We start from the raw sequence: 61,938 nt of genomic DNA, 5'->3' as shown, positions 1-61,938 counted from the left end.
GATACAGGGCATTGCCCACCTATTCCAAGATGGACTTCAATTATATCACAGCAGTAGGTACGTTTTAGGTGTGTAGGTAGGTGTGTTTTATATTAAAAGACTTCTAAAAACTATATCTCTGAAAATATATATATATATAATATATATATATATAATTATTATTTCTACACGTAGCAAAAACACATTCCTCTTTTTCGAACCACAACTTGTGGGTTTTTAACAGTCGACAGTTCACCCTCCAGGGAGTCGACCTTAGAGTAGAGACACATCCGTTCAGACGTATCTATCATACCTGTGTACAAAAAAAAGCACAATTCTCTTTTGAAAACAATATGTAATCAACGTTATAAATGTGTACTGGAGTATGATTGCATAGGTTGTAGAGGAACCGGTTCGCTTTGCACTGACGAGTAGGCCTTGTGTGGCTGTGAGTGTTGACCATGTCCCTGTTCTGTTGACGTCCTGAAAACATGCTGATTATATAAGGGGAAAGTCCTTGTAAGATGAAGCATTACGATGTGCTTTGTTATTTTCTTCTTTTTAAATGACAAAAAAAGGAAAACAAATAACGTAAACAGTTTAATGGAGAGAGAATAACGGCCACTACATGGTTCATAGCACCATGGCACCACCTGGAGGCTACTGTACGAATCAACACTGTTTATACCAGACTGTTGCCTAATGCTCTATTTTAAAAGCCACTTGCGAAACTGACACAGAACGGGGATGGAGTTGATCCACAAGCAGCTGTTTGCAAGTTGTATCATCAATTATTGCGATGAAGGATGGGCTTTGGTTTTTCCATTACTTTTGACTTTTCTGTGATCTTACAGAGGTATTTGCATGTTTACTGTCATGCGATATGCAGTGTTAGTTATGTTAGACCATGCTGGCATTAGGAAAGGATGCACAATTAAGCATCAGCAATCTCCCCTTCCATTGTTTTTTTATAGAAGTCATGATTGATTATGACTTGATGGATTATGATGATTTAAATTGTTTGGGGTTTTCTTTGCTGATTGTTCTTATCAACAGATCCATTTGTATTCTGTCATTTATAATGAAAATACTTGTCAATCTATGGTAGGTTTGTGTGGTCCACCAGTGTTCCTTCTAGGATGTTGACAGTTGTGCGTTGTTGTTAATGAACTAAAAGAGTATTTTCTTTCAACCACCTTAAAGTCAAGGTAAGCCAGCGGGGGAGAACCTAGCATCCCCATGTATGACCAGATGTTGATGTATATATATACAGACAAAGCTAACCATACCACTACACACAGACACACTCTTTTTAGCTGTCAAAGGTTCAGCTATGATGGAAATATAAGCTTTTTTCCTCATTCTTGATGAGGTCCTTGAAAATATAAAGGGACCACGTTCTTTTTTGTTTTTGTATTTTTGAGGGGAGGTAGTTGTTAAAACAGACTGAATCTAATTTGCTTCTTGTACAATGTTTTATTTATTAATCAACAGTACAAAATGTAATTTGTGTTTTGCTAAGGAATATGTGTCTTTAGAATGTACGTGTAAAGTAATCATTGTCGTATTATTTTTATATATAAATATGTGTATTTATTTATTACAGTCAGAGTACTTCTCTGTGCTGCTACCGGGAAACAGGGTTTAATTGTGTTCAGATTATTTGTAATGCAATAATTATAGGCTTGCAAGTGTAAATAAGCCACTTTAAAGATCAAAGATGAAATTTATAGCAGCAGAGTTCCAAATGTATGATCTCTTGATATTTACAGATATAGTGTTGTCCTCTATGTAGGGGTATGTTTGTAGAGAAATTTCCAATCACTATAAAAACCTGACTGTTACTTGCATATCTCAAACACAAAACTTAATTAGCTTTTTGTGCAAATTGTGATTGACTCACAAAACGACACAAGCAGCATTCAGTTAGCAGCAGTTAGCTGCACCTGTAAGTCCACCGTTGGAAACCGTTTTTTTTAGTAAATCAACTATTGTACTCCTTACTTATTTAACACCAGCCCTGGCTTTTAGCTCAGTCTCAGGTAGTACTGCTATCTAGACAAGCTGTTTTTACAAAGCTTACACAAAGCTATTGTCTCTATAATATACACTGCATAGGGAAGAACATATTTTCTGTCTGCAATGTCCTCAAAAGAGAATCCATTGAAGCAACAAGAGAAGCATTTGTATTTCTTGTGCCCCACTATTGCTTAAGCCCCATAAATATATAACTGATACTTAATTGATTTGGTTAAACAAATTCTATGCTGCTATTGTTTCCAAGTTACAAGCTCAAGATCACAATTACGGTACCATGATTTTGAAACTGATCAAACTGTCTCCGAGACATTCACCTTTTCAAAAACAAGTTGTCTTGTTGTGAGACACTTCTATATAATTTGTGATATTCACATGGGTGATATTACTGATGTAAAAATGTACAAAAAATAGGGATAGATGTATTTATATTTTTTGTCTCAATCTGTATATCTGTTTGAATATATTTTCATAGATCCTAGGTCTGCTCCTTGTAAGCCCTTTCCAGAGCAGTAATGCCCCCTTTGTCGTTTGTTTACTCGCATGAGGATAGATAATATAATAAAATAATTTATGGTAAAACTCTATAATGTACTTTTATTTTTTAGGTGAGATTCTTATGACTGTTAAGATGGCACTGGATTAGTTTGGACTGTACGCTCCCGATGACTGCATGCTCCCGCGGGTATAGCTTAGCAACGTACAGAGGATGACGACTCGATGCAGGCGATATGGTTTCCCGCTCTCTGTTTGAGCGGTAAATCCTACACGCACAAGGAACTTTTTTGGGACAGAAATGGGTTTACTTTTGTGTTTAAATGTTAGAGACATCATTTTAGGACGGATTTTGGTACCTTAACATTAATAAAGCTCTTTGCTTAAGGTATTCCTCTTGTTTGACCTGCCTTTTTTTTGGCCTAACTATTTCCCTACACACACCACACCACACTCACCATGCAGAAATCAACATAACACTCCCGGTTAGTGCCAGGGGAGGGGATAAACACAAGTGAGCAGAGCACTGACTTTGCAACATTCCCTTTGTATTCTTGTAAGAATTGTATTCAGTCACAAAGAAATCGGATAAAAAAGTCTCATATATTTATAAATGAAAGTTTAGTAGATACCCTCTGCCTCATTATAGCATACAATGTGTACATTTGACATATATTACATAACGTATTTATATATATCGCTACTTAAAATAAATTTGATCAAACATTCCGCTGTTATTCCATTTTCAACTTTTATTAAGGGGCCATGACCTGTGACCTTTATGACACTTCATCATGTAGACACTGTTACGCTGCAGTAAAAGTAGACTAAAAACGACTACGAAGACGCAAGTTACCCCCCACCCTCTACAAAATCAGTTTCGGATCAAAATGCAAAGGTACTACTAGGTGGATATACATAGTGTTTTGATGCCCCTGACCTTGCTGTTAAATGGCTCTCGGCTGTCTTTCTCGATGCAGTTTCTACGCTCGCTGTCCATTTACCTGCTATCCCAGCAATCCTACCTTCCCCGTTAACATATTCAATGTATTACAAGAGATGGGACTCCTGTGCCGATCGCATTACCCTTCAGATCAATCAAATCATAGCACACAACAGGGCCAGTCATGGTATTTCAATCATATATACGATGATCAGCCTGATAAAGGTGTTGATGAACTGAACTCATATATTTTAGTACTTTGTCAACACCACCTTCGCTGCGTACGACTGCATACTCTGTACTTTCTATGTCTTTCACGTATCTTCTATACCTAACCTAACCTTTCTATATTAGCCATTGAGCCATGTACTGCATAAATATTATTTTGTTACTGCGTGCAACCTTAGACCAGCTAAGAGGTTTACACTGCCATTGCATAGAAGTCTACTTCTATGTTAAGTTTTTTTTAAAAAGGAGTCATATTTGTCAGTAGTACTGTATTTCATGACCATGCCAGGGTTCCCAGAAGGCACAGATAAGAACATGGCGGATTTATTTAGTATCATTTAAAAACTGGAAGGTTCCATCGTTGCGGCAAGGCTTATATCTGTAATATCTCCAGGATAATCACTAACAATTAAAACATTCATTATATAAAAGACTTAACTTTCTGCACAGATGATACGGCAGTTTCTAAAAAATTGTTTCTAACAAAAATATAGACGGTGACACCCACATCACTGCTAATGTCTCTTTTGAAAGAACCCAAACACACACCACAGGCAGTTAACCAGCAACTGCAACAAGTTAATCATACAAATAAAAATCATGTATAAAACATTATCCTACACAATATCGTCATTAATAAACAATAACCGTAGTAAACAGGTTTCAACATTCAGGAACCAGGAGGCTTACAGCCCTCCCTGTCCCCATGGCTGTCCACGCGGGTTGAACCCTGTTAATGTGTCCTTCACCGAGGCGTTTCCAGGACCAACGGGGGTCCACGTGAGCACTGCTCTCACCCGCCGCCTCACAGAGGGTCTCAAACATGAGATGAGGAAACCAGAACGAAACCAAGACAGAACAAGATGGCTCAGTGTCTGTCTCACTTCCTTCCCTCTCGGCCCGCCAGCGGGAGAGATGCGCGCCGCAACGGGCGCCACCCGAAAAGGAGAAGTGGGGCTAGCCCAGCGAGTCCAGCCCGGCTGACCTTAGAAGCACCGGGTCACACGGACACGGAGGTCACGTCGCGGTGCCCCGGCAACAGGCTGAGGCTCAGGCTGGGGCTCAGGCTGGGGCTCAGGCTGGGGCTCAGGCTGTGGCTCAGGCTGCTGCAGGGGGAGGAGGAGGAGGCGGGGCCAGAGGAGACCGCGCCCGGGTCGGGGTCGCCAAGGTCGGGGTCGCCAAGGTCGGGGTCGCCAAGGTCGAGCTCGCCGGGGTCGGAGGTCAGCGGGAGTCTGTTGAGGTTGATGGGCGACGCGATCTCCTCCAGGGGTCCCGCGCGGCGGTACACGAAGTGGAACGGCGGCGCCTGGGCCCGGCTGTGGAGCTCCGCCTTGATCTTCTGCGGGTGGGTGTCTGGCGCCAGCTGCTGGCTGCTTCCCTCCATGACCAGGAACAGGGCGTAGCCCTCCACGCCCGACACCTTGAACTTGTGGGCGCACAGCTGGCACACCTCCTCCGCCGTGGCGTAGGGGCGCACCGGCAGCGTCTTGGCCGTGCAGCCGCTGTCCAGAGACTTCAGCGCCACCCGCAGGTAGTTCTGAGGAGGACGACAACACGCCGTCAACGACGGCAAACAAGGGAACGAGGTGCTCTGAGGTGACGCCAAGCAGCCGAGGGTCGATGGCCGACCCGCTGGATACTCTGTCTGTCATTGATGCTGTCATTTAAGATGAGCTCAGATAAGATATACTTTATTCATCTCAGCAGTGAAAAATTACCCAGCTGCCCCCCAGCGATAGCACAAAGAAAGGATTAAGTGTGAAACAACAGGATGGACCGTTCCTAAATCAATGTATTGAGTATTAAGATAAGAGGACTAAACTGTACCGCATTGGGTTAAGTGTAGAGTTACTACAATGTCATCTTGGGGGGGAAAAAAACACTTAGGGACTTCATAACGATATCTTATTCAGAGAGAGCTGGGACAGCATGTGTGCACTGTGTGTGTGTGCGTGCGTGCGTGCATATGTGAACGGGACCGGCTGTACCTGGAAGTCGTCCACGGAGGGGGCGGAGCGCTGGCTGGTGCGGCGGTGGTGCCACTGGCGGAGCGTGTCGCGCGTGCGCAGCAACCGGGCCGCCTGCTCCTCCTGGAAGTTGCGGATCAGGGACATGGCTCCGTAGGCGCTGGTCAGGTAGTACCCGCCTGGAGGGAGAGCCACAGGGGCCCCGGGGTTAGAGGGAGCGCAGCGAGCTAGGTTCAGTGAGAGGCCCGAACCACTGCCGTGTCTTGCCACTAGGGGGCGCTTGAGGCCGAGCTTGGTGGGTGTACTTGGAGAACACACTGGGGCTGGAACACTGTTTTAATGGCGTCCTTTCCGTCACTCTTTTTCATTTTTATGATTTTTTTCTCAAAAAAGATTAAGCAGACAAAAAGGCTTGAATAAAATACCAAAGGTCAATTTTTTAAGAGTTTATTTTTTTAATTCTCTCATGTTCTAGAAAGATTTAACAAAGATCGGCGCCAGACTTGGCCTGCAAAACAATCCATCTTGTGGGCCAGCTTCAGCGTCGTACCTTCTCCGTTGAGCTGAGAGGGATCCAGCAGCTCCATCATGTACAGGATCTCATGGTCCAGCTGAGGCAAGTCACACTGGGCCAGCACGTAGGTCATCATGGGCAGGAACTCATCCGCTCCGGACATGCGCCCTAGGAGAGAGACAGGTCCTCGGTGGTTAGGCAGAGCTTGGCATGTGGTTAATACTCTCACGGCCGATAAAAAAAAACACAGAAGTATAGAAAAATAGCCATGCAAATTTTTTAACTGCACTGCCGATTCTAATAGGCATCTGTCTCAGTCTTTTACGCAACAGATGTGCACTGTGTTTCACACAAACGACAAACACATAAACACTTTTATAGATATTTTGTCCACCCATTAAACTGCCATCACTCTCGCTCCACGCTTCAGTCCTGAGTGTGTCTCACCGGGGCTGTCCTCCAACACGCCGTAGATGAGCTTGCAGACACGCAGCAGCACCGTCACCTTCTTCTCGGGGGAGTACATCTTGCACAGCGTCTGCAGCTTCTGCTTGATCTTCTCCATGGCCAGGGGGTCCGGCGGGGGGCCGTCAGGCAGCCCCATGTCCTGGGGCAGCCGGGCCTTGGCCTGGGCCAGGTTCTCCAACAGCTCCTGCCACGCCCCGCTGCGCACCTGGAACTTCAGCAACGCCGCGCTGACCACGCCCTTCAGCGGCTTCAGCACGCACTTGTGCATGGCCTTCTCCAGGACCCCGTCTGGGGAGGAGGAAAGGGAGGAGGGGGAGACGGTTACAATGAATCGATCGTGAAGCGTACACACACACCGACCTCGTGCTGTGATTTGGATGGTGGTAAACTTTTTTTTGCAGCAGCACTTTTCGTAGCGATTGTTACCACGTGCTTTGACTGGTCTCGGCCTCGCTCATGAGTCCAGCTGGATGGAAGCGCCTGGGAATGTGTTTTGAAAGGCAGAGACAGACCGGTTTTGAATCACTGATGTGTCTTCCGTATGTTGGTTATGAGATCAGGTTTGTCTCGTACTTCAGGTGGAAAGTTGTTTTTTTTATGCTTTGTGCTTTTCAAAATAAGAACGTTTCTCGTAGTGACTGAGTACTCTTCACACTGGTCACACTGAGCAAAACGACAGCAGCCTCTTTACTGAGTTTAGAGCTGTGGTCTCGTATCAGGGATGGCCAGAGTTGAGGGATTGGAGAGAGCCCAGCAGGAAGTGTGTCGACATTTTGTGTCTTATTAGATGTGCGTGTGCAGCATGACTAACAAATTCCAGCTCAAGTCCAAACCGCAATGCTGCTAGAAAAGGACCATCGTCTTGTGTATGTGCATGTGTTCCTGCATCCGTGTGTGTGCTTGTGTGTGTGTGTGTGTGCGTAAAGGAGAGAGAGAGAGTGTTGCTGACTGTCCTTGAATTGGGTAAAGTCAGCAGGTTTTAGGCTCGGATCTGCACACTGAAATCTGAAAATGAATCACTCTAGCGCTCACGTCACCTCCAGCTCTCTGCTCTTTAAATGTTAGGACAATCACATTTTTGGTTTAAAAATGTGTTCATTTGATAGGGAATACTGTATGTTTTATATTATATAAAATATATTTATATCTCCAAAATATTTATGATAAATCTTGCTAGACTTTTTGATTAAAAAGGTTAGAAAATTGCAATAACCACAAATACCATGGCAGACTACATGGCCGGTAATTCCCCCATGCAAAATCTGATGAGTGCCTTGGTAATCTATGTGCGTCACCAATTAAGTGGTAGAGATAAAGCTGATAATACAACGATGATGAGGATGAAGATGAGAAGGTTCATATGTAAGCTTGGCTAAACTTAATTGTAGGTGATATTTTCACCTACGTCATCCTGTTGACGTAGGTGCTGCGGTTGGCCTTTGTAGGACAGCCTACGGTGGATCTCTTTGATAGTGATGGACGGCGTCCAAAACCATCGGAGGCTGAAGGACACCCTCCGAGAAACCAAAAATAAGAATTTAAGAGTAGGTTGCATCTCTGGCAGGTTCTGGCAGTGCTGGTGGGATTTATTTTCTCCGTCTCACAGACACACACGCACGCACGCACGCACGCACGCACGCACGCACGCACGCACGCACGCGCACACACAAACACACACACACACCCACACACACACAGACACACACACACACACACATACAAACATACACACATACACACACACAGAGTTTAGCTGTGTTATGACCAATCTAAAACAGGAAAGGAAGACCAGAGGATGCAGAGGAGACAGGACATCAGATAAACATGCTCTATCAGCGTCACAGCCCTTGGTGCTATCAGGTGTCCTTCCTGCCAGATATATACACCTCCTCACCAAAACATCCTTATGTTGTCCAGCGACCAGCCTGGATGTCAACATATGTCAAGCCGTTTTTAACCAAACGTGTTGTAAACATGGGGGCAAAGCAGGCCAAATGGGCCAAATTACAGCTGTCATCAAGGCCCACTCCCGCTGAGATGTGATGACCTTCTTAACTCCTCACAGATACACAAGCTACCTTAGTCACTCACTTTTATTTGTCGTTTTAGCGTTTCATGCTCCTCGTGTCTATATATAAGAGTAAATGGTGAAAACGCTTACAGACACATATGGCTGAATCACAAGGGATTGACGGTGTTGACGGTGTATCAAAGGTTGAATGTGTGATGGAGCTGTGAGCGGTGCCTCATGCCTACAGGTACGTTTGTGTGCTTTCCGTGTGTCCTGTCTGGGAAGCCTTTGGCTCCCAAAGATAAACAGGGACTCAAGACGTCCTGTTTATGGACTTGCTCCCCGTCCCCCCTCTTTGGATGGAGCCAGTCTGTATAGTGCTCAGATACAAGGGCGCCTGTTCTCCATACCCCTCCCCCCGCCCCCTCTCTCTCTCTCTCTCTCTCTCTCGCAGCACAGAAGATGTGATGACAGGCAGATAGAGCGAGAGAGATTAACGGTTAAAAGGGTTTAGAGAGAGGGAGACATTTTGAGAATCATTACGAGAAAAAGGAGAGGATATGGACAAGAAACTAGGGGGAAAGAATGTGAGAGAGAGAGAGAGAGAGAGAGAGAGAGAGAGAGAAGAGAGAGAGAGAGAGAGAGAGAGAGAGAGAGAGCCCATGCAGCACGAGCAGAACCCCCTTGCTGTGATTGGAGGAGAAGATAAACGGAAATAGCCCTCACGGAGACAGATCTTGTACTCCTTTGGCAGTCAGCCGCACAAACACATCTGTGTTGGACTGGTGGACACTGAGACACACTCAAAACACTTTCTGGAAGGGAGGGGGCGAGAGCAGCACTGGCACAAACAAAACATTGCGCAACACATCTCAGGAACTCAATGAAGGAAGAAGCAATGGTTCTCCACATAAAAAAAGTCCAAAAGGCCTGAGTCCATAGCAAACACGAGACTAATATAAGAAATGCGTGCTGTTTCTTGTTATCCCCTGGGAGTGTACACCAAACCTTGGCCTGCTCTGCATATGAGCCCCCACTCTACCACTTTTTAGCAGTGAGGTACAGACACGACTAGCTCGACCAAGACTTATGGAGCAATAGCTACAAAATGACAGGATGGTGGTTTAAGGGGGCCTTACTAATTAAGTTATTAAGAACTATTCAATTGTCTATTTTCCTTGGTAATCACAGCCCTCCTACGTGATTCACGTCCAACTGCTGTTAGCTTGGAAGGTGTGCAAACAGGTTTGTGTGTCGGGTTAAACAAGGCTTTTGTCCTCTGTTTCGAGTGATGTGTGTCTGTGAATGTGTCTTTCGTGTGTGTGTGTGTGTGTGTGTGTGTGGGTGTATGTGTGTACTGTCATTGGCCGGTGTTACAAGTTGGACAACACAGGAACCCTCCTTGCTTCCCTTAGGTGTTCCTGTGTGTGTGTGTGTGTGTGTGTGTGTGTGTGTGTGTGTGTGTGTGTGTGTGTGTGTGTGTGTGTGTGGTGTGTGTGTGTGTGTGTGTGTGTGTGTGTGTGTGTGTGTGTGTGTGGGAAGTATCAGTGGGTGGGTGTGTTTTTCTGAAATCAAATGCGTTGTGTAAACTGTGTTCAGAAATAGAGGAGGCATGTGGGAAAGGCTGCTGTGTAAAACAGGTTTGGCAAACATTGTCCAAGCACACCTGCAGGAGGTTTTGCTGACGAATGTCGAATTAATGTCTGACCGACAAAGTTCTGGTCTGAACACGTACGTCTCGCATGTTCACTCACGTTGAATGCAAAAACTTAGCCACACAAACACAGACACACACACACACACACACACACACACACACGCGCGCACTCACAGACATAAACAATAAAACACATGCACGCCGACACACAGCCCTCGGGATGCGAGCTTACACAGGAAATGTTTTCCACACGGCTCATCATTAAAACGTAGAAGTGAAACTGCTGCATTAAAACAATTGACGAACACTGCTTCACTTCCACATTATTCATCCCCCTACCACCCTTCCCCATGTAAAGTCGGTCACTGATGCACTTTATACCAACATGCGTTCATCCCTCTATAAACCTTGATATAGAACACAAAGTGGCGACACAGCGGTGGTGGAGAGGTCAGCATGAAGCCATTGCAGCTCTTTAAATACATTGACACTCCACCGCAGAGCGTAGTAATTGCAGTACTAAACCCCAGTGCAGATGAGGTCATAACCAGTTGACGAGCAGTTGGTTTATGTTGCGTCACCGCGGGCCATAATTAAGAAGAGCTCAACAGCAGAGTCCCCTACTCCGACGTAAACAAAAGAAAAGCATAGGAGGTCTGAGATGCTCACCGATCTGGTCCTCGGGGATGAGGCTCTCGATTGGGCGGCTCCAGCTCCGAGCTCTGCCTCAGGTACCTCTTCATCTGGGTCACGAACTGCCGCAGCGTCTGCAGCAGCTCCAGGCCCGAGTCGTGGCCCTGCCATGCCTGCGATCCCTCGGCCACATGTAGCTCAGGTAATCCTGCACCAGGCACCCGAAGTACGACGACTTGTCCCGGGACAGCTCCAGCACGCGCCGCACCGCCCGCTTCTCCGGCGTCAGAAGGGAGCTGAAGCGGAACACGCCGGTCATCTTGCGCAGCTGGCACTGCAGCGCCCTCTGCAGGCCCAGGGCCCCGGCGCTGGCCCTCCGGTTGGCCCCGCTGCGGCGGCCCGGGGGCAACAGCGTCAGGTCCTGGTCCTGCTCGTGCGTCCCGGGTCGCTCTCCAGGCCCACGCCGAGGTCCTGCTCCTCTTCGTCCTCAGTCTTCGTCCTCGTCCTCGTCCTCGTCCTCCTCCATGCTGCTGTCGGGCCCCTGGTGGTTCTCCTGGCGGAGGAGGCGGTGGTGGAGGGGCGGCGAGAGGGACAGGGGCAGGTGTGCGGCGTAGTCGGGCCAGGGGGGGTGGGGGGGGGGTCATGCAACGGCGGCAGCCTGAAGGCGGAGAAGGAGGAGAAGGAGAGGTCCATGGAGTCGGGCTCCGACGAGTCCGTGGAGAGGCTCATGTCGCTCAGCCGCTGGCCGCCGCTGCCGCCGCCGCCGCCGCCCTGCGAACCTCCCCGCCGTTCTCGGCCGTGGCGTCGGGCGAGCTCTGGGAGCCGGGGGCTGTCGAGGGTGTCCGTGGTGGCGGGTGAGGATGGCGTTCTGCCGCGTCACCTGGGAGCGGCTCAGGGCCTGCTGGATGGTGCGCTCCTCCATGGCCAGGTGGCACGTGACCTCGTCCTGGCTGGTGGAGGGCGAGGCCTTCACCCGGCGGGGCGACGAGGACATGGAGACCAGCGAGGGCCGTGGGATGGAGATGGGCGAGCTGATGCTCAGCTTCTTGGTCGGCTGCGAGGACGAGGAGAAGGAGGGGAAGGAGGGGAAGGAGGAGGTGCTGATGCTCAGGGAGGAGCCACAGCCGGTGCAGGAAGCTGCCACCTGTCTCCTTCGGCTCCTTCTGCTCCTTTAGCCAAGGGATCTTCTCCGGCATGCTGCACTGTCTGACGGGCGGAGGGGGGAACGGGCCGGTGTGGGGGCTGGCGAGGAGGCGTGGGGTCGTTGAGGCGGAGGTGAGCAGCAGACGCTGAAGATCGCCGTTGTTCTGTGATTGGTCGATGCTTCGAGGGCCTTGCTCTGGCTGTGATACCGAGGTCTGGTGAGCGCGCCCTCAGAACGTTCACCTCACTGAGAGCTCTCCGCCCTGGAGACTCGACCGAGACCTCTCCCCGTCGTCGCCGGCTTCCTGGTTGCTGCTACTGTCGCTACCGGCAACAGGCTCCTCCTCCTCATTCACCTGGTTACAGGGGGTCTGCTGGGGTGTTACAGGGGTGGTCTCCGAGGGCAGGGGGGTTTGGTGGACCTTGGATGAAGAGGGGGTTGATGAAGCAGAGTGCGCCGTTGCTCATCTGGCAGCCACTCAAGACTCCGAAGGGCTGCGCGTTAGCAACCGGGGACGGGCGCCCGGGCTGGTGTCTAAGGTTACCCTCCTCTGGGCAGCGGGCGGCGGGCCTGTTGGGGGCGTTAGTCCCCGGGGAGGACCAGGAGACAGCACGCTTTTTACCAAAGCAAAGCTCAGAGTCCCAGAAGCCTGTTGGAGGAGAACAGGAGGAGATGAATAACAACTTTTAGTGAGGTGGGGAGGTTAATCCTATAAACAGCTGGTCAATCTTCAAGGAGATTTTATATATGTCTATATTGAGGCCATAGACCTGTGTTATGGGCATGGCTTTATGTCACTCAAGGCGTGGAAAAAAACGCGTCAGAATAACCCTCATTTTGAATAACGTCCACACCATAACGTCTAAAGCTATTGGCAGACGATCAATACATAAAAAACACGACCATACAATGACATGCATAACATTGAGAATCAAATACATATTGCATAATGTACTTAAAAATTATATATTTTCTTTTATGTGGTATAATTCATAAAACATGTTGTTAAAAAATCTGAGTAATACTGCAGTAGTTTCCATTGATGAGTAATCCATGAAAATGGTAGCCAACTCCAGCAAAGCAGCAAGTATTTGCAAAAAAAAACAACGGAAAACTCTGTTTTTACACTCAGTGATAAGGATTTGCTGCTGACGTCGGGCGGCAACAGTGAACTCCTAGCGAGCAAACAGCCAAATTCAGTCACACAAAAGCATACCTGTTCCCCTATCAAGAGGACAGAAGTAGCCAACCCACAAACCAAACCAAAGATTCACCAGCACGAACACTGTTGAGACGACACAAAAACCACATACAGGTGGTAAATTGCTCGATGTGAACAACGCTGAGAGACAAAGTGCGACGGTACTCACGGTGTGTTCCTCTGAGCTGTGTGACATACAGACAACGTTCCTCCTCACAGAGAATGGCTCCAATTTAGCCCGGAGAAGATGACTACATAGTGCTGTTGTTACCAGACATTCAGAGCTTCTGTCCCGCTCTGCCACTCGATCCGTATGTTATGACTCACTCGCTCTAATCTGTGTTGTAGGCATGTGTGACTTGAGTGTGTGTGTCTCTGTGGTTATTCTGTCAACCACCGCATTCCCGCCTCGTTCTTATTCTCCTCCCTCTCTTTCCCTGCGTCTCTCTAGACAGATCTCCACTTACTCGCTCCCTCTCTCTCTCACCGCCCCCACCCCCAGCCCTCCCGGTCTCTGAACAGCCCTTTGTTTTCCCATCATAGGATTACAATACAAACATGCTCTCATCCTACTCTGGGCCTCCCTCTCTCTCTCTCTCTCTCTCTCTCTCATCTCTCTCTCTCTCTCTCTCTCTCTCTCTCTCTCTCTCTCTCTCTCTCTCTCTCTCACACTCAATAACACAATATATACTAATATATATCTATGTATCTAGTTTCATGGCATTTTTTCGAAGCATTTATTTTTATTTCTCCCTCTTCTGTGAAGTTAATTTTATCATTGGTTCTTCTCCTACACATTTGGATTTCTGGCTCCTGAATTGCTTTAATTGTACCGTAATTGCACTACAACATGGACAAGCATACACCGGCATATACACCCACCCACACACATACACACACCCTATTAACAACAGCTACGGTAACTGGGGCTATGGGTGTCCTGGGTGAATTGCTTCCTGCTTATTACTGGCATTGAGGCACTTGCTGAAAGTCCAGTTTGTCAGGACAAACAGAAGAAATTGGTTGGTGCTATGAAATCCCAGCACAGACACGCTGATACAGATAAGATAGGTACCGAGCACACACCTACATGCCTACCGAGGCCGGCCCACAGTCTCACAGCCCCCCAACTCTGTTTGTTCTTCATCATTGTGGTTCGGGAAAGCTAAATAGGCCATGGAATTTCCACAATACGTTACTTTATATTACCTTGGATACCATGTCAATTGGTAAATATAGGAGTGATTAATGAGAGACATAAGCATTTGTATGAATCAGCCCACATAGCCTTAGCTTAGCCTATCGTCAATAGCATTTTTTTATTATCATATACGATGACGGGAAGAGGTTATGTGTGGATTAGATGTGGAGAAATAGGCACACAGCTAGCTACTTTCCATTGAGTTTCCCAAGAATTCCTGTTGTGCAGTGTTCAATCAAAGCACACACCTATAAGGCCGAAAACAAAAGTATTAAGGACACAAGGCGTGCCTTTGTTCAAAAGATTGTCCTGCATGGCATGTCTGATCTTATTATGGACACACCCAAACCCCATGCCATAATGGCACCCACGCAGCGAGCTACAGTGAGTCTGTCGGTTTGTGTTACATAGTTGCACAGCCGGTAAGAGAAGACATAACACTTCTTTGAATTATGATAGTCTCATCCCTACAACTGAGACTAGGGACTCAATCGTACACATTGCAACTTTAATTGTTAACAATAACATGTTCCATCTATTTACTATTTCCATGAATTAAGAGCATTTTAGTAACTTTCAATGCTAGTTAATGACTACACAGGGCATGTTTAAGTGTGCTTTTGGCAAAAGAATATTGGTTCATTTGTGGACAGCATATATCCTTCAAACTTCTGTACGTTATCTCCTTCATTCTCTTGTATGTACTATTCTCTCTTCTCTTCACAGAATTAATGTTTTCCGACACACAAGACAAACAGCCAAGTAACCATTAATTTACTATTTAAACTGTTTAGTTTTCATTGGACGTTTGAATTTTTATCTCTCATCTCTTTGCATTATCTTTAGCTTAAAGCACATACTGAGTGTAGCCCGAATAGCCAAATTGTCATTCAGGTGAAGAGAGATGCCAACACAAGCACACCCAGCGGTTGCTTCATGTTCAAGCCTGACGGAGCAGCACTGATCTTGGCCTGAGAAGGGCCTTTACTCCCGGGAATTGAGTCATTCAGTTGTTGGCGTGCCACCTACGTGCAATGCTAGCTGGGGAATGTGGCTATTTTACAAGCTTTGGTTTGGCTGCAGAACAGATGTGGACGGAGAGTAGGACCCGCAACTTCGGAAGTTGTTTTGGTGGATCTTTCCTGACTTAACAAAATACGATAGACGTGACATGCTCTGATTGTTTCATCATGGACAAATGGCAAACAAAATACAGCGTAGAAGACCATTTCCATAGCCGTTGAAGGTGCAGTTAATACACAACATGCTGCATAAGAGCTACTAGTCAATGCATCCTTGAGAAAATCCTATATACCTTAACGAAAAACATCTGAAAGAGACACGATGCTGATTGAAAGCATAGCGTCAACTTAACAAGAACTCATAACTTTTGTCATCCACAAATTACCGGTAATTTGAAATTGTCTTGGCGCCCGTGAGAGAAGATATCAAAGAATCCCACCTGCTCCTAGCTTGCCACCTCCTCCAGGTCTCTGGGGTTCTTGGCTGTGGCGATGGCCTCTGGTAACTTCAGCGTAAAAGGTAACACATCCCTGGAAATAGGCACCGTGCAGAGAGAATAGGAAGGGGGTGTGTTAGAGGCTGGACTACTAATGAACTCTATTCCCAGAAGATACCTCATGGGGAGAGCGCTATATAATAATAATAATAATACATTTAATTTAGAGGCGCCTTTCAAGACACCCAAGGTCACCTTACAGAGCATATAGTCATCATAAATCGTTTAAAAAAACAAGACATTGTGGAAAAAAAAAAAAAATAAACATAAAAAAAAAAAAAATAATAAAACAAAAACAAGACAAAACAAAACAAACAAACAATCAATATATATATTGGGACAGGCGAGGTGGGAGTTAAAAAGACTATTATGGATTCAAAGTTACAACCACCTCCTCTTCCACTGTAGTATGCCCTCTAGCAAGTTAAAAAGAGAACGCAATTACACAATCATTTCAACTTGCCTAGACAGAGCTAGCAGATGAAATACTAGGGATCGACCATAACATATCACGTAACATAAATATACCAACCACTGGAAACGGAAAACAAATGCAAATGTCTGCCGATGTTTAAAGTAAGCCCCCGGTACATCGAATGCATACGAAGAAGGTGGAATTCAGAAGAAGATGAATGGGGGTTGACGATAGAGTATGCCGGTTTGAGTGAGTGTATACGTGGTGCGCGTGTGCACAGAGAGACCCTCACCTGCTGATGCAGAAAACGCCACCAGACGGAACAGATCTGCGAAGCTCAGGCCAGATCCCTCCAAGGAAAAAGCTGAGGGAGGAGACAATGATTATTAAGCGTTACCCAATCACATCCCTCCATAGCATACATCCAGTACCCCACAACGCAGGGCTACTGGGCAATAACACCACACGCCTTAATGAGGCTGCAAAGCCCTCCAATCACGGTGCATGAGCCGCTATAGGATGGTTAAACAACATGCATTCCCATTAGCAGTATGGAGGACCGGGGGTTATTTACAAAGCTGTGTGGAATTCCTCAGCAGCATCGACTGGAATACTAACAGAGCTCCCGGGAGCAGGAGGGGAGAGGGACGCATCGCTGGCAGCTTTTCTCTAGCAGAGCTCAAATAGTTCATTCATGAACGAAGTCTCTTTGCCTCCCTTCTCCAACAAAAAGAGGAGGGTCACACAGCGCATCAAAAAGCAGTCCATCAGCACCAGGCCAATTGACAAGATGTGTGTGTGTGTGTTATAAGCGTGTAGCATCGCTTTCCCCGACGCTATAGTTGGTCTAGATCTCTGTCGGGGAGGAGACGATAGAAAGCATTTACACTGGAATTAGGTAGAAAGGGTAAAGAAAAAAATCGCAATAAACAGGGAGGTTTAAGGTGACGATATCATTGTGTGAGAGCTAAACGAGGTGTGAATGGGTAGAGAGAACGAGAGGAACAAGGGTATTCCATTCTCCAGCGGAAATAAGGAAAGTCGGGTAAATCATAACATGTGGGAAACAGCAGTCGGCCAGTGAGTAAATTGCTGTGCTCGTGTGTCTTGATTTCCAACTGGAGGTGTATTTTCTCACGCAGCCTCTTCTAATGCTTACAATCTAACTAACTTATTCTAACTTATGGTAGTCTAACTGTAACTATTCTAATCCATAACTCATATAGCCATTATAACCATTCCAAGTCTACTGCTAACTACATGCATAGATATACATAGATACATAGCTCTTGTGAAAACTATGCAGACTGTAAATCTTCTCCATCAATTCTCTGTGTCCTTCCAGCCAGGGCAACGAGACCGCTATGTCCACGGGTCACGCCACGTCTCTCTGAGGAGAACACTAGCGAGGCTTCACGGTTCCGAACAAAGATGTTTATGTGATAGAAAGGAAATAACCGGTTAAATAACAGGCTCAACAAAAACGCGGCTTTGTGTTGTAACAGCCTACAAAGACATGGATTGTAGTTGTTGACCGTGCATTGGCGGGCCTCAAACAATACACCAAAGGCTTCAGCAAGCATCTGTCGGTCGAGGGCTCCCCATTGCTCATCATTCTCGACAAGGGTTCTAATGAAATGAAACACCTTCAGGTGCTTGACACGAACACGTCTATTGTGACACACTAGATGTTAATCATGCAATACTGAAACATACAATCAAGGCACATGCTGGAACCCGCCAATGTATCTGGGATTTTGGCAGGATTTGAACAACATATGACAATCTACACGGTCGACTGTCTGTCTTGTTCCAGGAAACCCTTATCACTTTGTAACTTTTAGCCATTGAGCTATTTAGCAGACGTTTTCATTTCATTTCTTGCATGTGAGGCTAGGAACAACAAAAGTATCCAAACACAATTGGAGCATTGAGAGATATATAGGCCTGACTAATGCCTGTAACACAATCCAGATCAAATGCAGACGTTACCTTTTTACTCCATTAAATAGATACGGACTAAGTTATAACCTGGCAATGGAAAAGCGTTCTAAACATAGTCCTATTTTTGCTCCGTCAGCCAGAATGCTTCATGACTACATGGGATTTCCCTTAAGTGAATAAATGTGCCATATTTCTTCCATGGACTGATATGGCAACGGTGTCTGCACATTTCCCGCCCATTTTTAAGCTAGTATATACCGGTAGATAGAAAGTAACAGTTACAGAAGCCGGAGGAATGTGATCAAACGCTGATGATCAGTTCCAGGAAAGTCCCACCACTGAAGGAAATCACACAGAGGGCTGGGGTAAGCTTATCGATCTGCAGGTCAGACTTCACACACATGTCGCCCGTAACTTTAGGAGGGGAATTTCCCTCCCAGAACCCATGAAAAAAATATATTAATAGAAACATAATTTCCACAGGTATTTCTGGATGCTTGTATTGACGGCAATAGAAAAGCTATTTTCTATTGCATTCAACTATTAACATTCAACAGGTTAAATTACATTTGTTATATCATTATTGTTATAAATATTAACATTTGCGAAGGGGCATGAGTAGTCGTTTACAACATGTCTAATCAAATCATCTAGCTATTCAGAACCTGCTGCTTTTATCTCTCGTCTCAATCTAAAGCAGTCATAGGTCAGTCTGCGGGGTGAGGCTGGCGGGGTGAGGCTGCGGGGTGAGGTTGCCGTTAGGAACGCTTATCTCTTGTGCCTTTTCCAAGGGTCATCGTGGTGCAGTTTATCATAACACAATCTATTGTAGCACAAGCACATGCAGCAAAGCAACAGTTATGACTAACATCAACATCGTTGTTTCCCCAACAAATAAAGTATGCTCATGGAAATCCCCTGATTATTTTTTTTATAGCGCTTCATTTTTTTTAAACCTGCACAGTAGCTTTTCTACCGAATCTTTGGAGACCATTAAACGTGCCCATATACGACTCAATCCAACGGCAGAGTATTTTCTCTATACCGAGGGCAAATCTGTATTGTTCAAATTTTGCTGAAAACATCAGTAAAGACATTCCCTTGGTACTTACTGTATTGGCTCTCTTTGATTAGAAAGTCTTTGATACGGGGGGCTGAGTCGCTGTCCAAGCGCAGGGATATGACCTTCCTCTGCAGGCTGCTAGACTTCCTCACCACAAATGTCTGTGAGCGGACCATAGAGGAAAAGCAACCCATAAGTCGACCTGCCAACCACTTCAATCCACTTCAATGGGTTCATTGTCTCCATGTCTAGCTATGCACCTTGACCTTGGGGCCCTGACCGGGCCGTTAACATTGTCTTACGTTGTCTACTTTAACCAAGCCAGTGTCTGTCAGAACACCTTGACGCTGATACTGTGGATGCTATGCTATTTAACATGGTTAAAACACTGCAGTGGATGCAGGTAGCTTCTTTGCCATGGTTTGATTAATTAATTAAGTAATCATTAAATTTGCGATGTTTAAGGTTAACTCAGTAAAATTATGACCTTTTAGTCAAATTATCAAAATACATCTGTAAAACAAGCTGTGAACAGCAACAATCACAACATTCAATTCACGCTAGACATGATACAGACTTTTATATTTTTAATTATTTACTCAAGGAGATGAGTATATAGGAGTATAAAGGAGTGTAGAGGAGTAGATAAATAGACTAGCGTACCCTACCACATGGCAATAGTTATCTTTTGCTTTGGCAGAGCTAACTGCACGTCCAAAAATATACCTCAGTGTAAGTTTAAGAAAGCCAACGACAAAAAGCCTGGGAAAACCAGGAATAATATTAGTGAATTTTAGTCACAACATTTGTTGAGTTTTGACACGACTCTAGTGTGTCGGCTTTGGCTTCTGGTTGCCATTGACTGAGTGTGAGCGATAGAGGCGCAAGTCTTACACATCGTCACTCGAACGATGGTCATTGCCATATGACTGCCATCTTACCACATTTTTAAAAGAAAAAGTACATTACTCATTAGACCATATAGTTGACGCCTTAATGTGTTTTTTAGGGGGGAAATTAAACGTTTGAGTCTATTATGATAACAACGACATCGACAGTGCAGGCTTGTATTGTCATACAAGCCTCTATATTACATGTGAATGGATTCAGCCTGGCTAACTTCCTGTTGCTCCCGGCTCACCCCAGGTGACTGGCTCTCCAGGAGAGCCACGGTGTCATGGTGGCTGCAGCCCAGCTGCAGCCACACGGCGTGGGTCTGGGACACTCGGTCCAGCAGGCTCAGGCGCCGGTGCAGGGAGTCGTAGCCAGAGTCCCGGGCCCCTGCGGGCCCCGGCCCCCAGCCAGTTGGCGGCTTCAGAGGTGGAGCTTGCAGAAAGAGCCCGTCAAGCTCACCACTCAGCCTGTAAACCAAGAGAGCAAATAAGTAAGGCAGTAGCTGCGTTTCCATCTAAAAGGTGATGCGAATCTTTAAAACGTTCGCAAAAAGTAATTCGAATTAGGTGCGTTTCCATCAAGTGGTTGCAGCGGAATAGGGTGATGACGTTACACGTTGATGTCGGCAGGGTTGCTATGGCCGGTCGTTATGCAGAAAAATCGGAAAGACTGTCAGTCCTGTGTGTTCAAAGTTCGCTACGTCACAGCTGTTTTGAAAAGTGTGTTTCCATCTCCCATTTTGCGAATTTACTCTCTTTCGTATTTCTCAAAAACCACCTCAAGCGAGCGGATAAACCTTTTTGCGAATTAGAGGATTTTTATGCGAATTTTGGTGTTACCATCACCGTTTACTGATTCGATACTTAAAAAAAAAAAACATCAGGGGGATGGAAACGCACCTAGTGTAACATTAGGGTAATGTACAACATTGTCCGAGTTCATTTAAATAAGAAGATGTAGTTAAACCTTCTGGATGGACTGTAACTCCTTTCAAAATCGTGATAATGGAGAAATGTTTGCTCACACTGTATAGTTTATTAGTTGATGAACTGTATTTTACATGTAATGTTAATGAAGATTTGACCACCACTGCTTAAAATGTCATGCCATAAGTTAAGCACTCTCTGGTAACTGCGCAGTTGCAATGCATTCTGAAACTCTGAAATGTTTGAATGCCGTGCAAACACCACCCTCTGCTGGTGAACCAGATCATTTCTTGCTTACCCATGAGGACTGCCATTGGCGGGGCCTTTTTCTGACGACTCTGATTCCCTTCCCACCATCTCCTTCTTCAGGGTCCCGATCTCCAGGGCGAATGAGTCAATAAGCTGTGAAAGGTAAAGAGAAAGAGGGTTGACGCCAACCATTCACAGCATAGATGGGCTGCTTGGTTACAGTGTAACTAGTTCAATTCATCAGACACTAGGCATTGATACAAAACACATAAAACACACAATGTTTCAACGAAGACGGCAAAAAACGCTTAATACATTGAATCATCTTTAGTTGAGGCTAAATCACCAGGTTGTAAATGTACTTTCAGATGAAGGACGTGAGATTATCCGTTGTCGGCAACAATAAAAAGAGGTCTGTAACAAAGCATCAAAAGAGAGGAAACCCCCTGCCATACTACAGCCAGCTCTCCTGATTCAAGTACAGCCGGTTTCCTGATCACAAAGGACCAGCATGTGGCAACAATGGACAGACAGAAGCAAAGACAGTAGTGATTCATCTGGAATGAAAGACATCACAAATGTCGCTGGTGTGTCATCTAGGCAGCCCGGGCCACGGTTATTACTCTCAAATGGGGTTTAATGCAATATTCTATAATATGTTTTGTTGATTGTATTATTATTATTTATTATTGGGAACACTTAGTGAAGACGAAAATTCAATTTGGGGAGAATTATAAAAAACGAAATGTCAACATTCAAATATAGTTCAAATGCAGTTTTTTAAAATGGATACAGGACAATAACCAAAAAGCCCTTCTTCCTTAAGCCCTTTGTTTCTCAGAGCTACTGAGGTCACTTTTTTGTACAATCATCTATCTAGCAGGAAAAACCGCCTTGCAACATTGCAGTTCTGCTTTCAGCAAAGATCTGACAATCTGCAAGCATACAATAACGATACTCCATAATTTCTCAATGCACTTAAATAACTTAAATTCTCAATAACTACATAATACATCATTTTCCTGACGGTGGTTGGCAACCATTTCAAGATTTGCTTCCAAGCAGAGGTCTTTACCTCCACCCTACATCTGCTGTCTCACCCGACACCCCTATGTTAAGTGAGGGCTGCCTGCAGCCACGGCCTCGTATTCACCCCTCCGTGAGATCCGTCTGAGATGTGCTGAATCAGCCCCTTTCTAAGCAGTATTCTCCACGGGCTCAGCTCTTTGTCAGCCCGCCAGTTCTAACCACCCAGTGCTATTAGTTACTACCTAAATAAGCCCCCTCCTCCTACCCCCCACCCCGCTCCCCCGAGCCAGGGAAGCACCCCCACCCCTCAAACACACTCACAGACACACAAGTCATTCATGCACACCCCAAATAAACCATTGCTGCAAATGAAACCGGCTACTGTTAACACTTTGCTTGTTTTAACCTTTGTTGACTGAGGATTTGTGACTTGAATACAGAAAAATAATAGAGACTGGGGTTGTGATTCAAGCAAGCACTTAATTCATCTTCATCTAAACAAATCTTTAGTTGTCGTTAAAGTTAAATGAACCGCAATTTACATTGACTTGACCGCTTTGTTTTTAATGCAAAGAACCAAGTTACATTTTCCTGAAATGAGCAACACTGATAGCCTCAAACACACACGTCACATTTGTTTGTTTCATTTCCCATTTACGAGGAAAGTTGTGCAATACACTGTCATGGGAACACCCGGTAGACCGGGAAAGTTTAGAAGATAGTAACAGGCCAGTGACTACCTGCACTGTTGGAGACATCACGGGTCAGGATCGCTTTAGTAGTTTCATTCCAGTATGATGCTATTTCTTCTGTATTCTGTGTAAACGTGTATCTGTGTGCGTCACTGACCAACACAAGGCCCATGGGGACCCAGTTGCATAAAGTAGTAGCCCATTGACTAGAATCACATATACTGGCACTTTGTTCCATTATGCTTATGGAATCCACAAACATCTGCTGGGATGGATGTTAGGGAGGTTATGTGTGCAGTAGACAATGGAAGTGGACCTCTTTCCCCGAAAGAGGACACTCGGATTTATGCCGTTTTTCCACCGCACATGTAGCTCGACTCGACACGACACGACTCGACACGACTCGACACGGTAGCAGCGCGGGTGCTTTTCCACCGCAAATAGTACCTCCGGGACGTGGGCGGGGTCGTCTGCGCGAAAGGGCTGTGACGTATTTTTGTACGCGACGCAAACAACACCTACGTAACCTACACATGGACAGAACCAACATAACAACAATGGAGAACATCGATGCGATGGTATTCGTGTTCGTATTATTAGCTGGCATGTTGAAGAAGTGGAATATGTTGGCTGCGGCGCTGCTATGGCTGTTACCAGCATGGTTGCCATGTCGCTCTCGTGACTTCGTCACACTCTCTGGCCAATCAGTGGCCGGCCGTCTGCCGACGTCACCTTTTAGCATCGGCTCAGCCGCTTGGAACCTAGAGCGAGGCGGTACTAGAAAAAGCAGCCACTTGAGGTACTAGATCGCGGTGGAAACGCAAAAAAGGCGAGCTGAGTCGAGTCGAGTCGAGTCGTGTCGAGCTGGTACCATGCAGTGGAAAAGCGGCATTAGGTTGCAAAAACCACCCGTGATGCTCACCACCATCAGCACACATTAACCACAGGTCTGCATCTGTACTTCTGTCTGTTCCTGGAGTTTCGTTCTCATTGTTTCTTAAAGAGGCGGTTCTCCTCGTCATCCAACGCTAGACTACCCTCCTCCTTGTGGTATGTAATGATGTCACCATATGACCCTCCTTTTGTATTTCTCCCTGCTGACAGTTGACCCCATTTGAAATATATTAATGTATATATATATAGCACAGCTGATAAGATGCAGGATGCTAGGCCTGTTTTCGAGGAAATGTCCCCAGACAAAAATAAGAGGTTCTATCAGAATCAACTGATCATTCTGTTTATTATTATTCTTGGTTTTCTGCCAACATTCTACTCTTAGAAGTTATAGATAAGTATGATGCAACGGTTAACTTATTTTCAGAGCGGTTTTATGAGCAAATAGTTTCTCGTTTCTTTAAATTGACGATTGGCATTGTCATGAAAAAAGAAAGTACATTAAGTTGACTTCCTTATTGGCCCTCCTGGTTTACAGGCTGAGTTGGATATTTTACTCTAAGAATGGTTTGTCAACAGCAAAAGATTATAAGTCTTTGGATGACATTATAAATGTGGCTGTGGTTTCATTGAGACTTTGTGACCCTGGCACAGGCTTGTGAGAGACAGGTCTATCCTTATCACAGTGTCTGATCACAGGGTGAAGGTTCGCACCCCACCCAACCCATTATAAATAGCTGATTGACAGGAATGGGCCTTGGAACCGCTTGGTGTAATAATGCTGAGCAGCACTTCTTAAACTAACAGCGCACAGACCACGACTAAGAACACATCCTCATCCAATAAGAGCTCCATGTTACATTTGATCTGGAGAACAATAACCAACATAAACATTTATGTTGTTTGATGAAAAAACCAGAGGGGGGACAAGCCCATGAAAGGCACTTAATGGGCATTTAAAAGGCCGCCATTATAATATCTTTTGTTGGAATTAATTATCTGTTCAAGGCTCCATCTCCACCTCCCACCACCTGGAATAAAAACAAATAGAAACAAAGAACAACAAGAAACAATTCCAGAACGCTAAACTGACACCCAAGCCTGACTCCAGTTCTTCCCTCCCTACCCTCTATTCACTAATGTGTTCCGCTCTCGTTTGTGTTGGGTCCCTCCTTTCCATTTTTCAACTTACTTCTGGGAAAGATGCCACGTGACCAAGTATTTTTGAGTGTAACCTGCACAAGCAAACCGGTGACAATGTTTTAGGTATGGCTTTGTCATTAGTCGTCCTTTAAGTACACTTTTGAGTATACTTAAGACCATCCTTAAGGTACACTGGGGGTCCGATGGGGGGGGGGGGGGTCCTGAGCCTACCTTGAAGAAGCTGGCCCTCTTGCGTTGAGGCTGACTGAGTACGCTGGTAGACATGATGTGGTTTACTCCAGTCCGATGCTGTCCCTCTTAACGTTGGCTGCCTGGATGCCTGAGAAAAGATAAGACAGGAAATGAAACCGCATTACTGTGTGATCAACAGAAAAAAAATCTAAGTAGGTATGCACTAATGTAGTAAACATCTGTGTTTACTTTTGCTTAAATATAGATCCTCAATTATTCAAAATCATGCTTACTATCCATTTAGTTTGTGGCTTTAATTTGAAAGCACAAAAACATCATGCAATATTGTTCAAGTATGCAATACAACATAGCTGTTCTTGGGCAGATGCCATGTCTGCAATGTGAAGATTTAACGTCTGTTTGAAATACAGTGATTGTCACTGCCAGCATCAAATGTGTTCGGTTCATACAGGCCTTTTTCACAAAACATGAATTCTAAAAGTCAAAAAGTCTGTTTACATGACTTTGTCCCCTTCCGCTACGTTATACTGCTGATCTTTCTCTCAATACAGCAATGTTGCTCTGTTCAGTTCTGGCAACAAGTAGCACGATCCCCATCCTCTAATTGCCATTGGGAATCTAGTGAAAACACTCCTTTACTCACAAGAAGTAAGTACTAATTATATACGAGTGCACATACATGGACACAATCACATACACACACACAAAAGCACACACACAAACACATGCACCCTAAAAAGAAAGTAACTGATTAACTTGTCAGCAACGACTGTTTTGCAGAAAGAGAAGTGAGCATTTATTCAATTGTGAGAGGCTGTTCATTTCAACGGGAGCTGCACAAAAGCAACCAAGACAACATATAAACACGTGCTTCATAAATCCCACAGCGACATAGCCGGTCAGGCTATTGTGTGACAGGGGTAGTAGGCTAGTCCATGCCAGCACACACTCAAAGCCTGACCGCACGTTCTGAGGCTGTCCAGTGATGGGGGGGGGGGGGGGAGGAAGGAAGGATGGGAAAACAACACCAGATTACATTGCCATGTTTTTTGGTGGAAAAAGAGAGAGAGAGTCAGAGAGCGAGAGGGAGTCAGACAGACAGACACAGTCTTGCAGGCTACTGAAGGGATTTCTTGGAATATGGGGAAAAAAGTGAACAAACAGGCACAGAGTGGGAAAAGATACACAACTCTCTCTCTCTCTCTCTCTCTCTCTCTCTCTCTCTCTCTCTCTCTCTCTCTCTCTCTCTCTCTCTCTCTCTCTCTCTCTCTCTCTCTCTCGGGGGAGGGGGGTACTCTTTTCCCTTGTGAAACATCCTGAGGCCAATCCATCTTGACAAAAACAACATGCCATGCCGTGGGCAGTTCACAGTTAATTTCTGGAAAGTAAAAAAGGACAGTGTTCAGTCACAGCAGGTCAAACTATCGACTATTTGGCTGATCATTTCGATGTAAACACACACACACAAACACACACACACACACACACACACACACACACACACACACACACACACACACACACACACACACACACACACACACACACACACACACACACACACACACACACACACACACACACACACACACACACACACACACACAATGTCGCTCTCGCTCTCTCTCAATTACAACTGTTGTTGTTATTGTTTTGGTCATGTGTTCATAATGTAACTTAAAACACTGTTTTCAGTTTTTTTGCATGGGTAACAAATTAAATGTAAGCTAATCACAAGTGCTTACACTCGTTAAGGTAAAAATGTCTGACAAATGTTCTTACTGTAATACGCTTTGGATAAAAGGGTCTGCTAAATGCCCTAAATGTAACTGTAAACAACTCAGTGGTTCTGTCTCAGAATCATTGCATCTAACAATTTTGCCATGTTCCTATGTAATTTTTCTCACTTGCGAAAGGAACGGGTTGCGTTCAATGAAATCAAAACTAAAACGGATTGAGCCTTCTTCTTATGTCCATGATTGAGCCCTGTTTATAAACAACCCTTCCTGGTTTGTCCGTTGGCTTGTGTCGATACGTCAAGTGTCGATACGTCATCTGTAAGCGCAGGACCCCGAGTCGGTCTGGCAGCCGAGTCAATCTGACACCCACACCGGGCCAGCTGCATCGTAAACCCAGAATGCACTTTGGCATTGGGCGTGGCCATCATGTCCCCAACACAGCTGTCGGGGCATGGTCTCAGTCAGGAGGAAACGGTCCGGTTGCCACTGATAACTGAAGTTTTCACAAAAGTATTGGCCGAAACCCTGAATAGTTTCTTCGCACGTCATTTTTAACGAAATTAACTAAAATAATTTCCCCCCAAAGTGAGGCGCGGGGGTCAAAAACCAGCAATGAAACCTTGGAGTTATCTAGCATGCACCACTTTTGAAGCTCTACGGCTCAGTCTGCAGCGAGCTCTCAGTCACGAAGGGAGGGTGAAAATTTGATCGCTCATTTGGGTCATTGTATCAGAACATACTGCCAAAGGTCTAGCTAGCTTACACAATTATCATAAAGCCTGTTACGCCCCGTGCCCACTACCTCCGTCAGTTGTCCGTTGCCCATTGACTTTGAATGGGGACGGTCGCGCAATGCATTGTGGATCCGTCCGTTGACTTGGAGCGTTCGCCACCGTCAAAAAGTTGAAAAATGTTCAACTTTTTCGGCAGCGACGGATCCGTCATCCAATCAGATCGCGTATGCAAATTTAAGCACTGTGACGCGACTCGGGCTCTGACGATACTGGAAAGCGGGAAAGCGGGTAATCTTGCCTCGCAACAAGCAGGAAGAAGCGGGAAGAACCCGGCGAACCGATTTGATTGGCTGACGGATGCATCTGCAAAGACTACTCCCCCATCCGTCAGCCACGCCTTCTGACGTCCGTTGACTGACGGTGCAGTGGGCACGAGGCGTTATACATTTAACAGGCACAAATCATTTATTCAATGTACAAATGTATAATTGACAGAATGTTGTCTCCTGAACTTAAGAAGTGGTAGTGAAAGGAATTTTGGCTAACATAAGAAAATACCACGTTGAAGCAGAATGCGGGAAACCTGACACGACAGCCAGTGACAAATTGCAAATAACGAAAAATAAACTATTTAGAATGATGTCTTAAAATAATTTCAAAGTGTATAAGTACGTTTTATTCATTCAACATGTTTACCCCTTAATTCAATAACCACCTAAATACATTAAATGATTCCACCACCCCAGTCCTAGTGTTACCACCCCAGTGGACGTCTTCCGGTCTGATCGCAGGTTTACGTGATCGGCCAGCGCAGCGTGACTTTTGGTTGCCTTTCCCCAAATGTATTCTGTTTTAACTTTTTCTCCACAGGCAGGCTACGTCATTTACACTGTCCCATGCAGCCCCCACCACTGCAGCTTAAACGCACTACCCCCATTCAAATTAATTGTTGAACTGGCGATTCAGCCGCAACGCAAAATTCAGTGTGAATTGGCCCTTAGGCCCCGGCTGAACAAGACTGCTGCTCTACATGTTCAGACTTGATGTGGTCATTCATTATATCTAGACTGAATAGAAATGTCCTCTTTAAAGAAAAGTTAAGTCCTGAGAATAAAATGGCTATTACAGAGGTTAGAGAGACAAAATTGAAGCAAGGATGTACGGCGTCAATAGAAGAGTACTCATGCAATCAGACATGCGCATTCACAAACCCACACACACACCCACACACAAGGCTAGTGAGTGGGTGTGTTATGGGGCTCTTAGCTCTTAGTCATATCCCGTCGGGTCAGAAGAGTGAGAGAGCTCACGAACAAGTGGACAATCATTCACGCATGTCTGGTAGGAAGAATATAAAATGTGAATGAGTGTTAATGATTATGAGCTTGTATGGGTGTGCAAAAAATAGATAAAAAGAGATTAAAACCAAGAGAAACAGAGTGCTTGATGGTGACTGCTGGGTGTCAGTGGTTGTGGGCGAATACCTATGACATGTCTATGACTAAAGAAGTCTTCAAGGTTACATAAAACCAGGCCTAGATTGACAACTCATCTTGAAAGAGTCCATGTCATAGCTTTGGGGGAGTTTCACCCTACGTATCTACCATCCTCCTCCTGCAATAATTAGTTAGGAAACTTTTCTGGTATACTAACTATGAAGTTAGTGAGGTATACCAGTCTTTCGAGTAATAACATCACCCTTACCTCAAGTCCAGGACTTAATGGACCAAACGAGTGGTATAACACATGTCATCCTGGCCAATTAATTGATTGTGGCAAAGCTCATGTCACATAAATGTACAGAGAGACACCCTGATATCAGCAGCAATATTAAAATAGGAAAAATATAAAACCAATGTCAATAGAATATGAAAGATACAAATGACATGTTACAGTATGATTTAAAAAGGCTGTGTATACTACTGTATTACTTAAATTGGCCAGGCAATTTACCCACTACTCCCGCTAGATCAGTATGGAAGCATTTTTTCTAGATTACAAAGACAATGTTGGAACCAAAGCCTATCACTCATTTATCTAATGCAATAAAGAAGAGCTAATGCTGCTGTAACTTCCTATCAATGGTTAAAGCCAAGCAATTTAAATAAGGCTTAGTGTCGAACATCATTTGCTAAACAAAGAGCAAGGAATTAGTAGACAAAAGAATACAGAGGGATGGAGTGTTGGAGACCCAGAGAGTGAATAGATGATGTATAGGCGTTGATGTATAGGCTTTAATGTTCCCCCACATTCCCAGGAACCACAACCACAAACTATTTCACAGAAGCAAAAGTAGGTTAAACACACACGGTTTATGATGTCTCGATGAGGACGTGGCTTATGCCAGACTAATAAGCGCTTATCTTTACTAATGAGTGCCTACATCCAAAGCAACAATGACCAATCAAAGAAAGTGTTCAAACATAAGTCTTGTATGAAGTCCAGGTCCGGCCTAAAATGTGGTGCAAGGTCCTAGTGGTCGATAACATTTCAATTACACACCTTTTTTACACACACACTCAGACGCACTCTCACTCTCACACAAACACACACACATATTTACTCTCTCTCTCTCTCTCTCTCTCTCTCTCTCTCTCTCTCTCTCTCTCTCTCTCTCTCTCTCTCTCTCTCTCTCTCTCTCTCTCTCTCTCTCTCTCTGTCTCACTCTCTCTCTCTCACATGCACACACAGAGACACACACTTTCTCTCTCGCTCACAGAAATACACACACACACACTCTCTCATGCTTGTATGTATTTTAATCTGCGTTGACCTCTTATTTGTATTGTCATGTATTTGTCTTTTATATAGAATTTTGAGTCCGGAATAAACAGACACACACACGTGTGTGTGTGTGTGTGTGTGTGTGTGTGTGTGTGTGTGTGTGTGTGTGTGTGTGTGTGTGTGTGTGTGTGTGTGTGTGTGTGTGTGTGTGTGTGTGTGTGTGTGTGTGTGTGTGTGTGTGTGTGTGTGTGTGTGTTTGTGTGTGTGTCTATTTGCAACTCAGTGGCTATAAAACAATCCAGAACCCAGCTAAATGAACCAAGCTGTTCAAATCATTAGAGAAGTGCATCCAACGTGCCCACTCGCCAGTTTGACAAACAGACTTGCCCACTCTTTGTTTTGTGTGGCTCAGTGGCGCTTGAGGCAGAAGTGGTAGATGAACACCCGTTTGTGTTTTGATTTACAGACAAGACATAGATACCTCACAGGCTTTGGAAGACGCAGAGATCCAGCCTTTCTCCACAAAATGAAACCTAACAACTCTACTATACATTTTAGCAATAGCATGATATAATACAACCGATATGGTTTGTGGTCCAACAAATGTGGTCCAACAAATGGAATGAATGAACTGGTCACTGCAAAATACATTGTTATTACTTTGCAGCGGAGGGCCGCAGTGGGTATTCAGGTCAAATGTGTAGGCCACTATTGTAGCTGACATGCACTGCTCCTAAATTGTAACTGCACACCGGGAAGACATGGCATGCTTCATATTTTACCTGCTATGTTCCTTTGTGAAAACGACAATGAGAACAACATGGACCAGATCTAACAAGTTGAGGATCTTCAAGTATACGTCGTATTTGGATGACACATTATCTTGACATGTAAAGAAAGACGTTAAATCAGCTTTAGGTGCTATAGTACGGCTTCTTAGGCACGGGCCTACCAATGCCATTCACTCAAAAACACAAATGTATCCTTCCCTTTTCAATACGTCCATGGAGAACAGGCTGTCAGGGCTCAAAAGACCCATGACCATCCCCTTTGCTAAACCATAGCATCAACCCTGGAGAACACAGAATACCATGGCTGGACAATGTGACCACAATATCCAATCACATGACGATTGGATTTGTTACGTGCAAATTTGAGTTTTGCACTGAGTTTTTGCTCCTTCGTCGTGTGAGCAAGAACAAAAAGGTTGAAAGTCAAGTAATGGTCAAATAGTCCACAAAGTCACTTTGTGGAAGTATGTTTCGATTGGTAATTCACGTCCACTGAGATGAAGGCGGATTTAATTGTTGCATGTTGCAGCAATCATTCTAAAAATGTATAATTATAGTCGCAATATGCAACAATGAAACGAACACAATAAAAGACATGTTAGAAATGCATCGGGCTAACTCCTCCTAACCACCTCTTGAATTCCTGGTGTGTTACTCAGGTCCCATGGCTGCGGCAGTGCCAGTCTGCAATAAGCAGGGTCACATATTTCTGCGGAGATTGTAAAAAACAACAACATCGTTTTGCCATGTAGCCCACTCGGAAATATGTCTACTTTGGGTATTATTCCGTTTTTGTTTGGGTCAATATTAGATCGACTTAGGAAAACAACGACTACAACAGCTCTGTTAGACATATTTGAGGGAAAGCGATTCCCATCAAATGGAATTATGATCGTATGGCTTCTAATGTAATATCTTTCCCGTACACTTAAAGGCATCACTGGAACTTGTTCAACTTGTTGAAATAAAGCCAGGAAAACATTCACTGCGGGGTATAATCGGATGCATTTGTGCGTTTGAAAGCTCGTTTATCATCATGTGCCTGAACCCGCACTCTGACGTCGAGTAACAGGTGGTGAAAAAACAAGTCCGTCGAGAATCTATGTTTAATTTGGAAGAAAACTGGAACAAGATGCCATTATTTAGGTTTGGCAGACCCATCGGTTAATGTGTGCAGAAAATGAAAAACACTTCTGCCAGCAGATACATAGGTGAAGGCCTAGAGTATACCAAAATATGCGTCGTGGCAAACTGTCAACACAATAGAAATCATTTTTAGATACCTTTGCCGGAGTGTAGAGAGACAATTGCTGTCTTGATAGACGAATCCCTTTCTGTCCCGTCGACCAGTTGGATTTGTATTTAATAAAACCATTATAGCTGCACTACTGGAGGAAGTGTTCATATTGTAGTAGGTCCATTGTAAAATATATGAATTAACATTTAGCCTAGTTTCTTCTTGAAGAATAGTCCTGTCGTTGAAACGATGCGGCCGCTGCTGCTTGCTGTGTAGGCTACCTACTGTCCTAAACTCTGCCTCGGCGGTTCCTCCTCCTCCTCGGCCCCGTGTCTCCCCCGCCTCCTCGCCCCCGCTCCCCCCCCCCTTCAACGGCGCATGTGAGCTTTGCAAAAGAAAACAAAGGGAATCGTAGGCCTACTTAAGTTTCACAGCACGTCACGATTACACACTTGTTTTGAATCTTTCGATCCACACAGTGACACGTTATACTGAATTGATCACAGAATTTTTTTTGTTGGAACAGTTTTTATTTGTTTGAAGGTGAATGTTTTCACCTTCATTAAATCTTGAATTCAATATTGTTAGAGTACCATTATTATCATATTGTCCTAATGTAGTCATATGGTGATGATATCATTGGAATCTGAATTCGACAGTTGTGTATCTTATTCAATAGCAGATTTTCAACCACCAAAATATCCCTATTGAGATGCAAAATACACCAAGTATCGCTTGCTGAATTCATCAATCAATTATGACTCTAAACTGTTTTCCAAGCAATGCACTGCATGTCCAAATTGAATGGGTTCTCAGTGTAGTCGCTTCTGTTGAAGGAGGAATGATACTGTTGGAACGCAACTTGCAAACAATCCGGCCTATACAATGCTTCTTCATCACAAACAAATTATTTTATTAGCATTTGATGGCATGTGGCACTTTTTGGTAGAGAATACTGCCAACAAAGGCCAAAAGAGCCCCTGTACTTTTTGCTAGTTTTATCTATAATCATAATAATGATGCTTCTGTATCATTTTGTAAATATTAGCACATTACACAGCTTGAACCGTGTGTGCAGTTTCAGGCTAGTACACCTCGTAAATGCTTATTTTCATCAGAGCAGCTTGTCTGTTTATTCAGTCATACCCTCTGGGGTGTTTGTCAGAAGTCATACTACTCCAAATATATTTACAATTAAAAAAAAAGAAATATGTATATATGTGTGTGTGTGTGTGTGTGTGTGTGTGTGTGTGTGTGTGTGTGTGTGTGTGTGTGTGTGTGTGTGTGTGTGTGTGTGTGTGTGTGTGTGTGTGTGTGTGTGTGTGTGTGTGTGTGTGTGTGTGAGAGCCATTGCGTCACCAAGTGCTATCTCAAATTATGTGATATATATATAGACAGTAACAGCAAAAAAGGCTATACAGCAGCTAAAAATAATAGTCAGTGACTAAAAGTCAGTTTCATAAGTGTATCTGTGAGGAGTTCGCAATGTCCTCACATCTCACCAGGAAGCAGCGGTGGTGGGTGAATGACAGCTGTTAGAGAGTGAGTGAGTGAGTGAGTGAGTGAGTGAGTGAGTGAGTGAGTGAGTGAGTGAGTGAGTGAGTGAGTGAGTGAGTGAGAGAGTGAGAGAGTCACTTTTTTAAAAAACTATTTTCAAGGTTTTCTCAATTAAGCAATAAACAACTATGAAAACATTGTTAGAATTCAAATTAGCAGAAAGATTAGTACAACTTTAAAATAGAAGGGCAGTAAAAATGTCCTATATTGGCCTAATATCAAAGCCTTAATAGGAGAAGACAAAATTAAAATGTGAATTAAATATATAATCCCATAATTGAATGAGAAAATACAATTAAGAACATGCTAAAGGTTTTCAAAAGATGGCCTGAATATTAATTCGACAAAAATAGGGTTTCAGTAAGTAAAAACTTGCGTCTGGAAAATGATGAAGAAGTAGAATAGTATTACTTATACAAAACATCTGCGATCCACTGTCCACTGGTATATGTGTCAATACATTTTGTCCAGCAGATGGCGCCTCAGGCCTGCATATAGTGCCGCTACTCGCAGACACTTCAGAACGCGTCATTGATGTGATTGGAAGATTGATTGAAGATCTATTGATTGCACTGGTCTAATTTTAACAACACTCGTAAATTGCATTTATTTAACTAGTCCTACTGTCCGCGATAGCTATACCCAGACATGTAGCTAACCTAGATCAACTGTAGGTTTGCATAATTCAGTAGCTATTCGGACCCCACCCGAGACTTTCACATTCATTTCTCGAAGATGAACCTTCTAGTGATGTAATGATCGTGTATGTAAATTGGCCGACGCGCCTCAACCAGACCGAACAAGTTTGGGTCAGTTCAATCCGGAGATTCGGCACGCTGCGATGAGCCACACGCGAGGTCTTCTGTGTCATGTTGTTGTTATAAGCGGTCCTTGAGTTCAAGTTACATCCTTTGATATCCAAAAGACATCTCAATTAAAAAAACGATTTATTAAGAAAAACGACACAATCCGGTTAACTGAATATTGTATGTGCCTAGCCTATGAAAAAAAAAGTGACTGCCTCGGTAGTTGACATGTTTGTTATTGTTTAGAGCAAATCTGTGCCTCTAGTTTCTAGAACAAGCAAATACTTTGTAACGCGAATTAAATGTCACTTATCCCTTGCATTGTTATCATCAGTGTAGTCGTATATAAACTCTGTTGCGCAAAAATGATTCTATCTTGTGCCCGAAAATAAATGGATAATGCAAAACCTTACTACTTGATTAATGGATGTTTTCAGCATCGCAGTACATTATATGAATGCAGAGGGGGATATAAAGGTGTCGGGGATATAAACGTGTCGGACACATACGGAACATTTACATTGTTGCTAGGTAAACTACCACACGCCCTCCCTGCATGACTTTTCTAGGTTGTCTTGCGTCTCAAATCCAGTATTTTTCCATCAAGTAGCGTATGAATCACGTGATGTTAGAAAAAAACCGCTGTCATGTTTGCATCCTCTGTTGACATGTTTATAAAGTCGCACAAGTATTTGAAAGGACGCAGAGTCGAGCGTGTGTGCATTTCAGTCACAGCATTTATCAAGTGAAATCGCGACAATTCCCTGTGCACTTTAAAAGGCGTCGCGAGACATTATTCTCCTGGAGGTCGTTTTTCTAACCTCGTGCGTTCATGATCAGCTAGCCACGCCCACTCGTGGCTGGTGGAAAATTACCAGCTTATAGGCAACAGGACAACGGTTCGCGATTGTGTATATAGATCATGTTTTCAATAATGACACCTTACCGAGCAGTTGGAAGCTCTTCCTGATATGTCATTAACTATCCGTAACAAGCCAGAATGATATTATGCATTAAATGAATAGCATTTTGCCTGCCATGTCAGGTCATCACTATGTAGATATTTAAGAAAAATAACGAAAACATGCTGTAAAAGGAAATCTGGTTGGCAAAAAGGTAGAAACAAGGTAATACTGTGACAACTCTTTCCTGACTGTAAACGAGGAGTCCATTCTGCATGGAGTCTGCCCTCTTTTTCTCTCCACGGGCGTAGTGGTGGCGTGGGCGCTTGGGCGAACTGAATTAGACCGACAGCTAAATGGTCCAATGGGATCACGACTAGGAAGTCCCTGGCGTAGACGACACCAATCGCAATGGAGTGTGGGTGTTGCTTCAGTCCAAACTTTGCGCGGCGCCATGGGCTGAAAGCTAAACCGAGATGGAATCTCCCAGTCTGAACCGGTTTCAACCGGTTACGAGTTAGTTGCTTGAGAGAGGAGAGGAGGCGCAGGGACACCATCACCACACCGCCCCGCTGCAACATTATTTAAGTAAATACTTAATTTGTCCGTCAATGATTATTTTATTCAGGATAATGTGTTGGGATAGACATTCTGTGGGATGCCTGGATGCTAGTTGAGGATTTTTCATCCCTGGCTCTTATCCTCCAGACATCACTCACTGCTGGGACTGGACACAGACACCGTTGCAGATAGTGTTTTTTATTTGCAGTGATACACAGTGTTTATATATAAAGTATACTTGTAACTTATTTGGCAAAAGTCGCTCTTTCAGCCAGAGCCTGGGACTTTAGGGTAGGTAACGTGGTTGCAATGTGACGATTCTGTACGTATTTTAGTTACATTGAAAGAGGAAGGCTTCAGAGTGCATTAGCGTGATTAAGGAATAATAATCCAGGTAGTTCTGATGTGCTAAAATATGAATTAACCTAACAGCACCAATGTCATGTGCCAGTGTCTGCTGATTGCTGACCAGCTAGCACTGGCTCAATGCATAGTTAGTTACACTTTCGAAATCGGATGGTCGACTACTGTCCACTAATTGACCAAACAGTGCAGCACCAGTGTGTACCTGTGAATCACGGCTCTGCCGCTGAACGGTGAAACCAGCACTGGCTCTCCAAGAAATCACTTGTTTGAGAGGATGTCAAGTTGATGTTACTGGGCACTTTGCGTCAACTTTCTGCTTACAATCTGACCCAAAGGGCTGTAATCCCAAAGAAAGGGGATATTTAGTAATCGGTTTTGTTACGTAATGTCTAAAGTGTAGGCCGGTGTAGCGTTAAACAACAGTTTAATTGGGGTGGCTTGTAATGTTGGACCTCCTCGTCGTGCCCTCCCGCCCCTCGCTTTGTGAAGGGGGAGTGGTCGCAGCTCTGTCAAGGTTAGAGTGATGGTCCAAGGGAGGACCACCTGTAAACCGCAGCCTCTCACCACCAATGAACTGTCAACCGTTTGCAATTGTGAAACGGTGATCGTATAACGTTATACGTAACGCTGACATGCGTGAATACGGTTTTCGTTATGGGTTTGCAACTAAGGATGTTTATAAGATGTGGGCTTTCCCTTGTGCGGATGTAAACAATGTGACGTATGCGTTTGTTACACACATGTGGTTTGCTTGATACGCCAATTAATTGCTGATCGATTGATCCAATAAATTGTAAATAAATGTAGTTACGAGTTGCGAGATCATTTAGTACAAATATTTACCGCTGTTTGTTTAGGTGGGAGCATAAACTCGCTTTGTTGCTAGATTGTTATGTGTTTAAGCAGGTCAAGACCCTATTACACCTGTTCTTGTTGCCCTTGCCAGGGTAAGGGATTCACTTTAAAGTGGAATCCTAAAATGTACATACGCGATTACAATGCATACATATTGATATTGTATTTAACATGACTTGGAGGTTGAATTGTTTTGATCTCCAATATGAAAACATATTTTTCAGAGCTCTATGCCAGCAATAATGACAATGTTGGCAGACCATGCAGCACAGCAGCTGCTGGACTTTAACCAGAAACTGGACATCAACCTGTTGGATAATGTAGTAAACTGTTTATATCATGGAGTGGGACCACAGGTAGGTAACAAATTGTATTTTTGCTACATTACATAGCATTTTGTATTACATTTTGGATGACATTTAAAATTGTATTGAGGGAATGTTAAGCATTGTTGTACAAATATATCAAGTCCGAAACATGTCACCTACTAAGTGGTACAATAGCATTAAGATAGCATTAACAGTAGTTTGTAAATGCTGTGTTTCTTCTGCACCTGTAAAATGTACCTGTTTACCACCTGGGATATTTGATCCTCAGGACTTTATTCTAAATGCAACACTCTACTGTTATCTATTCCAACGCAGCAAAGAATGGCACAAGAAGTGTTGACACATTTGAAAGAGCACCCGGATGCCTGGACCCGCGTCGACACCATACTGGAATTCTCCCAGAATATGAACACCAAAGTAAGTGTACTGTGGCTCACATGGCACTGGTGCAGGGGGGCAGGCGTAGCCGCTGTTGACATCCCTTCTTTATCACATTTGAAGGAACAACAAGAACACAAATCCAATTCAGATATTTTTGAGGAACGCCCTTTGGGTGCGTTGTGAGTTGTGCAGGTCCCATTTGATATATCGCACACAGTCCATGACTTATCAGCATGGGTGCAGGCGTCACTGGGAACAACACCACTGGTCCTGGCAGTGTCTTGCTTTCCATTCTTTTCGGAGCCTACCCCAGGACACTGGGACACAGTTGGTGACAGTGGACCTGTGGCACTGTCACCTCTTCGACTATAGATATAATTTGCATTCAAATGAGGCCATATAGCCTCTCCACCTTTTGATCAAAAATAAGGATTACACCTTGAACCCTTTTTTAAAAACATGACCCTGTCTGTTAAAAGGTCCTCTTACGACTCAACAGCCTCTGCTCCCCTGCTCTTTTCCCTTGTTAGCTTGTGACCCAGAGGCCCTCCGTGGAGAGCCATGTCGTTGCTGCCCCCACTTTGCACCACTGAAGTGCATCACTTGTATGCACTTCATATCCAGCAAGTCATGCTGGATTTTGTATACCATTAGACCACCTGTTCTTGCTCAAAATTAGGGACTCTCCTTGGCCAATTCTTATCACTTTCTATTATCATGGTCTTGTAGGCATAATTTAACATCATGGACATGACAAAATATTCACAGGGTTTCCGTCTGTGCTCGAAAACCTTGAAATGAACAAAAACATTTTCCAGTCCTGTAAACCAATACAAATTTTTAAATGAAAACCAAATCATGCAAATTGGGTATAAAAACATCCAATAATATCAGCCACATTGAGGGAGAATTGGGAAATCTGTTTTTGCGTGTAAGAATGCATTTGTTACCAGGTAATTGTGCTGGAAAATGAGTTGGTTAATCCAGGGCATTTCCTTTATGACTATAAACAAGGGTCGCATTGCTTGCCCATTCAATGGCTTTTAACACTGCATTCAATACTAACTTCTATCAAAATAGCATATGATTTTTTCCCAATTTGTTACAAGCCAAAGATGAGGGCATTAAACGGAGAAGAGAAAACAGCCTTGAATTGTTATTGAGTTTAAAAGCAAAAAGGTACGAAGCCAAAAATTTAAAAACTTTTGGGATAACAGTTGACGTTTTCATAAGCCATCATTTCAGTCATGATAACATGCCAATGTATTGACTTGAAAGTTGTGACTTTTTTGATATTAATCACAATGTTCCATTATGTTTAAGGCCTGTAATAGGACGAAACGGGGTGTGTCTTCCTGTGCACCTTGACACAGCTAGGCTTTGACGGCAGGCCTCCACAAGGTCTACCCTTTTTTAAATTCCCTTTGACTGAATTCTGTTCATCCGTTTCTGTTGCATCTGTTACACTGGACAGAGGGAAGGCACAGGCTTGCAGTCAGGCGGCTCGGTTGAAGATGATGTCTTTTAAGGACCTAGATTCTCTGATTGGTTTTCAACTGTAGGGATCATGGCTCTGTCACCAACCCTCTTCCTTTTTTGTGTTTCCTCCTTGTTCGTCCTCCTTCATGTCTCCAAAAAGTCTTTAAGAAAGTCCTAAGTGGCAGGACCTTGGCTGTTTTTTCTGCTGATAACGTCATTCTAGTGCTTGTGTTTTTTGAGTGTCTCTTCTGGTTTAGTTAGCTGAAACAAAACAATAATTTCAGGATGGTCTGTGGCACCTGCTATTGTGTGCCCTTATTGCTGTAAACCTGCAATCTGGAGTTAATGCATGCCTGGTGTCACCTCTTTGGTTGTTTTGGTCTTGCAAATAGGATTATTTACTTTTTTACTGCTACAGTGTTATTGTCTTATAAGGTCATATATATATATATATATATATATATATATATGTGTGTGTGTGTGTGTGTGTGTGTGTATATATATATATATATATATATATATATATATAGAATCAAGTAATCATTGGATGGGATGTAGGTGTATTGGTGTTATCTGCTGTTCATCAATGACCCAATTGATTTACCTAATTCATCAAACAAGATGTTTTACAATGTGGATTGTAAAACAATCACATCAATTATTTACCATCTCCACGTGCAGAAATCACCCGACAAGCCGGGCATAAAACGGCCATGTCTTGAAAGACATTTTCAACATATCACATTAGTTCCTGTTGTGGATTATGATGTTGAATGTATCCCTCGCTCTTTCCTCCCGAACCTCTCTCCCCAGCCTCAACCTCTTCTAATGCATGCCACTTGTTGTTTCCAAAACATCGCACTCCTGAACCGATGATGATCCCTACAGTTGAAACTGTCAATCGTAACCATAGACCTTTTGATAGCATAAGTGGCTCCAAACAAAATAAGGAATTTAACCAAGCAAAGTTGTGCGGTTGTTCTCAGCGTGCCGAGGAGTTAACATAGGGCTCAACCTGTGGTGGGTCTTGCTGTTCCCTATGAGACACACCAGTTAAAGGGTACAACAGGACTTTCTCATTTAGTGTCACCGTGTGTTATGGCTGAATCGGTGTGAATAATAAATATGTGACGTTTATTCCCTGATGCTTTGTGAATTGGCACTGGGTTTAGAACCTTTTTAATACTACGTATGTATATATATTTGTAAATAAATATACACCAGCAGGTCATAGCAGTGCCTCCTGGACCTCTGTTCTCCGTTGCTTTCTGGTGTGACACTCGGAGAAACAGCAGGACTTCTGCAGCGTTCAAACCTAATGCCTGTTGAGACCGAAGAGACAAGGCTGATCTTAGTCTATATTTTTCATATCGCCGACATCCCCAATGAATAAACCCTAAATCACACGGCAGTTTAAGGAATGTCAGACAGACGCATGTTTGCCATTGCTTTGGTCGGCAGAAGCCATCCTTCATAAGTTTTCCTGAAGCGTCTGTGTTGTGCGGTGGCACGGTGGATTTCCTGTGTACATTGTACGGCACATGGGCAGTGAGTTTGTTGACATCCTGTGTCACGTTTTGGATGAACACAGCTGTTTTAGGGTCACTTGTTTGATAGTCAAATGAATGGGCTGGATTGAGTCTGCAGGCCAAAGCACCTGGGGGTTTGAGCTACACATTTATTCATGATAGATGTCCACCGCAGAGAAGGTAAGCGTCTGGGTGCCACTCACTAGACCACAACTTGTTTTTTGAGCGTTTCTTTGGGGATGTTCGCAATAGGAAAAAAATATAATTAAAGCAGTCTTACTCTTTTAAAGAGAGGAGGAGGGAAGCAAAATGTTTTCTTACGCTACTATGTGCATGAAAGATGTCCCTTATAGCCCACTTGTCAGGGGTTCTTGCATTCAACATGTACACTGCTTGTTTATTGACCTCTGTCGTAACAGCCGTAGCCCTAACGCCGCCTTCTCCTTTCAGTACTATGCTCTTCAAATTCTGGAAACGGTTATCAAAACAAGGTGGAAAATTCTGCCCAGGAATCAATGTGAAGGTAAGTTCAATTTGGTCTCAGAGTTATTTACTGCTGGTGCCTCGTTTTCTCGAAATCCACCCTCCCAGAATTCAAGACGTGGTGCCCTCATCTGTGACCGTGGTGACTTGTGGTTACCAAGTCGAGCAGTTTCCACCATTTGAGAATGCAGTTTTTGCTGTTTTTTTTGTTGCTGGCTCTGACTGACAATTAGAAAATGACTTCAGTGAGAGGGTGAACCAGTAAAGCAAGCTAAGGCGGTCTAGATTTTAATTGTGATGTCATGCCGAAGAAATCACTGCTATTATAGGCTTTCGAGTGTGTTGGATTAATTGAAAACATTAACATGAATTATCTTAACATTCACACAGTAACTGATCATGAGATTGACCATTTAGTCATTTAGACATTCTTTGCTTATACAAATGAGGAAATGACAACGCAAAACCATTGTGCAAAGAAGCTCTTTTCATAAAGGGAAATTGCCCCTTGCACAACAAAAAACAAAACGATGAATGCATACACCATGATGGTGTAAAATGTGACCTTGTTTTTATTTTTATTGTGATATTGCTGTTGGTTATTACAGCATTGATTTTCAACTTTGTTGCCACCTGCTGTTCAAAACAATCAGTGCAGAGGGACCCTTAAGAATGTGGGGCAGTTTAGTTGATAATCTTACGCTTTAATCTAAATCTATAATCGTTCTACCCCCATATTTCTAGTTCTTTAATTTCCGTAATAATTCTGCTAAACCTCTACTTTCCTCATTGACCCAAGACTTCCCCACTTCTGACCGTAGATGCCTGACTTTTGTTCAAGTGGCAAACCCAGTGCAGGGTGACCGGCAAGTATGTCTTTCCCCCCTTTGTGTCAAAGAGAATTGCTTCCGGCTCCGCCCATCACACCCTTCCACATAACACTCACAAATGTCACTTCTGCAGACAGCATCTCAAGCAGAGAAAAGACAAGGTGGTGATAGGTGGAGGTACCTGCTCCTAATAAGCCCACATTCAGGAGAATGGCATGCCAACTTCCACTGAATGGCCCTGCAATTTTATTTGGTTTTGCCCACCATGGCAGAAACTCTAGCGGCGGTTGCACACTACATCCATGCCTATCCCTACTGGGTTTTCGGCACCTGGAGACTGGAGTTAATGCCATTGAGCAGAGCACCTCTTCTAAACCAGTGGAAAGTACTGGGCTAGGATGGGTTAGTTTCAGCTGAGCTACCAGCCATTAGCCTTTGGTAGGACCACTAAGATAGGAAGGCTCCACGCCACCGGGTCATGTCAGTGGTACCATAAGGGGGGTGTATTTGTACCCTCACCCAGACCACTCAACGGCGGCTCTCTTGTGGTACTTTTCTGTTTCCATGCAGGTATTAAAAAGTACGTTGTGGGTCTCATTATCAAGACCTCGTCGGACGCGACTAATGTAGAGGTGAGTCAAGGAGTTCAAAGAGCCTTCCGGTAGTAGTCACTGGTCGAACATGAATCTCTTTTTTTTTTATACTTGTGGTCCACGGGCTGCAAAGATAAATAAATTAATCGATAAATTGATGGACAGAAACTTTACCAAATCTTAATTTGATAATATATGTTGGTAGTACAAATAAAAGACATTTGCCTAATGCTGCAGAAATTCTAGATTATTATAATTACGGTACTTTACATATTTTGGCTGGCCGTCAGATAATCGACCAGGAAAATAATAGTTAGTTGCAGCCCCTCTGTATGTGCTTAACTGTTTTGGATTATGCATTATTGTTGATCAGGAATTTTGTCAGAATGATTATGGTTATGTTTGCGTGCTATTTTCCAGCGCTTTTGATTAGTCTGGTGGAGAAAAACAGTTGAGACAGCCGATTAATGTTTCTGGACATTTCTAACTAATGTTATCTTTCTTTTCCAGAAGGAAAAAGTGTATATCGGGAAGTTGAATATGATCCTCGTTCAGGTGAGGCACGGTTGTTCTTTGAGTGATCTTAAGGCTGTATTAATATTTTAAAATATCTCTGCTTTCTTATAATAGGATTTAGAGAATTGCTACTGGCTCTCAAAGAACAAGAACAAGTCATCTTGTTCTTTGTCTGGTCAGGTAGCTCCCAATTACTGTGCTCCAAATTGTTTAGAAAGAGGACTTTGCTATAAAGACAGATGGGCAGACTTGACTGCAAATTCTATCCACACAAATTTAATTTTGTTCACTTGAATGAATTCAATTGTGTGTGTGTGTGTGTGTGTGTGTGTGTGTGTGTGTGTGTGTGTGTGTGTGTGTGTGTGACTCTGCAATAATGCTAATAAGAAAAAGCTAACTTTGCACCCCCTGGCACATTCCAGATTACACTCACCTACTCAGCGGTGCTAGCCAGTGTCTGTAGCACATTTGTGTGTGTAGACTTGCAGTGCATTTCCATTGTTAAACAAATGTCAACGATTGAATCTGGGGCAGCGCTCGAGGCGTAAACCTTACGTCACTGCTCCTGGTAGATCTTGAAGCAGGAGTGGCCCAAGCACTGGCCCACCTTCATCAGTGACATCGTGGGCGCGAGTCGCACAAGCGAGAGCCTGTGTCAGAACAACATGATCATCCTCAAGCTGCTCAGCGAGGAGGTGTTTGACTTCTCCAGCGGACAGATGACCCAGGTCAAGGCAAAGCACCTCAAGGACAGGTCAGTAAACTGAAACCCACCGGACACAGACCCGCCTGACCTATGATCGCTCAGAGCCACACCCCTGTGTACTGTCACCCACCGGCCACAGACCACCCTGACCTATGACCTCTGAGCCACACCCCCGTGTACTGAAACCCACCGGCCACAGACCACCCTGACCTATGACCTCTGAGCCACACCCCCATCTTGCGGGTCTGTGGAAGTTCATCTGGGCGGCAGTAGCCCCGGAGGTGGAGCGGGTTGGCTGGTAACAGCAAGGTTGCTAGTTCAAACCTCCTAGCTGAGTGTCGAGGTGTCCCTGAGCGAGGCACCTGACCTGACCCTAACTGCCCCCCACGAGCTGGCTGATGCCTTTGCATGGCTGACTCCGCCGTCGGTGTGTGAATGTTTGTATGAATGGGTGATTGTGAGGCAATATTGTAAAGTGCTTTGGGTGGCCACTGGTTACAGAATAAGCGCTATATAAATGCAGTCCATTTACCGTTTACCATCTGTTCAGGCGGGATTCGTACGTAAATTAAAACTTATTATCTAGCGTGTCTTGGGGACCATCAAACATACAAAATGCCTCGCTGTGTAAGGATCTGCTTTCTAGACATTAAAAATCATTACTGGCCTACTGAAGAACATGGGCATGATGTTCATCTCACATACACTGTGAACTGATCCTCTCAAGCCCTGCATAAAATTGGCCTTCTCTGTCGGTCATAGAACAATAACTCCTTTCATCTTCCCCTTTTATTCTTATGGAAATTGATTTCTGACCTGTTTGTTATTGTTGGGTTTCTTTCAGCATGTGCAACGAATTCTCCCAGATTTTCCAGCTTTGCCAGTTTGTCATGGTATGTAGATGCACCTCTCCCATGGCGCTCGTTATTTTGTGTGGAATTGTCCTCCCTTTCATATTTCTGCATATTTGGATTTCAACTCCTTGTGCTGCTCTCCCCCTCCCAGGAGAATTCCCAGAATGCACCCTTGGTGCACGCAACCCTGGAGACCTTGCTACGGTTCCTCAACTGGATTCCACTGGGTTACATCTTTGAAACTAAACTCATTAGCACACTGGTGTATAAGGTAGGCCCATATCAAATGTGTTTATTTTTTAATTATTGTTAAAAAAAATAAACTGGAAAATGAAGTGAATACATTTGTTTATTCCCTGTGCATTTTAAATAAATAAATAAAGACACAGTTTCAGACGGGATTCCTCATGAGATTTTCCTGGGGAATGAGCTTCTGGCTGTTTTCTGACCGGTAGCTTGACAGGCAGATATATTATAACATCCGGATGCCAGGCAGAGCTAACCTGGCCGGCTAGTGAAGTGATAATACCACTTTGTATTCTCACTTCATTTAAATAACGATCCCGACGGCAAGAATCAACTGACGAACACAGAACGGTTGTGTTAATGCGTGGCCCTTGCCTCCCGTCAGTTCCTGAACGTGCCCATGTTCCGCAACGTGACGCTGAAGTGCCTGACGGAGATCGCAGGCGTGAGCGTCAGCCAGTACGAAGAGCAGTTCGTCACCCTCTTCACGCTGACCATGTGTCAGCTCAAACAGGTAAGACCTATACAGTGTCTCATCCCTTTAATGGCCTCTTCCCGGGACACTAGGAGAGTATCAGAGCAAGCGGGGCAGGATAGTGTCCTGGTGGCATCGGTGCTCGTCTTCCATTCGAAACGTTACACTGTTCGATCCCAAATGTCAACAGCCTTCTTGTAGAGCCATATTCGCTAACTCCTTGCTCCTCAATGCCTGCATCTCAATTCAATACAAGACACTATGGTTCGATGGTATTTAGGAGGTCCCAAATGACTTGAAGGTGATCCGGAAGATCCCAAACGACGAGGAGCCAGTGTTGACCGTCGGTCTGTTTCCTTCTCCGTTCAGATGCTGCCCCTGAACACCAACATTCGGCTGGCCTACGCCAACGGGAAGGACGACGAGCAGAACTTCATCCAGAACCTCAGCCTGTTCCTCTGCACCTTCCTGAAGGAGCACGGCCAGCTGGTGGAGAAGAGGCTGAACCTGCGGGAGACGCTGATGGAGGTGAGGCCGCGCCGCTGCCTCTAAATAGTCCCTTTACCCCCGCCTGTTGTCAAGGACGGCTAGACGATCTCCGAGCTGTTGTCCACTAACTGCAACATTAACATATTAAGGGGGAAAACTGTCGAATGGGTTTGATAAATATGCAGTCTTCCCAGCACTTATCGGGGTACATTGTTAAGCATGATTCATTGCCGTTGTTATTTTTTAAGTGGCTGGTTATATCTCATCTTGGTCTCCCCCAGGGGGGCTGTAGTCTCTTGTATTTATTATTTATTTATTACTTTGTTTGTTAAGTGATTTGCTCTGGTAATGGCATCCTCATTGGAGGTCTTGATGGCGGGCTCTATTTTTTAGATTTAGCACTATTTGAATCACTATTTGCATTACTTGCCACCCTCTCATCGCAGGCCCTGCACTACATGCTGCTGGTGTCTGAGGTAGAGGAGACGGAGATCTTCAAGATCTGCCTGGAGTACTGGAACCACCTGGCGGCAGAGCTGTACCGCGAGAGCCCCTTCTCCACCTCCACCTCGCCCCTGCTCTCCGGCAACCAGCACTTTGACGTGCCGCCCCGCAGACAGCTCTACCTGCCCGTGCTCTCCAAGGTAGCGGGGGTTCAGTGTGATGGGGCAGGTGTGGGATGGGGTGTGTGTGATAGGAAGGTTGGGGCGGGTGCATGTGCGTGGGATATCAGATCGTCTACTATATCAAACAGAGACGCTTTAAGTAATTTGTAAAGGATTGTTAAACACTCCATGCTGTGTACTTTTGCCCTTTACTTTTTTGGTCCTTTCCGCTTCCTTATCAGGAAGGCTCAGGAAGTGGTCCCACTCAGGAGGGCTGGCAGGCAAGCCGCTGCCCATACTGAGGTGATGATTACAGACAGTCTCGTACGGCCGAGCGTGTTATGACAAATGACTCCATCAGCGCCTGGAGGCGTGGTCGCTCCCAGAGCCAGCCCTTCCCAACAGATTTTTATTTAAAAAAAAAATGTATATGATTTTTAACGGTTGCTCCAGTAACTTAACGTATGATAAGTCACGTGGTGACATATTGCAAATGGAAAAGGAAGAGGGGGAGACTAAATTGCGGTGGACACGCCCTTACCGAGAAGGTTCAACACCCATTGTCCCCAGTGAGGGGACAGCAGGCTGTGTGTGTGTGTAGGGGGGCCTGACCAGGTGCTCTGCCCCCTGCTCCAGGTGCGCCTGCTGATGGTGAGCCGCATGGCCAAGCCGGAGGAGGTGCTGGTGGTGGAGAACGACCAGGGCGAGGTGGTGCGGGAGTTCATGAAGGACACGGACTCCATCAACCTCTACAAGAACATGAGGGAGACGCTGGGTACGGCCGCGCCTTCCCTCACCACTCGCTCTCTTCCTTGGCTTTTTCCTTTTTAAAGACTACATGAGGGAATAATCCAAGACATTTGGGAGTCGCAGCACAAAGTACAAGACGGTAGTGGATTCAGAAGTAAAAGTTTAAAAAAAAGCATACTATCAAAAATGATGGAAACAAACCCTTACCCTATAATATGTCTCCATAGAATGACTGCTCTAATGGTTATAAACAGTCTCCTTTATACCCCGTGCTCAAGTATAGTCTGCAGAACCACTTCATTCCCGCTGGCATGCCACACCTGTAATCTACCAAAGCATAAATCGTTTACGCGGGCTTAATCTCAATGGGGGGGCGGTACTAATCTTCCTTTACTTAACCCACTCACCCGTCCATGACCCCGCAGTGTACCTGACCCATCTGGACTACGCCGACACGGAGCGCATCATGACTGAGAAGCTCCACAACCAGGTGAACGGCACCGAGTGGTCCTGGAAGAACCTGAATACGCTGTGCTGGGCAATCGGCTCCATCAGCGGCGCCATGCACGAGGAGGACGAGAAGAGGTTCCTGGTCACCGTCATCAAGGTGCGTACGCCACCGTTGTAGCCAAACCACTAGACTGTGGGCCAGGGTTTGTTCCATAACACCGTTCCTGGGGTTCTGAACCCTTTTCAGCCTGAGGCCCACTTCCCTGTTCCTAGAACGTGTTCGAGACCCACAGCCGACCGAACTCTCAGTATTTCAGAACCCAGCTGTAACTAAGGAGTGATTCCAGGATTATTAATGACATGCCCACATGAGAATTACACTGTGCACAGCCAGTATTCTTTCAGCATGGATTCATTGTGAAAAGCTCATGCTTTTTAATTGCCCCTGCACGAGGAATATTCAGTTTGTCTCTGCATGGGGCCCTTGCCTTCGGCAGACTTACCAGGAAAACAACCACATTTCCCTAATTTGACTAATAGATGTGACACATAAATAACACACACCACAAAGTTCAGCAGAGTGCAGACGGTTCTCGGGTCAAACGGGGGAGTCTCTCTCACTGGGTCGATATGAGACGATATTCTGTTGCACCAGCGATAACACTCAAGCGGCGGGGTGTGATATGTTCGTGACGCACTCTCTGCCTCCAGGATCTGCTGGGTCTTTGTGAGCAGAAGAGGGGCAAGGACAACAAGGCCATCATAGCCTCCAACATCATGTACATCGTGGGCCAGTACCCCCGCTTCCTCCGGGCCCACTGGAAGTTCCTGAAGACGGTGGTGAACAAGCTCTTTGAGTTCATGCATGGTGAGTGCAGCTGGACAGCACCGGGGGCTAGCACGGATAGCACTAACACTAGATAGGACACTGTGTGGACCTATAAGCTACCGTGTTCCAGAGAGGTTAATAAAGCATTGACAAACTGATGGGGTTTATGGATTAGGCCTACTATACTCTTAACTTACATCCTCACTCCTGCTACTGAGGCCTAAAAAAAAAAAAGTTTGGTTCCTGTTGGTTGTCAGTTGAGGTCATGCGTAAGTAGGGAATTTATTTTAGTTTTTTATTTTAGTTTTTCCAGCGGCAGTGAATGATAGGTAGGTTGTTTTCATTTAGAAACGAGAAAATTCGCTCAACCTTGTATAGAATGAAGAGGTGCTGTACCAAAACGTAATTATAGTTTGCATTAAAAAAATATATATGTATTTTTTTTTAAAGCTCATAACATAATTTGGGTCGCACATAAATTGACAGGGTCGGTCGGAAACCGGAACCAAACAATTTTTTATTTTAGGCCTGATTGTGAAAGGGGCATCAGATGAACATATGCTGTCTCCACTTCCTAATTTGGAGTTTTTGGTCATCGTTTGCCTTAGCAACTTCATGGAAGTCACCTCATGCATTTGTATGTGTGCGTGTGTGTGCTGATTCAGTGTGCTCAGCAATACCTCACCCGTCTCTCTCGCTCTCTCTCTCTCTCTCTCTCTCTCTCTCTCCGCCAGAGACCCATGACGGTGTGCAGGACATGGCGTGCGACACTTTCATCAAGATCGCCCAGAAGTGCCGGCGCCATTTTGTCCAGGTGCAGGTGGGAGAGGTGATGCCCTTCATCGACGAGATCCTCAGCAACATCAATACCATCATCTGTGACCTGCAGCCGCAGCAGGTACTACACACACTGCTGCTGAGGTGTGTGGGAGGTGCACTGGGTTGATTTGTCCGTGCGCAGGAATCCAAATATATACATGGATATATAAAACATATTTGCAGTGGTGCTAGTATTCCATCAGTGGCGCTGTTCCACTGATGCATGTAGGGGAAACGCTAAAACATGTTTAAGTTCAACCTGGAAACTAATCTTCATGTCCCCAAATGTCCTTTTTCATAGTATTGTAACACAATCCAACAAATTTAGATTATTTGAATAAGATACGTGATCTGTTTTGTATCATTGAAACATCTGTGGTAATCAGATGCGTAGTATGTTTTCCTATCGATGTGTTTCCGTCATAGAACCCAGATCAAGAGGGTACATCTTTTTTAGCTTCCAGCCACCTCACTAAAGCAGTCTAGTGTGTCTCTTTAAAGATGTCCAGACAGCCTGTGACTCTTCCTTCACCTAATGCATGCATTTCTTGTGTCCCCAGGTTCACACCTTTTACGAGGCTGTGGGCTATATGATTGGGGCCCAGACGGACCAGGCGGTCCAGGAGCACCTGATAGAGAAGTACATGATGCTGCCCAACCAGGTGTGGGACAGCATCATCCAGCAGGCCACTAAGGTACCTCCAGCACGCCCGTTGATCCTCAAACCACACTGCGGTCGGATTTGTTCTTTGTGATGTTACATTTGATTAACAATCATTTTTGGAGTAGTCTCATCTGTTAATTATAATTTTTATTTTTTTTATTTGAGGGGGTGTGTCTGCTGTGTTTAGTTAATTAGGTGGTTCTCAAAGTTCTTGCCACCCACCCCCTTTATCATAATATTACTAAAATTTAATTAATGAACTTCTCAATCAGCATAGTGATGCATTTCAAATACAGCAGGCGCTTATTTACAGAACAGCATTTCCCCAGACAAATAATTTCCTCAATGTATTGCACATGAGCTCTTAAAAGACAGTCCCTCACCTCGTCACCATGCAGAGCTGTGCTCACCTGCCCCCCCCCCCCCCCCTCCTCTGCAGAACGTGGACATCCTGAAGGACCCAGAGACGGTGAAGCAGCTGGGCAGCATCCTGAAGACCAACGTGCGCGCCTGCAAGGCGGTGGGCCACCCCTTCGTCATCCAGCTGGGCCGCATCTACCTGGACATGCTCAACGTCTACAAGTGCCTCAGCGAGAACATCTCTGCGGCCATCCAGACCAACGGTGGGTGGGGGCCCGTGGGTGGGGGCCCGTGGGGGGGGGCCCGTGTGGCGCTCGGGTTCAGGGTTGGTTTGGTTAAAGGGAACCTGTATTTGGACATGGTATAATTATTGGAATGTTTTTGTGTGTGCGTGTGTGTTCAGGATTCATCTTTGAGTTGAGCGGGGAAACCTTTAATGGTCTTTCTGACTATTTATTTGATTCAATGTTTTCCTATTTACCGATGCATTTCAACAGTGTTTCCGCTCTGCTTTTGAGGCTGTAAAGTCTTTTTTGAAGAATGTGACCAGAGTCGGTGCTCATCAATGTCCCTTGCAGGTGAGATGGTAACCAAGCAACCCTTGATCCGGAGCATGCGGACGGTGAAACGAGAGACGCTCAAACTGATTTCAGGCTGGGTCAGCCGATCCAACGATCCACAGATGGTGAGCAACAGCAGTGCAGCTCTGTGCTTGAGTACACTTGACCTCGACAATGACCAACCTCTAGAATCATCTGAATCCGCTGATGGCAATAAGAAGTATACTTAAAGTAATAAGAATGCACTTTTAGTTATCCTGAATCTCTTTTTCGTTTCACTTCATGATTTAGACACTTTATTTTGCCTGAGCTGTTGTCAGAGGCTGGGCCAGGTCAGGAAGTGAATTGTTAGAATTGTACCCCCTTGCTTCTACCTACATTTATTTATTTTTTAAACAGGAATCATTTTTTAAACATTAAACAACAGCGAGAGCCCAGAGGCTAAAAGACACTTCAAAGGCAGAATCCAATCCCTCACTATGGGAATCGCCATGCTGTTAGTCCCATGGAATCCATCATCATATCTGTGCTTCCAGTCCTGCCAACAAGACATCGGTCGGCTCAGAGAGAGAACATGCAGCGCCGAGCCCCACCTGACACCAGTCATTAGTTTCCGCAGAAAATCAAATCTCAGAATTATTATGTCCTTGAGTGGGCAGGGACTCGACAGTGTCGACCGGTGAAGGCTCAGAGGTACCCCGTGCCAGGTGGCGCCCGTCCCTGACCACATCCGCCCCCTCCCCACCAGGTGGGGGAGAACTTTGTGCCGCCGCTGCTGGACGCCGTGCTCATCGACTACCAGCGCAACGTGCCGGCGGCCCGGGAGCCCGAGGTCCTGAGCACCATGGCGACCATCGTCAACAAGCTGGGTGGACACATCACGGGCGAGATCCCCCAGATCTTCGACGCCGTCTTCGAGTGCACGCTCAACATGATCAACAAGGTGGGGCCTCAGGAGCACACTGAGCACAGGGCTGGTTTACGTCCGGACGCAGTGTTGACCGCCACCTGACGCGTTAAGGTCTGAGACTTACAGTCGGGGGTGTTAGTTGGTTTCTTTGCGTTACGGAGAGTTGTCACATACTTTCCGACGTCATGTGCAACCATGACTAGTGTGGGCGCTCTTGATGGCCATATATGGAGGGGTGTAGCCTGTAGGTCGTTTAGGTTCCAGTGTTACATGATCTGTGTTGAAGGGTTGCGTCACAAGAAGACACTGTAGCTAAAAAAAGCTCATTCACTCCACGCACCCTGGAGGAAAATAGATGGATGGATGGCAAGATTGTGTTTGTTAAAGCTAACAATATATCAAAAACTAAATAATTACAATGAATTATAGCTAGGGATAGAGGACACTAATACCAGTTCAGATGAATACCAGTACACACTAATGGTTGTTTTACCGTTTCCTTGATTGCGATAGAATTTCGAGGAGTTCCCGGAGCACAGGACCCATTTCTTCTACCTTCTCCAAGCCGTCAACTCCCACTGCTTCCCTGCATTCCTGGCCATCCCGCCGGCCCAGTTCAAGCTGGTGCTGGACTCCATCATCTGGGCCTTCAAGCACACCATGAGAAACGTGGCTGACACTGGTAGGGCTCGGTCACACAGGACCCAACACTGAGATCAACCTGAGAACATGGTGCATTACAGATGAATCATGTGTATGTTCTGAGTCACGAAACCCATTGTGTACAAATCTAGACCCATAGTGCAATAGAATTCAGTGTACGGTACGACCCTGGACCCATGACTCCACACGTCATCACTCGTATTGGCAGGGGGTCATCCAGTGACGGTGTGTGTGTGGTCCTGGCCCTCCCTCCCTCCCTCCCCAGGCCTGCAGATCCTCTACACCCTCCTCCAGAACGTGGCCCAGGAGGAGGCGGCGGCGCAGAGCTTCTACCAGACGTACTTCTGTGACATCCTGCAGCACATCTTCTCCGTGGTCACCGACACGTCGCACACGGCCGGTGAGCCCCACTCCCCCCTCCAGTCTGGTTGCCTGGATGGGAACGTTGGGATCATGTCAGAACCATTCATTTTATAACACTAGCCATAGAGCAGTGTTCCCCCCTCTGAAACGTCCTTTCTGGGGTTAATGACGATGTTATTCATGTGGGGGGAATAAGGTTACCTAGAGAGACGGCTATTATTGAATACTTTGCACACAGAAATGTACATTTGTCGTTGAACCCTTGCTGTAGGCCTCTATATCATAATAACGTGTGTGTGTGTGTGTGTGTGTGTGTGTGTGTGTGTGTGTGTGTGTGTGTGTGTGTGTGTGTGTGTGTGTGTGTGTGTGTGTGTGTGTGTGTGTGTGTGTGTGTGTGTGTGTGTGCGCGCTGCAGGCCTGACGATGCATGCGTCCATCCTGGCCTACCTGTTCAACCTGGTGGAGGAGGGCAAGATCAGTACGGCCCTCAACCCCGCGGCCCCCACCAGCAACCAGGTCTTCATCCAGGAGTACGTCGCCAACCTGCTGAAGACCGCCTTCCCTCACCTACAGGAGTACGTACACACACGCACGCACGCACGTACACACACACAATGAAGCTGTCTTTTGAGGGAATAGCAAGTATGCTCACCAGGTTGTGTGTTGTCTCGACCAGTGCCCAGGTGAAGGTGTTTGTGACGGGGCTGTTCAGCTTGAACCAGGACATACCTGCTTTCAAGGAGCACCTAAGAGACTTCCTAGTCCAGATCAAGGTGAGGCCAGCCTCTGCTTTCGAGCTCTGCTTTGTGTCCTTAAGTCGACATCGGGGCTATTGCACCGTGCCCACTGCGTGCCCAGTGTTTTGTTCACCTCCGGACGGCCGGGGCTATTTTTAACAACGAGGTTTATCATTAGCACGGCAGTGCCACTCGGCTCTTGTTTCTATAAATAACATTTTCCTACGGGTCCACGGGCTGCCCCTTTTAAACAAAGCTGGAGACCATAACATGGGGATGGAAGCGGCAGTGAGGACCGTTGGGATAGGTAACCCCCCCCCCCCCCCTCTCTCTCTCTCTCTCTACCCCCCAGGAGTTTGCGGGCGAGGACACCACAGACCTGTTCCTGGAGGAGCGGGAGGCGTCGCTGCGCCAGTCCCAGGAGGAGAAGCACAAGATCCAGCTGTCTGTGCCAGGCATCCTCAACCCCCACGAGATCCCCGAGGAGATGTGTGACTGAGCCCCCCCCCCCCCTCCGCCCCTCGTTCCCTTGACAAACTGTACAGCCCTCCCCCCATTCCTCTGCAAACAAAACGTGCAAACGTAGGAGAGAAACAAGAAGCTAACCGCATTAAGTGACACCACAGCAGAACCCAAAAGGGGCGTTCCCCCCACCCCCCCCCCCATGTGCCGGCAGAGCGGGGCATCCCATTGGATGTTTATCGACCAAAACAATGCCAACAATATGTAAATGATAACCATGTCACCCTGTGGCTCTTTTGCATCATAGGCATTTTGTATGGTGACTTGGTGTAATATCTTTACAAAACGGTTATTTCAACTGAAGTTTGTTTGATCTGTGACACATCCCAAGAACTTGCATGAGGTTGCGACAGTTTGAAAAAGTGAACATGTTCTTTTTTTTGTCTTTTCTTCCTTTCTCCTCCTTTTCTTGTTTTTTTTATATTTTCAGTTCCCTGTCGTCCACATAATTGTTTATAATATATATTTATATACGCACAGTTTAAGCAGACGGTGTGTGTGTGTGTGTGTGTGTGTGTGTGTGTGTGTGTGTGTGTGTGTGTGTGTGTGTGTGTGTGGCGAAGCGAAGCATGTGTGAAGAGGCATCAGAATGGAGGCTTCCAGAGGAGTGGCAATGGACACATGTTTGGTGCCCCCACTGCACCAATGATGTGAATCTGGATGCGTTTTGAATGGAGGCTTGAAGAGAAGCTGCTCTTCTCACGGAGCGTGGAGTTGTATGTTGGCCTTGAATTAACAAACAAAAAGGAGGGGGAAAATAGGATGTTTGGCCGCGGCCAGACAGGAATCTGTTTTTTCTTTTTAAGGGAAAACAAAGTCGATAATGTGCATATCCTCCCAACTGTACCGCATTATGAATACCGTGGGAACAGAAAATGGATGATTATTTCTTCCTTATTCTATTTTTTTTTTTTTTTGGTGTGTGTGTGCGTGTGTGCTGTCGCCTGGTCGACATCAGAGTTTTGTTTTCCTCTAAGAGGACTGTTGCTCGTTTATGAGCCTTCATTAATGGCATGTTTTAAGGAAGCAGTGGATATATTTATGGGTTCTTGGTTTGGTTGCATCTTTATAACTCCTGTTTCACTCTGACAGCTTTTCAAGGATTTTGAATTCTACTAATTTACGTTGTTTACCATAATCCTGTAGTGCTTCAATTCACTACCTTTAGAAACCAATACAACCTTGGTTTACTTATTTTATATATTTTTTTCCTTTGTCATTTGTAACTGTTTTAAGATCAATCCAAATAAACAAAAGGCTTTTTTCCAGAGAGCAAAAGTAATTGCCAATTAGCTTAATTAGGGAAAGAATGTATAAATCCAAATAATTACCTAATATCTAATGGAAAATATCCCTTCTCAAGTGATGGATTTGTTGTGAACTTTTTGAACTGATTAAAGATGAGAATTTTATAAGCACCTGTTTCTTTATTTTACCAACAAAAAAAACATAAATTTAACAATCTAGCGTTATTGTGTTCCATATCACTCTCCGTGTTCCTAGTCTGTGCTTGGGCTGTGATGGATGGCTTTACATTAAAATAACTGCCCAAGGACTGATTGGATTGTTAGGGGAGAAAAGATGATGGTTATTTAGGTTTACATTTGGTACTGCTGGTTGTTTGTACTTTGTGATTGTTACCTTGATCACAGAATTCATAGTTTAGCCATTATTTGAACCACTAAACCCCTGTGTCTGTGTGTGTGTGTGTGTGCGTGTATATATATATATATATATATATATATATATATATATATATATATATATAAATGAGTGCAGCAAAATTGCTGGACCAGGGAGTCAATTCACAAAATAAATCAGAAACACTTAAGAATAACAATGAAGTTAAAGGGGACTTATTATACCACCAGGTGTGAGTGTTATTAGCCTTACAAGCCGTTTCGAAAATCTGCCTAATATGACATCACTAGTGGGTGTGTCCACCTAGATCTGTGCTGGATAGATCTATCTACCAGCCTACCCAGTGGACTGAAGTAAACATTGCTCATCTATCCAGCACAGATCTAGGTGGACACACCCACTAGTGATGTCATATTAGGCAGATTTTCGAAACGGCTTGTAAGGCTAATCACACTCACACCTGGTGGTATAATAAGTCCCCTTTAAGAAACGATATCCTGTGAATTGTTGAGTCCTTTAAAACCGAGATCCCAGCATGTATCTAGATCAGATCAGTTTCCTGATGAGTTCTGGAGGCCTTGTTCTGATTTCTGCCATTTTATTATGGGAAGCTTGTGGGGGTGTTGGTGATGATGCATATGGGTTGAATGATGTTCGTTTTTGAAACCTAAGGACTAAGCAGAGGATGAGTCAATGGATGAGTGAATGGGTGAATTGAAGAATATGTGTTGAATGAGGTGGATGAATGAATTGGCAGATATTACAACCATCGCCTACCATCATTAAAAATTATTTATTATTGCCTCCCACGTCGTTTTTTTAAGATAGAATATGACACCGTTTATAGACAACATTAGACGACATTGATAATCCTTGTTTATTCTCCCATCCATCCACTCTCTCACATCCAACCTGATTCACTGGCCACTCACCCATTCATCCATCAACCTTTATTAATTTAACCGGCCACACCCACTCACCATTTCATTCATTCCCCCACCAATCCACACACCCTTTAACTCATATCAACCGGGGAGGGATTCCAGAACTGATTAACAACAGTTCTGTCCACTGACCCAATGAGAAGCTGGCTATAATCTACTCACGGTTTATGTTTGAAATTAGAATTCACATGTTCCCAAAAACTCAAAGGTTCCTCAAAAGTGCATTCTTGGCAAGACTTGAACTCAGATCCACAGGGCTGATAAGCAACAGCTCTCTGCTGGATCGAAGAGATGGTGACTATAATGTGGACAGAGGTTCTGATTACAATTCACATGATTTTTTTTGTTACATTTCTAAAATTGCATTACTCTTTGATGGTGACCGCCATCGGCAGGAGTTTAGCCCAGGGTCTCCAGAGATGAAAGCCAACAACCAGCCGTGTTACGAAATGGCTGGCTATAACCTGGTCAGAGGTTACAAATAGCATTACAATGTCCATGACTTTACATTTCTATGGAGAAAGCCCTCTGGGGGAGTTGATGTGTCCATAACTGATAAACAACCACTCTCACAGTCACTGGCTGGGAGTTTATATCTGACATCTGAACAAAATAACAGACGGGGCAGTTAATATGGTCTAATATTGTTTTGGTCCAAACAAAGACAAAGCAATAGGAGATATTTATTTTTAATTTAACAGATGCAATGATGGCTCGCCAACTGCCCAGTCTCAGAACCGCACCTACAAAACGAGAGGGGTTGAGTTGGAACAAACATCATGGCTAATTTACATCTGAACATGCACAATTAACCTGGGTTCTTGACCAATAGGCCAATCCTTTAATATTTTCAGTTTTATTTCCCTTAATTACCCACGGCCACTTATTGGCAGACCGTTGATCTGTGTGTGTCTGATTGTAAATCCAAAAATAAGCATAATAAAATAACTTGAGGTTGAAATGTAGGCTTTTTTTTTTTCCAAATCAATAAATACATTTTCAGATCACAAAGTTCACCTAGGGAAGTGATATGGTATTAATATACTCGGCCTGAGCTGGGCTGTCTGCGTCACGGGGCCTCCAGGATGGCATCATCATCCTGTGTCTGGCCAGGTGACCTCAATGAACACGTGACACCGGCCCTGATCAAATCTGACAAATGCACTTGAACCTGCACACCGATCGTTTTCTGGATAGTTCAAAAAAATGTATTGTTAAGAAATGTTCAGTTCAGTGCAATACCAATGTCTGAGTTCACCCTCCGTCTCAGTTTCTTATTATGTTGCACACTCGTATTCCTCTGGCATGTCACCTCGCTCTTCCGCTCAGACGTCTTTTCGCAAAGGTTGGGGCATGAGCCGACGGCTAATCCTTGTTAACGTGCTGGTATTCCGTTAAAGGCTACGGTGACGCTTTGTGTGAGTTAATAGGCCTATCGCTGCTCAAAGCCCCACGAGTCTGTCCCAGCTACACCACCAGCAGCGCATTCCACGAGGATCATCCCTGAAGCCCTTTACTGACCCCTTCCTCTGTCCCGCAATATTACATTTTATTATATATGATAAAATCATATTACATGTAAACATAATACATACTTTATGGATTTCAAGAAATTCTTATACCATATTCTTGTTCAACATGCCCCTAGGTAAATCTGTGTCATTTTCCAAGTGTTTTCACAGCAGCGTTTTTTTTAATAATTAGATGTTAATATAAGCAGATATAAAATAAACATAAAAAAGTAATCAAATAGTTTCCTACAAACTCCTACATATTATTGTTCAACATGTCCTTATTGCGGGTTTTTCAAGAATAGCATTTTCGAATAATTAGATGTTAAACTGATTCCCAATACACATCCATTTGCAGATATAAACAATCCAAAAAAGCCTAGGTACCTCTCTTCTGGTTGTCAAGGAATTATACTGCAGCATTCTTTTAGAATTTGATTTTAAAGTGATCCCCAAATGTTGGTTGTTCTATTAACATGTGAATCACTTTAGTGTGTCGATTGGCTGTCCGGGCTTCTCCGAAGTGCAGAAGGCGCGACTGCAGTGAGAAATCAGTGTGGCTGCTGCTGCAGGCTCCAATCCACCTACCCCCTCCCCTCCCACCCCTCTGACCCTGATCACAGATCCCCAGCCGTCTGCGGCATGCGCCTTTGAGGAGAGGAGGCAACAGCTGGATTACTCTGATTACTGCTGGGCGCAAAGCCAGACTAACGGCCCCAAAAGCAGGCACACAGCCACCATCGCGTCTCCCTTATCCCCAAACCTTGCAAGAGGTGTGTGATGACGGCAAAGAGGGACAGGTTGGGCACCTGCAGCCAATTACTGCTTTTCAGGCGGCAGAGGAGGCTCTAAAGATTCCAATAGAGGAAAACGTAGAAACCTTGTTCTACCTTTGATAATTGTGGAATTAAGAAAGAGTGCCGTTTGTCCAAGTTTAAAACCCATTTGATTATGGATAAATCACTGGTCTAAATGTGGATACGGGAACGGTTTAAAAATAAACATTTTGAAATTTGACCCATGAAATGCTAAGAGCTCACCTTCGTTTTCCCTGGAAAGAAGAAATTGGTTTCGATCCAATTGGGCTAAAGGTAGCGGGCAGCAGCAGCTGGTCTTAGAGAGGGATGTCTACTGACATCTGCTGGCCAATTACGGAAAATTTCATCGTTAAAAAAACCACGAAATACACGACAAACTGCAGAAATTACTAGTTTTATTTACCATGACATCACCCAGGTTTCTTGCGGTCATACAGGCATAAGGTACAGCCATAATAACATAATAACAGCAGCTACAATCATACATTTCTTTCTTAAATCTCTAAGGATAAATCTGACGAGCAGTGCATGTAAATAAATGTGTTTATAACGTTCGTAAAAGGCGTGTGGCATGCTGAACGGTGCCCCAATCTGCACTCAGATTAGGAGACACTTTTATAAAGGACACTTTCATGCCCTGTGCAACCCAGAAGAAGATGTATTTTCGATGCTGTAAATCTCACCCTGGCATACACTTTGGTCCGGTAGGGATTTGGCTGGAGTAAAGTGGCACTGTCTGCAAAGGATATCGATTGTTGGCTTTCTTGTTCTTTAACCTCATGATGTAACCCAATTATCCTTCCTGACGGGGGTTTCAGACACAAATCGGAGGTTCAACAGGACCAGAACGTCCTCCTCCTGCAAAGGGTCGATGTCTATCAGGAAGTTTGAAACTGAAAGGTGCAAAGGAAGCTACTGTCCCTACGCGAGCTGGACTCAGAACGCACCCCTACCTGGTGGAGCGTATTAGATAGAATATTAACTCCACTTCTAAGCATAAGTGAGAGTACTGAATCGACTTCTAAATGTAGGTGAGTATATTAGATCCCCTTCTAAGCATAGGAGAGTATATGTAAGCCACTTCTAAGTGTAGCAGAATGTGCTGTATCCACTGCTCTGGGCTTCTCCGTGTATGCAGGAGAGACTCCCACCAGGCGCGGCTGGGTGGGTTGTTAGGCTTAAGCGGCTTGAAGTGGTTTCTCTGCTAGTCGCTTCCAGTCCTTCTCCCCCTCTATGCATCCATCCGCTCCCTCACGGCGTTCCCCCAGGGGGGTCTACGTGGTGCGGATCTGAGCGTAGCGGGTTTTAGTTCTGCAGAAGCGAGAGAGGGGCGTGAAGACGGAATCAGCAGCGAAACAATGGGAGCAATGGAGCAGAGACAGAGTGTGTGTGTGTGTGTGTGTGTGTGTGTGTGTGTGTGTGTGTGTGTGTGTGTGTGTGTGTGTGTGTGTGTGTGTGTGTGTGTGTGTGTGTGTGTGTGTGTGTGTGTGTGTGTGTGTGTGTGTGTGTGTGTGTGTGTGTGTGTGTGTGTGTAAATGGATTGTACCTAGGATTTTTATCAGCACTCTGCTGCTTGGTCTGAACAGTGCTCTTGAACTGATTCTCCAACCTGCAGTAGATCCCTCCTGTCGGCTGTCACAGCAACCACACACACAATGTCTACTCAAACCGATGTAAACAACGTTACACACGTAAAGCTTGTAATCAACGCTACACCCATAAGGCCTTGATCACTAAGGAGGTGTGCATGTTCATGTTGTGTATTATCAAGCAGACTGCACAAACAATGACTAACCCCCATTGTGGTTTGTCTTCATGCTTGATATGAAAATAACATTGTAAAAGCCTGATTTGCATTTTAAAATGAACTCTCACACGTGCACACAAACAAACACACACCCTACCTCTTTGGTGTCCTTAGATTTGCTCTGCTCCTGGTCGCCAAATCTCATTTTGGTCAGGTGAGAGATTATCTCCACCGTCCTGCGTTGGTCTGTTGGGCAGAGTGAGCACCATTTACCATAGACACAGACACAGACACAGACACAGACAGACAGAATAGGTGTAAGCAGTGGAGGTGAATGGAGTATCAATGTAAGGGAATGCTTGTGTTCCCCCAAAGCTGTACCGGCTCCAATAAGTACGTCATAG

General features: G+C 44.8%; 2 protein-coding genes and 1 pseudogene across 5 annotated transcripts in view; 1 reads left to right on the top strand and 2 right to left on the bottom strand.

Annotated features, from left to right (window-relative positions):
• Nucleotides 1-1,269: 1,269 nt before the first annotated feature.
• LOC130405026 (ras and Rab interactor 2-like) lies at nt 1,270-33,011 on the bottom strand (annotated as a pseudogene).
• A 3,377-nt stretch (nt 33,012-36,388) lies between these two features.
• Nucleotides 36,389-56,553, top strand: xpo1b (exportin 1 (CRM1 homolog, yeast) b). 3 transcript variants are annotated; one of them, XM_056609208.1, is made up of 25 exons: nt 36,389-36,537; nt 37,956-38,087; nt 38,376-38,477; nt 41,900-41,972; nt 43,333-43,394; nt 43,866-43,910; nt 44,444-44,625; nt 45,422-45,470; nt 45,583-45,702; nt 46,063-46,191; nt 46,522-46,680; nt 47,088-47,285; nt 47,883-48,021; nt 48,422-48,603; nt 49,158-49,314; nt 50,010-50,173; nt 50,655-50,789; nt 51,198-51,381; nt 51,697-51,803; nt 52,427-52,621; nt 53,102-53,270; nt 53,517-53,651; nt 54,030-54,189; nt 54,291-54,387; nt 54,704-56,551. In XM_056609208.1, exons 2-25 carry the CDS (start codon nt 37,962-37,964, stop codon nt 54,848-54,850), a joined length of 3,216 nt encoding a protein of 1,071 aa, XP_056465183.1. In that variant the 5' UTR covers nt 36,389-36,537; nt 37,956-37,961; the 3' UTR covers nt 54,851-56,551. The 3 variants fall into 3 exon arrangements, with proteins under 3 accessions (XP_056465183.1, XP_056465182.1, XP_056465185.1); XM_056609207.1 differs by lacking the exon at nt 36,389-36,537 and adding an exon at nt 36,544-36,801; XM_056609210.1 differs by lacking the exons at nt 36,389-36,537; nt 37,956-38,087; nt 38,376-38,477; nt 41,900-41,972 and adding an exon at nt 42,763-42,802 and having other exon boundaries at nt 54,704-56,553.
• A 3,590-nt stretch (nt 56,554-60,143) lies between these two features.
• sanbr (SANT and BTB domain regulator of CSR) overlaps nt 60,144-61,938 on the bottom strand; it is a 14,273-nt gene continuing 12,478 nt past the window's right edge. For both annotated transcript variants that reach the window (XM_056609567.1, XM_056609568.1), the window contains 3 exons: nt 61,692-61,780; nt 61,334-61,419; nt 60,144-61,098 (listed from right to left, as the gene is read on the bottom strand). In XM_056609567.1, the coding sequence (XP_056465542.1) occupies nt 61,062-61,098; nt 61,334-61,419; nt 61,692-61,780 (212 nt within the window). In that variant the 3' untranslated portion in view covers nt 60,144-61,061. The remainder of the gene's footprint in view (nt 61,099-61,333; nt 61,420-61,691; nt 61,781-61,938) is intronic.

This window comes from Gadus chalcogrammus, chromosome 15, assembly GCF_026213295.1.
Source record: "Gadus chalcogrammus isolate NIFS_2021 chromosome 15, NIFS_Gcha_1.0, whole genome shotgun sequence".
Classification (NCBI taxonomy): domain Eukaryota; kingdom Metazoa; phylum Chordata; class Actinopteri; order Gadiformes; family Gadidae; genus Gadus; species Gadus chalcogrammus.
The sequence above is the reverse complement of the archived record's forward strand: the minus strand, read 5'-3'. Positions and strand labels throughout refer to the sequence as shown.

Excerpts from the sequence above, each read along its gene's own strand:
- xpo1b (XM_056609208.1), top strand. The coding sequence starts at position 37,962 with ATGCCAGCAATAATGACAATGTTGGCAGACCATGCAGCACAGCAGCTG. Across the intron at positions 47,286-47,882 it reads ACCTGCCCGTGCTCTCCAAG|GTGCGCCTGCTGATGGTGAG; the intron begins GTAGCGGGGGTT and ends CCCCTGCTCCAG. Across the intron at positions 52,622-53,101 it reads CGCTCAACATGATCAACAAG|AATTTCGAGGAGTTCCCGGA; the intron begins GTGGGGCCTCAG and ends TGATTGCGATAG.